This window comes from Grampus griseus, assembly GCF_964374135.1.
Source record: "Grampus griseus genome assembly, chromosome: 4".
Lineage (NCBI taxonomy): Eukaryota > Metazoa > Chordata > Mammalia > Artiodactyla > Delphinidae > Grampus > Grampus griseus.
In genome coordinates, this window is record NC_138997.1 from 22,936,302 (window position 1) to 23,008,390 (window position 72,089).

Genomic DNA, 72,089 nt, shown 5'->3' on the forward strand with positions numbered 1-72,089 from the left:
CCGCGCCAGCGCAGCAGCTGAGCTGCGGGTCAGCGAGGGGGTACCAGCGCGGCCCATGAGGTAGGAGGCGATTGTGGGCGGAGGACGGTGAGAGGGGAGGGAGGAAAGGAGTGGGGCGGGGCGGAGGGGCGGAGGGGCGGGCCTTTCCGGAGGTTCCAACGTCCTCCACTTCCTGTTTGCCGGACCTTCTGAATCCGGGTCAAGGGTGTCCACCCCCTCTTCTCCCCGGCTGATCCGGCACCGTCCGTGACAGCGGCTCCTGACTCAACCCGGGGCGGTTTTCATCCCACGACCTGCCGGAGCCCGGACGCCCACAACTGCCGCAGAACGCGGAGGCGTGCTTCCTCATCCACTGGCTCGCAGCCCCGGCCCCTGAGCACCCGTAGCCTCCAGGGGACCCCGCTGGCCCCTCAGAGCTGATGCTGAGGCCCCGCGGGCCCGGGGCGGCGGCGGAGTGCGGGCCTCTGGCTTCTTAGGCCCATCGCGAGCGGTGCCGGTTCTTACGCGCCCCAGGCTTGCCAACTCCCGCCCGGGCTTGGATGGGCCCCCCTGCCCGATAAATGTGGCTACTGAGGCAGCGGTGGCGGTGGTCGGTCCCGCTGCTGCTGCTGCGCTCCAAGTTCACCTCCGCCCCGGGGCTCTCCTGGCCCACCCTGGGGCCGTGGCCGCCCGCTCCTTCCTCACTGGGCCGGGCCTTGAAGCGTGGCGACAATGGACAAGATCCTGGAGGGCCTGGTGAGTTCTTCGCACCCTCTGCCCCTCAAGCGGGTGATCGTGCGGAGGGTGGTGGAGTCGGCGGAGCATTGGCTGGACGAGGCGCAGTGCGAGGCCATGTTTGACCTGACGACGCGGCTCATCCTGGAGGGCCAGGACCCCTTTCAGCGGCAGGTGGGCCATCAAGTGCTGGAGGCCTACGCGCGCTACCACCGGCCAGAGTTCGAGTCCTTCTTCAATAAGACGTTCGTGCTGGGCCTCCTCCAACAGGGCTACCACTCTCTGGACAGGAAGGACGTAGCCATCCTGGACTACATTCACAACGGCTTGAAGCTGATCATGAGCTGCCCGTCGGTGCTGGACCTCTTCAGCCTGCTGCAGGTGGAGGTGCTGCGGATGGTGTGTGAGAGGCCGGAGCCGCAGCTTTGCGCCCGACTGAGCGACCTCCTGACCGACTTCGTGCAGTGCATCCCCAAGGGGAAATTGTCCATCACCTTCTGCCAACAGCTGGTTCGAACGATAGGCCACTTCCAGTGCGTGTCCACCCAGGAGAAAGAGCTGCGGGAATATGTCTCACAGGTGACAAAAGTGAGTAACTTGCTCCAGAACATCTGGAAGGCCGAGCCCTCCACCTTGCTGCCTTCCCTGCAAGAAGTTTTTGCAAGCATTTCTTCCACAGGTAAGGGTCATTACATTCCGAGAAAATCTCTCTTGGAAATTTAGTGTGTGTCTCTTACGTACACACCGTGTTTGTTTCCCTGCTCTGAAAACATGTTAATGGGAGAGGACATCTTAACACCTTCATCCAAATTCTTATCCACTGCCCTATTCAGGCTGTCACTTTGGACATTAAAAAACGGGCAGTGTTTCCAGTTTAGAGGCTGAGAACGTCGAGGTCTAAGACCTTTGGCAGCAAACAAGTTGCTTAACTACCCAGCTTCTGCTCAAGTTATGGAATGCTTTGAAGACGACAGCTACTATGTAAAAGCTTCTATTCATTAGTGACTAATGGCCGCATAATAATGTTTACTGTATCATTATTGTACTGTGATTCTGTCATCTTGCCGTCATGAGTTTTTCCTTAGTTTCTGAATTTTTCCATTTTTTAATTCATGGACTGTGTGCCATTTATTATTAGATTATCCTAGTTAACTGTGTCGTTGTTGAATATTGACATTTTATGTTTGCAGTAGTTTGTGAGAGTAGATACAGGTGGACGAGTGAAGGGAAAGAGTATGAAGACTTAAATAGGTGTTTTTGCGCTCCAGGTGTCAATAGCCCACGGATCGTGTCCTTAGAAATCCGGGAGGGATCAGGTGATACTTAGCAGGAAAATGCTTTCTCACTCGGGAATTTTACCTGTATGTTTGCATTCCTTGTTCGGACATGGAGCTTCCAGCTCTGTAAGTTGTGAAACAATAGATCCAAAACTGTGTTCACTCCCTCTCTGCTTGGTACAATCGTTCTCTGGCTGTTCGAAATTGAACTTGTGAAGGAGGTATCCTCCTTTTATGTTGAGAATAAGAAATAAGAGTAGAGTTTTAACAGGCTCCATGCTTTCCTGATGAATTAAGTACATTTATGAAAGAATTACCAACTATATATTTGCATTATCTGAGTTTTGGTTTATTTTTTAATTGTAATTTTTCATGTATCGCCTGTGTTGCTATAACAGTTCGATTTCCCCAGAACTTTTTCAACTGTAGTAGTAAAGCTGCTCATCTTGGATTTGCTTAATTTTCATGTAGTTTAAGCAAAGTCCCCCCCAAATTTATCTTAGTTTCTACTTCTTTAAGTGATTTTAAAAATTTTCCTTAGAACAATGTGATGACTACTATAATTAATAGGGGTAAGTTACTTTGGAGGATCTAAAATGGGAATTATGATACCTTGCATGTCTTTTCTGACTACTGCTTTACAAATGAATATTTTAACACGACAATAACAATATTAAAGAATGCAAGAAAATAAAGTAATTACAGACTAAATATGGCCATAGTGAAGAATAGTTTTTATGTTGCAGTACTGTCGAACTACTACTCTTAATCTCTCGTTTCTGCAGTTTAACATTCCTTGTATGTTAGAGTCTACCCATGAGATGGAGTGTAACAACTGCTTGGTGGAGGGGTGGTAAATTGTTGTTCTCTCTGAATACTTCCCTTGAACCTTCTTGCCATGTTCCTTTTTCTTTTCAATTAAAAAATAGATGCATCGTTTGAACCTTCTGTGGCATTGGCAAGCCTTGTGCAGCACATTCCTCTTCAGATGATAACAGTTCTCATCAGGAGCCTTACTACAGATCCAAATGTAAAAGATGCAAGTATGACCCAAGCTCTTTGCAGGTACTTCTTCATAACACCATAGATAGTAATTGTAGATTTGGGAGGAGGAGATATTTTGCTGTATTTTGTGGGTAATGAAAAACTTAGGAAAATGTTTAAAACTGATATTGTGGAATCAAATATATAAAGACTCCAAATTAATTGAAATGAATTGTTTACCTTACTATAGGCTTGACAGGCATCCAGTAACTCACATATCTGTTTTCTATTCAGCTTTTTTAAATTCCAAAAATATAGCACACATATACACTTACTGTTCAGCCAGGAGTTGGTTGGATTATCAATACATTTTACTAATTTCTTTGCTCAGTATTGTTGCCTGCAACCTATTTCCTCCCTCTGGGATCTTTTTTTTTCTGGCTAAGTATATACTTTTACTTAGTACATACTTTTACTTTCTCTTTCAACCAGGATCTCTGGGTAATACTTTCTTAGCCTTTGTTTGAAATGGGGTTTTTTTCTTGCTTATTCCCAAGTAGATGATTTGGCAAGATACAGAATTCTAATTTGATAGTTATTTTCTCTTAGCATTTTGAAAATAATACTGCATTGTCTTCTGGCATCTATTGTTGCTGATGTGGAGTCTGCAGTCAATTTGATTATCGTTCCTTTGTGAGTAGTTAGGGTCTTCTGGTAATGTTTATGCTTTTCTCTTTATCCTTGATGTTTTGCAGTTTTATTCTTATATTTCTAGGTGTAAACTTAATGTTATTTTTGCTTCTCAAAACTCTTGTGCTTTTATTAATTCAATCAGTCATTCTTTCAACTATTAAAATCACATTTATTGGGCACTTACTATGAGTGCCAAGCAGTGTTTAAAAACCTCATTGAACAAATGGGTAGAAATATCCTAATGGGCTTCTAGCTGGAGAGGCAGGCAGGCAATATCAGTAACATATTTGAAGAGATACATCCTGATCTCAGAGATGCTAAAATGTGGAAAGGTACAGTCATTGGTGTTCTAGTTTAGATTACAGGACTTTTCTTGCCGTAGTGGTACATAAACTAAGTTTTACATCCTAAAACTGATTTTGTTTTAGATTTCATTAAGTATGGTAAGTAAAATAATTTTGTATGTTGGATAGTGATGAGCGTTTTTGGAAAAAAGTAGATAGGAAAGCAAGAAAGCATGGGGAATGGTTTGCAATTTTAAATATGATAGATGAGGAAGGCCTCACTGAGAAGGTGACCATGAAATAAAGATATGAAGGAAATGAGGGTGCAGACCTTGTGGTGATCTAAGGGGAAGACCATCAATACTGTCTTATAATTTACTAGTTTTTCCTTCAAAGGTACCCATTTATAGAGATTATTCCAGTTATTGAGTGTCTTTATTTCAATGACTATATTTTTCTAATTGAGCTTTTCCTGTCTTCCTGTTCTTGTTTCATATCTGTCTGGTTTTGTTTTATAATTTTTTTCTATTTATTTCCTGTGTGCACATGTATGTGTGTATGCATAGCACATTTAAATAAAATGTAAGGATTTATTTATTTATTTTTGGCTGTGTCAGGTCTTAGTTGTGGTGCGTGGGCTTCTCTCTAGTTGTGGTACGTGGGCTTCTCTCTAGTTGTGGTGTGTGGGGTTCCTCTTCTCTAGTTGTGGCACGTGGGCTCTGTAGTTGTGGCACATGGGCTCTCTAGTTGTGGCACATGGGCTCTCTAGTTGAGGCGCATGAGCTCAGTAGTTGTGATGTGTGGGCTTAGTTTCCCTGCAGCATGTGGGATCTTAGTTCAAGAAGAAGACAGGAACCTGCGCCCCTGCATTGTAAGGCAGGTTCTTTACCACTGGACCACCAGGGAAGTTCCCTAAAATGTAAGGATTTAGAACAGTGGTTTCTGTGCACCTCTTGTAAATTACAGTCATAAAGTAACCTGTAAACTTAAGTATTTATTTTGGGTTCTCAGAAAGCTACATGTGTACAATTCTCGCCTTCTAGCATTTAGTCTTTTTTTTCTCTCTCTTTTTTTCTTATAGTTGATTTATAATGTTCTGTATGGCACTCTTAGTCTTAATTTTTTAACCTCTTCAAAACAACCATAGTGTCCAATTTACAAATTTATTTTTAAGATATATTTGTAAATTAATTTTTACCTATGTTTCTATGGAAAGTTGTGATCCAGTTTCCATTGCATTTCCAATTTATCTGACATGATCCTATTTAACTTATAATATACCTGGAGTAATTATTCTTGTATTGCAAATGTAATTGAAAAGAATAGTAATGTTTACTTTTATCACACTCCCACCTTCTACTCCCCCATACTCTATGCTTCCCCACACATAGCACTTGTCATGCTTTACTGTCATTTTCTGTAATCCAAAGAAATGCAAATGCAGGTATTGTACAAGAACCAGATAGTAACATTAAAGTATGAAATAGGCCGGGGTAACTGAAGTAATAGGGAATGGGGTATGCAAGCATTTTCTGAAAGAGAAAGCTGATCCTCAACTCCAGTTGTCTTGTTATCACAGGGAAATTTGAGTTCAGTGTTGCTAATCTGATTTTTCAAAAGGAGACTGAAATCCAGTTTTTATGTGGAGTTTTCTAATATTTAAAACATTGGAACAAATAAAACTGAAGGCTGGATCTAGCCCTTAAGCTGCTACCTACAATAAAGTGAAAATTGGCTTTATTCTCTACAAATTAAGATTAAATCTATTTTGTGGCCTTTCATAATATTGCCAATTTTAAGATTTTCAAGTTGCATGTACTTTTTTTGGCTATAGAGAGAAATGGTTTCATTTGTTCAACAAATTTGAGCTCCATTTTAATGCAGATCAAAGATTAAAGATTAAAAAACAAAACAACAAGATCGCTGTTCTTAAGCCCACAATCTAACAGAGGAAACAAGATTTATTACAACTACAGCTAACTGTTCTTTAAATAGTAAGAAATTAAATCAGCCTATCGGAGTTAAGTGTCCTTAAAATTCAAAGTGTAACCAATACATGGTGGATAAGATTACTGTAGTTAACCATAAAAATAACTGATTCTATAGTGCCTTTGTCTGAGAGGATTTGAGCATACGTAAGTCCAATCAAATTGAAGCAAGACTAGAATATAATTAAAGTGTAGCCAAAGGTGTTGCATTATACGCCAGCAGAGCTTAGTTCAGATACCAGTACTAGTACTTATTGTGTGACTGTTGAGAATTTCCTAACTTTCCTTATCAGTTTGAGGGCAGAAACCATATTTTACTATTATATTCTTAGCACTTAACACAGTGCCTATTATATAATAGATACTCAAATATTTTTTGAATGAGTGGCTTCTAATTTGTGTTACTTCTGACTTGAAGTATCTTTAGGGTGGTTAGGAGATTGGGTACACACGGGATAAGATAAAGACTAGAGGCTTATGAGATGGGAAGCTAGAAATGGAGAGGATGGAGGAAAAGGCTGATTGGGTGATTAGAGATAATGAAAAGCCATGGCCAAGTGGAATTTTCTACTCTGCCCCCTCACTCTTTACTAGTACCCCCCTTAGACCTGAGCTAAAGGGAGTTCTGGCCTTGGGCCCTGTGTGCTAGGGAGCCCAACCTGGTTCTACTCTGGGACTTTGCTCCCCATGGGGAAGAGTCCATACAGCCAAAGAGATGTGCGCACATATATTCCTTATCTAAACCACATGTTTTTTTGTGCACGTATTTACGCTAAAAAAATATATATACAATATGTACTCATATGTTTTCTTTTAAACAAACAAAAAACAGTTTTAAAAAGATTTACCGGGCTTCCCTGGTGGCGCAGTGGTTGAGAGTCCGCCTGCCGATGCAGGGGACACGCGTTCGTGCCCCGGTCCAGGAGGATCCCACATGCCGCGGAGCGGCTGGGCCCATGAGCCATGGCCACTGGGCCTGTGCGTCCGGAGCCTGTGCTCCGCAACGAGAGAGGCCACAGCAGTGAGAGGCCCGCGTACCGCAAAAAAAAAAAAAAGATTTACTGGCATTTTTTTCTTTTTTAATTCAACAATATCTCAGATCTTTCTGTGTTAGATCCCTGTTGGTAGATTCATATTGATCTATCTCATCTTTTAAAACTCAACATAATGTTTCATAGTATCAATACCATAGTATATTTAGCCATTTCCTTATGATGGACATTTAGATAATTTGCATTTTTTCTGTATCATAAGCAGTGCTGCAGTGAATATACTCTTTGTACACAAATGCAAGTATCTCTACTTTCTACTTCATGTACTTAGAGTGGCCACAGACTTGTGAAAACCAGGCTAACAATAGTTGAGAGACGTGGAACAGCTGTTAGGGACTACTTTAATGACTTACAACCATCATTGTTGGCCAGAAAAACAAGAAGGGAGATAAAATGTGTGCAGGGAGCAGAGGGAACATACAAATAACTCGTAGTAAAATGAGTTTGAACTTTGGAGCCACTCTTAATGTCTGATGAAACATTTTAATCTTAAGAGCAAAAACCTTAATAAAGATAACACTCCAATGTTAATGTATTGATAGATAGTTTATAACATATCATATGAAAGTCAGTCCTTTTGACATGTTAGTTGCTCTTTTGGTCACGTGTTTATGTACTTAGTATTTATATTTTACATTTTGTACAATCAAAGTATTTATTTATTGCCACCTGTGTAAATATTTGGAAGAAAGACATTCACAGTATTTCCAGTGTATTAACTCATTTAACCTTCACATCGGTCCTGTAAAATTTATCCGTAATCTACAGATAAGGAACTGAGACACAAAGAAGTTAAATAACTTACATAAGTATTTAGGGTTCCCCAGCTAATAAATGGTGAATTGAGATTTTTAAACTATATCATTCTGACTTTAAAATCCTGGTTTGTTTTACTATTTTTTTTATTATATAGTCCTCCCAATTGGATTACTGGATCAAATAATATGAACATTTGGCCCAGTTGCTTTCCAAAAGAGTCATAGCAGTCTTTTTCATTGTGGTTGATGTGTAACATTAAGGATAGTCTCCATCATACCCCATATTACTTTATCTTTATTTCCATTAAACGGGATTGGTACTCAAAAAGAAAAACACTCATTATTACAAAATGAGGCCACTTCAGTATTTACACATTTGGTGCCCTTTTTATCTATTTGAAATTTATCTATTTGTTGTCTTTGTATGGTAAGATTTTGAAAGGGATGAAGAGACCTGTTTCACAATTCAAAATATAGTCTTTTTTAACACTGCATTTCATATTTAGACTGTAATCACCAGAAAGTAGAAATTTTGGTTCGTATCCATATGTCTCAGTTCAGATAGCCATATTTTTGTTTTTTTAATATTTATTTATTTATTTATTGGCTGCATCTGGTCTTAGTTGCGGCACGTGGGCTCTTCATTGCAGTGCACGGGCTTCTCTCTAGTTGTGGTGCAGGCTCAATAGCTGTGGCGTGTGGGCTCAGTAGTTGCAGCACTCGGGCTTAGTTGCCCCGTGGCATGTGGGATCTTAGTGCCCTAACCAGGGATTGAACCAGTGTCCCCTGCATTGAAAGATGGATTCTTAACCACTGTACCACCAGGAAAGTCCCAGATAGCCATATTTTAACTGTTCTTCTTAGAGTAAATTTGCCTAATAAATTATTGATACCACTCACTATATAGCATGTTTAAAACTTTGCATTTATGCAAAATGCTTGTTTATCAGAAATTATTTTTATGCAAATGTTATATAAGAAACTGTCAGCTTACAAGATTGGAAACTCCTTGAGTTCTAGCACCCATTATAGTCATTTCTACATCTTGAATAGTACTTTTCACAAGCAAGCTCAGTTTGAGTCACAAAGTGAGTGATTATCTAGTATAACTCCTGTTATTCCTCAATGAGTAATGTTAAAGATATTTTCAATGCTGATAGTTTTGTTTTCCTTCAATTTTCAGAATGATTGACTGGCTCTCCTGGCCGTTGGCTCAGCATGTAGACACATGGGTGATTGCACTCCTGAAAGGACTGGCAGCTGTCCAGAAGTTTACTATTTTGATAGATGTTACTTTACTGAAGATAGAACTGGTAAGTGGGAGTGTATAAATCTATTGGAATATATGGACCCATATAATAAGTCTTTTTATCTTTGGGTTGTCCCCTTTAAAGTGTCTAATTTTGAATGTGGTCTTGTGTTTGGTTTTCTTTTGAATGGGCTTTAGAAATTTAAAATGCTACTTAAGATTAGGTAATTAAAATAATTTTGCTGTTTTCAAATATTTATTATGAAAACACATTCCTCCCATTATCTCTTGAATCCCAGCTAATCAAACTTTTACCACCATTATTCTGCCAAAGCTATCTTTGACACCAGTGCTTTCCAGTGTTGCTTAACTCAGGTGTTATTTCTCAAGCCTTCTCTCGTTGACCTGTTAGTCATTTGACATAGTTGATCACTCCCTCTTGAAACACTTTCCTGCTAGTTTCCAGGACATTTTACTCTCCTGACTTTTGTCCTAGTTCACTGGCTTCTCAGTCTCCTGTAGTGGATCTTTCTAACTTTGGAGTGCCTTAGAATCACATCTCTGGTTCACTTTCTTCTCAGTCCATACTTATAGTGACCCATGGCTTTAAATAATGTCTCTAAGTTAATGACTGCCAGGTTTATATTTCAAGTCCATTATTCTCCCATGAACTCCATATTCACTTACCCAACTTAGACAGTTGGATCTCAAGTTCAACTTATCCACAATCTAACCCCTGATTTTTCCCTCCCACCCCTTGATATATATAGATAGATAGATAGATAGATTTTTTTTTTTTTTTTTTTTTGCGGTACGCGGGCCTCTCACTGTTGTGGTCTCTCCCGTTGCGGAGCACAGGCTCCGGACACGCAGGCTCAGCGGCCATGACTCACGGGCCCAGCCGCTCCGCGGCACGTGGGATCTTCCCGGACCGGGGCACGAACCCACGTCCCCTGCATCGGCAAGTGGACTCTCAACCACTGCGCCACCAGGGAAGCCCACCCCTTGTTATATTGATTGCAGTAGCCTTGCAGCTTCTGCCCTTGGTCCTCTTCAGGTGTCACACAAGGTCCTACCTGATCTGGCCCACTGCTACTTCTCTCATCCGGTCTCCCACTATTATTGCCTCAGTCTCTGTGCTTTACTTACACTGCCCTAGTTGTTATATCTCTAGTCCACCAGGGTGGAGGCCTCAGGGCCTTTGCTCTGCTTCCTACGCTCTTCTCCAAGTTATCTGTCAGACTTACTCTCATTCCTTTCAGTTTTTTTAAGTCAGGTATCACCTTTATCACGATGCATTTTTTAAATTCCGTATATAAAATCGCAGATCTTTTTGCCACTCAGCACTCCCTCTTCAACATACCCTGCTTTCATAGCATTTCTCTCCCATGTTACTTTGTATTGTCTCTACTCACCCTCTAGACAGTAAGCCCTGTAAGATCAGAGATTTCTTTTTTTTTTAATCTACCATTGTATCTCCAGTACTTAGAATCGTGCCAAGCAGCAGTAGGTGGTCAATAAGTATTTGCTGAATGTATTGAATGAATAAAGGACCAGGGATATATCACCTTGTAAACATGGTTTGACAGATTTTTATTTGATCAGGGAGTTTTCAGAGTTGGTTAGGTCCTTTTATTCTCTTGATCTCTGTCATATTATTTCCCAACTTTCTCCCTTTCCCAGAATTTAATAACATATGTTATGACAGAACTTCTCAGGAAAGGGGATATTTACACAAATAATTTTTGGCCCTAGGAAGATAATCACTGATTGGATTAGTTATTTCCGTACCAACTCTTAAAGTGGATGTCTTGTCTTTTCTGCAGGTTTTTAATCGGCTTTGGTTTCCTCTTGTGAGACCCGGTGCTCTCACAGTTCTTTCTCACATGCTGCTTAGTTTTCAGCATTCTCCAGAGGCGTTCCATTTGGTAAGTTATGACACAAGCTTTCTACACTGAAAAGACTTGTTTTAAAATTTCAATTTAATATTGAGTCACATTTGTATTTGTGAAAACCTTGTAGGTTGGTCCTAAATCTAACTATTTTCATGTAGCTTTATGATTCCTTTTAAAATTGAGATTGTGAGATTTCCTTCCAAAGAATATGTTTTTAGAATGTTTTGGGTCTCACCAAAATTGCTCCACTTGCAATCACAACCAGCAATTGAAAGTTAAAAGTTACTCTTGTACATGAGAGATGTCACATGTCAGTGTCACTGTTGGTTGTGTGTTGCACAGGTGAACAGTGTAGGAGACAAATGGTTTAAAACCACTGACTAGGGCTTCCCTGGTGGCGCAGTGGTTGAGAGTCCGCCTGCCGATGCAGGGGACACGTTCGTGCCCCGGTCCGGGAAGATCCCACATGCCACGGAGCAGCTGGGTCCGTGAGCCATGGCCGCTGAGCCTGTGCGTCTGGAGCCTTGCTCTGCAACGGGAGAGGCCACAATAGTGAGACGCCTGCGTACCACAAAAAAAAAAAAAAAAAAAAAAAACCACTGACTGCTTTAGAATTTCAGAAGCATGAAACCATAAGTCTTTGTTTTGTTGCCCCAGAATTAGGGCTTTTCATTCTCTTTCAGGCCATATCCTACAAATTCTGTTGATTCCACCTTTAAAATATATCCAGAATCCTTCCACTTTTAACCAGCTACATCACTGCTTTTGATTTGATTTGATTTTGATTATTTGATTATCAGTTATTGCAGGTGAAAAATGACAAAATGTTATTTTAGGAACCTGTCCATTTTTCTATCTAGGGGATCACAGGAAAGCAGTGGTGTATGTGGTTACATGCTTCCTCCAAGGTCTGATCCTCAGTTTTACAGGACTAGAAACTCATTATCAACACACCCACAATGTTAAAATCTTAGGAATACTGACCCACCACAAACAAATTCAAAGGAGACTGATAAAGTGCAGAATTTCAGTTGTTGATTGTCAGCTAGAAATGGAACTAGCCTCAGAGAATTATATACTCACGTAGGCTACTTGGTGCCTCATTTCCAAAATCTTCAGGCTTAATAGAAGTAAACCTTACTAACAAGTAATTACATTATACATTATCTCTTAGGGTGAGTGATTTCTGCAGTTCATTGCCCTAATTGGTGAGCTTGATCATCAGTTAATAACCTTATATCCATTACACAAACAAAACTCACACTTGAGCTAATACAGCAGCTATACTAGCAAAATCTTCCAAGGGAAAAAAAACTATTTTTCCCTGTCTTCAGGCATGATCATGTATAGGCCATTTGAGAAAAGGTTTATTTTCAGAATTTCTGGGAAGGAAATCATCCATTCTAATATTTATTGCTCTCCATACATTCCTTAATCTCTCTGAAAAGTCACTTTTGCTGTACTCTAAACCTATTTCTTTGCTCAATTTTTTTAAAGATAGAAGATATCTCCTTACCTTGTATTGCTTTTTTTCCCCCTGAAAATAGTAATTGAAATGGCAAATGGTTGACTTTGAAATATTTGGCTACTGAAATAAGTAAATATTAAATCATTTATTTAAAGAACAGTTAGATCTAAAGTAGAAAATTGTGATCTGGCCTAGTAAAGTCTAAAAACAAAGACCTACTAACTCTCTACATTCTGTGTGTATCCTGACCTGCTACTCAACTAAAATTAACTTGGGCATCTAGTAGTGGATCATGTGGTAGTTAAATCACCTATAACTCTAAATAACTCAGCGAAGGACTCAGGTTTAGGAGTTGCTAAGAATGAACAATAATCTGGAATCACCAGCATCATTATTCATTGTATTATACATTTAGAATATTTTAGAGCAAACTGAGATTGAAATTATAGTGTGTGTTATTATGGACCAAGTTGCTTTTCGTATGCTTTTTATAAGTGGAAAAAAAATTTTTAACAAAAGAGAAAATATCAAAGCTTCTAATTAAGTAAGTTATACACATTTTCTCAAATAGTAACTTAAGTTTAATGAGTATCACAATAATGTCTGCAAATATTTAGATTTGCTCATTCAGAAAAAAAAAAAACTTTCAGATATTTAGAAGGTAATAACCTGCTTGGATGTCTATCTATATGCTTGTGAAGAACTTAGTGTTATTTCCACGTCAGTGATCATTTTGACATAGGATGTAGTAGTAGACAATTATGTGTATTATCTGACTGCAGAGGTCCAATCTACACTAGGAAGATTGTACGCTAGCTTTTAGAAGATTTGGTATTTGTAAATTAAACAATCATTTTAAAAATTCTTTCCTCTTCCCTTCCATCTCTGTCTCTCCTGTCACCTCTGAAGAAACAATAATTTGGATTTCTGACTATTTTAGCAAGAGAGTATCTGATAGATATGGCTTTATGGAGCAAACTTATAATTCAGATTTGCTTTGAAATGTAGAGATGATAGCAGTAGAGTGAACCATTAGGAACTGGTAGTTTTATGGTCAGATTAATACCTTTTTTGGAGGTAAGATTAAAGAAAGTGGTGCAAAAGCTAAAGTGTGATTTCAGACCTCAAAGCACAAGAGTAAAACCAGAGACAGCAGAATGAGAATAGCAGTGTTAATTTAAGAATATGATTTTCTTTCTACAGGAAGGAAGGGAGTTGATTGGGATATAACTATAATTGTTGTCACTGCTGTTTGATGATAAGTCCATAGAGCTATAACTTCACTTTTATCACGAGTTAGACGAGTAAGATGCTTTTTACATGTGAACTGTAAATATGTAGTATCAGATTATAAGTAATAATTAGTTGAGACAAGTATAGCACCGTACTAATGGAATGAGCCATTACTGCAAAATAGAATTTATTTTATTTTGTTAATAACCTCTTAAATATGTGATTGGCTCTGTATTGACTTTTTATTGTAATTTTATAATGAAAGGACATTGTTGTGCTTATTATCAGTATTAATAGTTTTCTACATATTTATGAACAATGAGCATTTTAGATTTCGCCTTCATTTTTAACCCCAATTCCTTAAAAATAAGAGAAATTTCTAATTCACTTTAGTTTTAGAACTGTCTCTTCTTTTCGGAGGTGGGGCATAGGGATTGTTAGTAAGGATAACCATGCTTACATAAGACACCGACGGTAAAATAGAGGTAGTCCCTTATCTTAAAGAGAGGTACTGCTGTAGCCTGAGCTGTAATTTTATTTTTATTTATTTATTTATAATTTTATTTATTTGTTTATTTATGGCTGTGTTGGGTCTTTGCGCCTGGGCTTTCTCTAGTTGCGGCGAGTGGGGGCTACTCTTCGTTGCGGTGCACGGGCTTCTCATTGCGGTGGCTTCTCGTTGCAGAGCACGGGCTCTAGGCACGCGGGCTTCAGTAGTTGTGGCTCATGGGCTCTAGAGAGCAGGCTCAGTAGTTGTGGCACACGGGCCTAGTTGCTCCGCAGCATGTGGGATCTTCCTGGACCAGGGCTTGAACCTGTGTCCCCTGCATTGTCAGGAGGATTCTTATCCACTGCGCCACTGGGGAAGTCTGGTCTGTAATTTTAGTTACATGCATAAATTATCTTGAAGGTTTTTTGAAGTAGACTTTAATGTTCACACTCCTGTATAATTCTTTCAAGTGAAAAATCTAAAATTCACACTAGATGGAGCTCTTAAGCTAATTCTGGGTTTATCTTTTAAAACTTTCTCCCTACTGAACAATCTGGTAAATATAATAGCCCTAACATTTTTCAACTTAAGCCATTTTTTAGAATGGTGGCAGTGACTAAGTCTCCTATTTTGTACCTTAATTTGTTTGTACCTTAGTTTTAGATGGAGTCTAAGAATGAGGAGAGGGGTCTTATATGGAATTACAATTATATGTGATTTAAACCTAGATTTACCTTGATATTCTAGAAATGTTTAGCTTCATAACTTTTTTAGAAAAAGGCAGTGACTAAACATACAGAAAAGCATTTGCTGATCGTGTAACATTTGCATTCCATTTGTAGGCTAGAGGATTTGTTGACAATTTGTATAAATAGAGGAATGTTTGTCTTCTTTTCTGTTCAGATTGTTCCTCATGTAGTTAATTTGGTTCACTCCTTCAAAAGTGATGGTCTGCCTTCCAGTACAACCTTCCTAGTGCAATTAACAGAACTGATACACTGTATGATGTATCATTATTCTGGATTTCCAGATCTCTACGAACCTATCCTGGAAGCAATAAAGGTATGATAATAGTTGCACCAGTATTTGCGGAGCTGCAGCCCATGATGTGATAGATGAATGCGGTGAAACATTCCTATAAGCAGCTATTCATTTCACTATTTTATGGAACTATGCCTTTTATATGTAATAAAATATGTAATTGGAATCAAGTTTCATTAATTTTTAGGGAGTAATCTCTTATTTACTATAACTAATCTAAATTAATAACCATATTTCTTCAGTTCTACAATGCCAACAATGATAAGGTGTCCCTGTAAATTTGTAATACCTTTGGGGGAGATTTGGTTTAAAAAATGCTACATTAAGTTAATACATACATCAGAGTTGCATCCCAATATCAGAAACGTTAAAATATGTAAGATATGTCTTAGAATCAAGGAAAGACACTTTAATAAAATATTTGACTTACGTTTCTTCTGTTTTTTATTTCATTTTTGCTATGCATTGTTCATGAATGTCCATATTTCATAGAATCTTTACTTGAATTATTTGTGAACTTACTGGTTTTCAACTTTGTATAGATAACTGGATCTAAAAAGCGTTGATTCTGTTTGTCTTGAAAAATGGGTCACAATAAGCACACTTTCCTCTTAGTAGATTTATTGCGTGATCAGGGTAGAGCAAAAGAATTGAAGAACTTGCCTCAGCTAGGTGTATTCAGAAGTTATTACAAATCATTTCTATTAACAGTGTTCGTTTTTGAGATCTGAAATAAAATATAAGGTCTCATTATCTTTACTTCTTATGTATCGGAAGTGAATTCAGAGCATGCTCTTTTTACTTTAGAGTTAGCTAAATCAAACTGAGCCCAGAACACAAGACTGTTCAGCAATTATTGTGTACTAGTGGTATGACAGTTTGATACTTCAGAAGTAAATGTCTTTATGTATAAAAGGGTTTTTTTGGGGTTTTTTTGTTTTCTTTTTTTACTTTTTTTTTTGAACTTTAGAATTTTATTTTTTTACACAGCAGGTTCTTATTAGTTATCCATTTCATACATATTAGTGTATACATGTCAATCCCAGTCTCCCAGTTCATCCCACCACCACCACCCCCCGCCACTTTCCCCTCTTGGTGTCCATACGTTTGTTCTCTACATCTGTGTCTCTATTTCTGCCCTGCAAACTCGTTTTTGTCATGGATTTGATAGTAATGTTAATCTCTTTCTGCAGTGTCGCTGTGTCCATAGATGAAAGCTATTGCTGTTGTTAAATGTCATTCTTCACTGCTGAATGTTGAAAATTCTGATAACTGAAATAGGCTCGGAAGAATCAAGGATCTCCCTCTTAAACCAAGGGAAGCACTTTCCATTAGCTGTCAACAACAACAACAGCAAAATCAAATCCAAAGATTAAAATTCCTTCAGAAAATGTTTTCTGAGCTCTAAGTACCTTCGATGGTAATAGTCCAAAAAAGCCTGAATGATTTTACCAACTTTCCTTATTCTCCAGTGCTCTACTCATGCTTGAAACCACTTACACTTATATCTCATATGTCACAAAGCAGGGAAGAAACTGTATCCTGTAATAATATTTCTATATGGTTAAACATGAGATTGAGTTTTATTTCTTAAAGTCAGAGGTCATTGTGCTTAGATGCTTTCATTTTTCATTCCCTGATTACTTTGAGCTTTTATTTCTAAGGGTTAGTACTGGGTAAATATTAGTATTGAATGAAAAGGAGATATTATTTTCACTACAAAATTTGAAAGCAAATTGTTTGTTAAGCTTATTCAATTCTGTACTAATTTAAGTCCTTATTCTACTGCCTTTGAATAGCACTGCAATATACTCTCTGATGTCAGAGGTTTATTTTGAAAACATTTTGCTGGCAAATAGGAAATATAAATAATTCAAATGTGACTTCAATTCCTGGTTCTTGAGTATTCCTCAGCTTGATAAACTCTACCTTAGGAGATACTTATTCATTTTAGGAGACAATTATTTTTGCCATGTAGTGTAATTTGATTTTTTGATGACTGCTCAAGTATTATCAGTGATTTCCAAACTAAGTGGGAGAAAACAAAGGTTAAGTGTCAGTGGAAGAATCTTGTTTATGGTGTTAACTTAATAAAAAAAAGTTTATATTTTTACACTACTTTTCCTCTTTATGATCTACAGGATTTTCCTAAGCCCAGTGAAGAGAAGATTAAACTGATTCTCAGTCAAAGTGCCTGGACTTCTCAATCCAATTCTTTGGCATCTTGCTTGTCTAGACTTTCTGGAAAATCTGAAACTGGGAAAACTGGTCTTATTAATCTAGGGAATACATGTTATATGAACAGTGTTATACAAGCATTGTTTATGGCCACAGAGTAAGTTTAAATTTGAGCTTTTTTGTTTGTTTGTTTTCATTTTAACTGTAGAAATTGTTGCATGTTGATGAAATGTAAATGGTGGGACTATCTTCACATTATTTCCTATATATGGCAGAAATATTCATATTTTCATATAATTACCTTATTCAGAAATGAATTGCTTTTACTGCTCAGGAACTTCTAAAATGTTAACTTATATAAATTCTACTTCATGTTTATATTATATATTGCATTTAGAGTCTTTTGAATTACTCCAAGTTGATATTTATTAATGTAACAGAGGTATTGATTGAGCTTATTTCAGAATTTAAGGGTCCTCAAGTACTAATCTGTTATTATCCTGTTTCTTTTAACCTGTGTATCTTTTAAGGTGGTCATTTTTTTCTGCTTATAGATATTTTGCTGTTTTATCAGATCAATAACTCCTTTGTTGCTGTTAAGGAAATTCAAGCTCTGCTTCCCACCCCAAGTTGATAGATACTGAACAACTGTATAAACAGACATGTTTCTTTGCCGTCTTACAGATTTACTTTCAAATTCATTTTCTTTTGCAGCCAAGCAAATAGGAAATCAGAGGTTGTTAGCTATGTGAATACAATCTGTAAAGGTACAAAATAATGATAAATTTTCCTGAAGGCAAAAGCATGGTTGAATTTTTCTCTTCTGTACCAATAGAGTATTCATGGGACTTGAGCAAAGATGTTTACAAATTGAGTTCTAAGCCCGTGTAAGTTTTTATGCCTACGTAGAGGAATCATAAACTGAAAGATAAAGAGTTTAGCTTTATTTTCTTTCCTGGCCTCAGAATATACTGTCAACACTAAGGCGTTTTTCATTTGGTCTAGTGTTTTCTTTTGTCTTTCGGTTTGTTTGTATTTGGGATTTTTTTTTTTTTTAAGAAAATGTATACTCTTAGACACAAGTGATACTAGGCATAAAGCTAAAGTAATCCATGTCTCACCACCAGAGGTCATCTAATCCAGCCGTCTCATTTTACAGATGATAGAGAAAGCAGAGACCCAAAGCAGTTATAACTGGCAACCACAATTCAAAGAGCACATCTTATTGTACAGTGGCCAATACTATCTCAGAATAAGCAGACAGGATATTTTATTTCTTTGGTAATATGTAAATTCTTTGTGGTTTTAAAAAAATAAATCTAGAAGTACATAAAATAAAAATCAGACATTCCCATCCCCAAGGGTAATTTGTTAACAGTTTTGCTTGTATTGTTCCAAACCTATTTTTTGTACAGAGATAAGATTTATCTAGTACAAGAACAAATGAATTGTTTTTTTAAAAATGTGTTTATAAAGGATCCTATTTATATATTCTTTTCCAGCCACTTGTTTTTTTTCTTTTAATGATTTGTGTTGGAAAGAGTCCCACGTTAGTACAAATGACAGAACTGTGTCATTCTGAGTAAATAGGTGTACCATGATTTATTTAATCATATTCCTCTGATGAATATTAGATTGTTTTGCTTATAATTAATATCTTTCTGCCCATATGCAGTTATAGAGGATATTCTTTGAATAGGGTATGCCAAATTGCTTCCAGAAAGGCTATAGCATTTGAACTTGCATACGAATACATGATTGTACCTATGACCCCATGCCTTTAGCAGTACTTGATATAATCAGTCTTTAAAAATTTTTCCAATCTGGAGGAAAATGTGTATTGCTGACCATTACAGAGTTTTTCCCTCTCTAGTTTTCTTTGTTCATTTGTGTTTATTTTTTGAATAACATATTTTTTCCATTGTGCACCTTTCTGTTGGGTCCTTTTCTTTTTCATACTGATTTATATATACTATGGGTGATAATCCTTTGTTTCATGCTTTCTTCCAGTCAGTATGATTCAAATTTGTGGAGTGTTTTGTTTGCAATTTTTTTATTTTATGTAGTCAAATCTGCTATTTATCATTTATAGTGTCTGAATTTTAGGAAGCCTTCCCCTCTATACCCCTTCCCCACCTTTTTTTTTCTTTTAAATACTTCAGTACTTTTTTTTTTTTTTTCTTCAGTACTTTAGTATTTTACATTTAGCTCATTACTCCTCTGTGGCATCTGTAATGATGTGAAATCTTAATCTAATTCCATTTTTTTTCCAAATGGATACCCATTTGTTCCTATACTGTTTTTTGTATAGCTTCTTTTCCCATCTGGCACTAGTACCACACTCTTTAAATCACTCTAACTTCATAGTAGTTTTGATGATGGCATATTTTTTTATTTCATGCAGATGTGAAAGAATTCAAAAGTTGTTTACTTAAGTTATTAGTTAATAGCTTAATCTATTTCTATTTGCTAATCCAGAAGATAGGAATAATATGTGACTGCACGTGGCCATTGCCAGGCCATGTAGTAAGAGTTCAATTACCGTCATTCTCTTCCTTCTTCACTACATGGTAGGCAGTGAATTTGCCAGGTAAAGGGCCTTCAGGTAAGTGAAATTTTACTTTGAGGATAATAAGTTCTTGAACTAACTTCCTTTTAGCTTTTAAAAAAATGCATCGTGTGTATACATGTATACAAAAATCATTATATTTTATTATCTTTCAGTTTCAGAAGACAAGTATTATCTTTAAATCTAAATGGTTGCAATTCATTAATGAAAAAATTACAGCATCTTTTTGCCTTTTTGGCTCATACACAGGTGAGTGTGTGTGTATATGTTAATTGCATTGAAAATGTTCTTTAAACTTCACATTATACCAAACTTGGTGACCCTTTTTAACTGATGAAATAATATATATCCTCCCAGCACAACAAATCCACATAGAAATCTAAAAATATACTGCCTAAAATCAGGATATGCTCTAAGTTTTTATTTCTCCCTTCTGCTTAACATTCTTGTAGATGAATATTTTACTGACTCGTTATACTGATTATTATATATCTGATTTTCTATCCAAAAGTTAAGCTCCTTCATGAAGAAATCGTTAAAAATGAATCTTTAATATTAAGTTTATAGATACTAATCGGTAGATCTTCACAGTAATGAACAATTAAAATAGTTTTGTGGCATCTTGGCTTCTTTTTTATCTCATTTCTAACATATGTACCCTTTAATTATGACTACTTCTAAGCTCTAGAACTAATGGATAAACTGTTTACCTATTCTAGAGCTTAAAATTTTGTGATAATCATTTATGTCCACAGATTAATCCAAGGAAATGAGTTTATGCTAATGGCAAGAACATCACATAGTAAACAGACATTTATTGAGAGACACAATATGCAGTCTGATAAGCATTCAAAAAGGAATCCTTATGCTTGAGGAACTTATACTTTAAGTTTTGAGTAATACATATGAATAATATATATCATTTATAAATAATACATATTATTTTCTGGTTATACTCTGATTGTCTTAGTTTCACAGAGGTCTAAAGGAGTAGGTAGTTACAGCCAGAAGAGAAGATAGATTCGGAATCGGTGGAATTGAGTTGATAGGAATGGTTTGTTTCCTGTCTACAAGCTGAGAAATATCTCAGGTATAACTTCTTAAATGGAAAGAATCAAGACAAGATTGACATATGAGATGATTAGTGATGGCCTATGAGATACTCAAAGGATCATTTATACTATTCTCTATCTGGGGGAAATATGTTCATATATTAAATTTAACATCTCAGGACCAAGGGAGATGAAATCTCCTCCCTGCAACTCCCACCAAACATTGTTTTCTAGTAAATGGATTTATGCACTTGCTTTATCACTAGTCTGTATTTACTGTATACTGTATAGAGTCGGCCCTTGAACATCACAGGTCTGAACTGCAGGAGTCCACTTACACATGGATTTTTTTCAATAAATATGTACTATAGTACTACATAATCCATGGTGGTTTGAATCAGCAGATGCGGAACCACAGATACATGAACAGATACACAGTATAACTTTTCAGTATACTGTAAAGTTTTTGACTAAGCAGAGGATAGGCACCCCAACCCCTATGTTGTTCAGTGGTCAGCTGTATAATATATATGTGTGTATCTCTGCGTATACATGTAGATATTAATACATTATATATACTATATTAACTTATTAAGTCAGAGCTATTGGGAAAAAATTTTTAGGAGGCTTCCAAACTCCCAATAAAAGACAAAAGGAATTAACAGGAGAACCTAATTAAAGTTCTGTCATAGTTGAGACCCTATCTGATAGCAGCCTGACAAGGATTGTTTTAGGTAGATTTTCCCTATATAATTTAAAAGGCTTTTCTTCTTATAATTAATAAAACTAACATTTATTGAGCATTTAAATTTGTCTAGCTCCTGTGCTAAGTGGTTTACATATATTATCTCTTAATCCTCAAAATCAATCTATGAGGTAATAAGGTAGCATACCCATTTTACAGGTGAAGAAATGGGGCTTACATTACTTGCTTTCATGGTCATGCAAACAAACAGCAAGATTGGAATGTAAACCAAATGATTCTGGAACCCATGTTCAACCAGTCCACCAAATTCCTTTCCTTCAAAAAACCATAAACACTCCTATTTTGATAAAAAAATTTCCTTAACTGAGAACTCTGTCATATACCACAAATAAATTATAAATTTTCAAGTTATAATCACAACTCTTCAGATGCCTTTTTCAGTTCTTTTTTTTTTGTCATGGCAAAATCTAGGATTTCAACCTAACTTGCTGTAAAGTCCACTAGCAGCCACTTCACTAAACTGCCTCTGTACTAAAAAAAAGAAAGTCAGCAACCAGTGAAAAGTCCCTAGCCAGTGTGTTCATATTCTGTACATTTATGATTTATGACATGTGTACCCAGTCAAGGAAATTTTCACCTCAAATAAGTACGCATGGCTCTGTAGAGTATGCCCCTTATTACTTTAGCAAGGATATATATTCACTAACATTTTTTTCAGATTTGATTTTTTTTTTTAATTGTGGACTCAAGCACATAGAGGGTAATGCCAGGAGCATTATATTAATTTAAAGAGACTTGGGTTCTGATATAATCCCCTCTGCCATTAATTTAGCTATATGACCTTGGGCAAGTCCCATAGTTTCTCTAGATCTTAATTCTCATCTGCAGAATAAGAAGTTATGACTGAAAGTTACCTAAATTTATTTCTAACTAATTTTATGTGCCCTCATGTTTGGCACTTTGTGGTAAAGGTTAAGCCAGTGTAATTTTAGTAATCTTTATTAAGCATTATATATTAAGATTTCAGTTATTTGGTTCATGGTGTGAGAATCACTCCCTTGTGTTTTCTCTGTCAAAAGAGAGAAGCGTATGCACCTCGGATATTCTTTGAGGCTTCCAGACCTCCATGGTTTACCCCCAGATCACAACAAGACTGTTCTGAATACCTCAGGTTTCTACTAGACAGGTAAGAAGTATTTCTAAAGCTATGATTTGAATTATGTTCTTTCATAACAGATTATTTCTACAAAACATCGTTTCCTTTAAAGACATATTTCAACTGTTAATGCCTAAAATACCTTGCATTTATTGTATTTTTTAAAGTGTTCTTTTGTTTTCAATTTGGTTTCTTTTTTAACTTTTCTTACTTTAGACCAGCTGTTCTCAAAGTGTGGTACAAGGACCCCTAGGGGTTCCCAGAACACCTTCAGGGCTCTTCCCTTTTCGAACTGCATATCTGTTTATATGTAGTTGAGGCCAGATTTTCTTCATATACTTCATCCAGAACAACATATCACGATAGACTGAATGCAGGGCAGATATGAGGATCCAGCCTGTCTTCTATTAAGCCAGATACTTGAAGTATTGGCAAAATGTAAAACAGCACCATTCTTCTAAGTTTTGGGGGGTTTAGAAAATATAACTATTTTTTTATTTAAAAAATGTTATTTATATTAACATGTAATGAGTTTATTATTGTTTTTAAATGTAATATTACTTTTATTCTCAATTTTTGAATACAGTAAATATTAATAGGTATAACCACATAAATGAAAGCTCTTAGGTTCCTCAATTTTGTTTAAGAGTATAAAGGCATCCTGAGACAAAAAAAATTAATAACTGCTCTTTAAACCAGTTCATAATTCAGTGGGTTTGGTAAATTTTATTGTCTTCTTACCACTTAGTTAATAAAACCTATTATCTTCCTGTATTTCCCTGTCTTTGCCTCCCTTCTGTTATGTGAATGACTAGTAAAGTTAGTTGAACTCAACCTTCCTTCCATTCAGCAAGGATATGTTGAGTAGTTTCTTTCTGCCAGGCTTTCTGTGAAGTGTTAGGCAAACAAAGATATATAAGACAGTTAGTGGACATGTATAATTAACTATAATAAGTGCTGTAAAATAGCAGTATGACGAAAGTGTAATGAGAATATAGCGTAGGAACAGTTCCTAACTTCTCTTCTGATCTACCTTCTCAAACTGTTCAATATGCCTCTTGATTAAAGGAGGAGAAACTTGATTTTTTATTAGTTAAGCATTATATTTGATAAGAATAATTTGGCTATTTATATAGGCAACCAATATTTTAAAGTAGAAATGACATTTAAATTTAAGCAAAGTAGCTATATAATGATATACTCTTCTACAGGCTCCATGAAGAAGAAAAGATCTTGAAAGTTCAGTCCTCACACAAGCTTTCTGAAAGTCTGGGGTGCAGTGAAACTTCTTTACAAGAAGTAGCCAATAAGGCAGCTGTACTAACAGAGACCCCTTGCACAAGTGATAGTGAGAAGACATTAATCGAAAAAATGTTTGGAGGAAAACTACAAACTCACATATGTTGTTTGAACTGCAGGAGTACCTCACAAAAAGTGGAAGCCTTTACAGATCTTTCACTTGCCTTTTGTCCTTCCTCTTCTGTGGAAAACTTGTCTTTTCAAGAACCGGCATCATCATCCAGTACACAAGATGGTGGTCTAATGCAGGCCAGTGTACCTGGTCCTTCAAAAGAACCAGGAGTCTGTAATCCATCAACAGCTGCCTTTGCCTGTTACTCAGCTGTGAATGAAAGAATGGTGGACAGTCCTGATGAGTTTCGCTGTAGTGAAGACACTTCTGTCCCTAATGACTCTAACAAGATGCTCGTTAATAAAGATGTACCTCAGAAAGCAGGAGGTGAAACCACATCTTCAGTAACTGACTTACTAAATTATTTTTTGGCTCCAGAGATTCTTACTGGTGACAACCAATATTATTGTGAAAACTGTGCTTCTCTGCAGAATGCCGAGAAAACTATGCAAATCACGGAGGAACCTGAATACCTTATTCTTACTCTCCTAAGATTTTCATATGATCAGAAGTATCATGTGAGAAGAAAAATCCTAGACAATGTGTCACTGCCACTGGTTTTGGAGTTGCCAGTTAAAAGAACTACTTCTTTCTCTTCGTTGTCAGAAAGTTGGTCTTTAGATGTTGACTTCACTGATATTAGTGAGAATCTAGCTAAAAAATTAAAGCCTTCTGGGACTGAAGAAGCTTGCTCCCCAAAATTGGTGCCCTATCTATTGAGTTCTGTTGTCGTTCACTCTGGTGTATCCTCTGAAAGCGGACATTACTATTCTTATGCCAGAAACATCACAGGTACAGAGTCCTCATACCAGATGTGCCACCAGCCCGAAACTCTGACATTAGCCTCCTCCCAGAGTCATTTATTAGGGAGAGATAGTCCCAGTGCAGTTATTGAACAGGATTTGGAAAATAAGGAAATGTCAAAAGAATGGTTTTTATTTAATGACAGCAGAGTGACGTTTACTTCATTTCAGTCAGTCCAGAAAATTACGAGTAGGTTTCCCAAGGACACAGCTTATGTGCTGTTGTATAAAAAACAGAACAGCACTAATGGTTTAAGTGGGAATAATTCAACCACTGGACTCTGGGTAAATGGAGACCCACCTCTACAGAAAGAACTAATGGATGCTATAACAAAAGACAATAAACTATATTTACAGGTAAGTTGGAAATATAAGCTTCATCATTTGTGGAAAATATTTAAACAATTGACAGGTGGTTAAATGAGTGCCTTAATTTTGAAATCCAACTTCTGCATTTTTAAGGAATTACAATGAGGTGATTTGAAATTTGAATCTGGGTTTATATGAAATGGGTTCAACCTATATAGCTAAATTTTCTTTCTAATGTTACAAATTAGTAATGAAAAGTCACAAGTACATGCAGTATAGAAGCACTTGTTTGTTTTTTTTCTGTTTTTTTTAACATCTTTATTGCAGTATAATTGCTTTACAGTGGTGTGTTAGTTTCTGCTTTATAACAAAGTGAATCAGTTATACATATACATATGTTCCCATATCTCTTCCCTCTTGCGTCTCCCTCCCTCCCAACCTCCCTATCCCACCCCTCTAGGTGGTCACAAAGCACTGAGCTGATCTCCCTGTGCTATGCGGCTGCTTCCCACTAGCTATCTATTTTACGTTTGGTAGTGTATATATATGCATGACACTCTCTCACTTTGTCACAGCTTACCCTTCCCCCTCCCCATATCCTCAAGTCCATTCTCCAGTAGGTCTGTGTCTTTATTCCCATCTTGCCCCTAGGTTCTTCATGACCTTTTTTTATTTTCTTAGATTCCAAATATATGTGTTAGCATACAGTATTTGTTTTTCTCTTTCTGACTTACTTCACTCTGTATGACAGACTCTAGGTCCATCCACCTCACTACTAATAACTCAGTTTCGTTTCTTTTTATGGCTGAGTAATATTCCATTGTATATATGTGCCACATCTTCTTTATCCATTCATTTGTTGATGGACACTTAGGTTGCTTCCATGTCCTGGCTATTGTAAATAGAGCTGCAATGAACATTTTGGTACATGACTCTTTTTGAATTATGGTTTTCTCAGGGTATATGCCCAATAGTGGGATTGCTGGATCGTATGGTAGTTCTATTTGTAGTTTTTTAAGGAACCTCCATACTGTTCTCCATAGTGGCTGTATCAATTTACATTCCCACCAACAGTGCAAGAGTGTTCCCCTTTCTCCACACCCTCTCCAGCATTTATTGTTTGTAGGTTTTTTGATGATGGCCATTCTGACCCATGTGAGATGATATTTCATTCTAGTTTTGATTTGCATTTCTCTAATGATTAATCATGTTGAGCATTCTTTCATGTGTTTGTTGGCAATCTGTATATCTTCTTCGGAGAAATGTCTATTTAGGTCTTCTACCCATTTTTGGATTGGGTTGTTGTTTTTTTGATATTGAGCTGCATGAGCTGCTTGTATATTTTGGAGATTAATCCTTTGTCAGTTGCTTCATTTGCAAATATTTTCTCCCATTCTGAGAGTTGTCTTTTGGTCTTGTTTATGGTTTCCTTTGCTGTGCAAAAGCTTTGAAGTTTCATTAGGTCCCATTTGTTTATTTTTGTTTTTATTTCCATTTCTGTATGAGGTGGGTCAAAAAGGATCTTGCTGTGATTTATGTCATAGTGTTCTGCCTATGTTTTCCTCTAAGAGTTTGATAGTGTCTGGCCTTACATTTAGGTCTTTAATCCATTTTGAGTTTATTTTTGTGTATGGTGTTAGGGAGTGTTCTAATTTCATACTTTTACATGTACCTGTCCAGTTTTCCCAGCACCACTTATTGAAGAGGCTGTCTCTTCTCCACTGTATATTCTCACCTCCTTTATCAAAGATAAGGTGACCATATGTGTGTGGGTTTATCTCTGGGCTTTCTTATCCTGTTCCATTGATCTAGATTTCTGTTTTTGTGCCAGTACCATACTGTCTTGATTACGGTAGCTTTGTAGTATAGTCTGAAGTCAGGCAGCCTGATTCCTCCAGCTCCATTTTTCATTCTCAAGATTGCTTTGGCTATTCGGGGTCTTTTGTGTTTCCATACAAATTGTGAAATTTTTTGTTCTAGTTCTGTGAAAAATGCCAGTGGTCATTTGATAGGGATTGCACTGAATCTGTAGATTGCTTTGGGTAGTAGAGTCATTTTCACAGTGTTGATTCTTCCAATCCAAAAACATGGTATATCTCTCTATGTATTGTATCATCTTTAATTTCTTTCATCAGTATCTTATAATTTTCTGCATACAGGTCTTTTGTCTCCTTAGGTAGGTTTATTCCTAGATATTTTATTCTTTTTGTTGCAATGGTAAATGGGAGTGTTTTCGTAATTTCACTTTCAGATTTTTCATCATTAGTGTATAGGAATGCCAGAGATTTCTGTGCATTAATTTTGTATCCTGCTACTTTACCAAATTCATTGATTAGCTCTAGTAGTTTTCTGGTAGCATCTTTAGGATTCTCTATGTATAGTATCATGTCATCTGCAAACAGTGACAGCTTTACTTCTTTACCAATTTGGATTCCTTTTATTTCTTTTTCTTCTCTGATTGCTGTGGCTAAAACTTCCAAAACTATGTTGAGTAACCTTGTTTGTTTTTAATTAGAAAAGATGTGATCATTATAAAATCATGCCATACAGAAATTTAGGAAGCTTAATAAAATGGAAGTATTTTCCTCTTCCCTTCAGTCCCACCTGCCAGGGGAAACAACTGCTAAATTTGTATTTATTCCTTCTAGACCTTTGTATAAATATTTTAAGGACTATTTATTGACAGTCAGGTGGATGAAATAAAGGACACTAAAAGGTAGAATATGTAAAGAAAGGATATTTGTATTCTTTAAGGACTTGATCAGTAGAATCATGGCAGTAATAGAACAATTAGTAAATAAAAACTGTGGAGTAAAGGTTTCATATGAGCTGAATTTACTTATACTTTTCGCACAGAGTTAGCGCTTTTTCTTACTTTAAAGTTAATAAAGACCTTGCTGAAAGCATTTTTCTTTGAAACCTGCCACTTGCTATCAACATAAAGGACCAACAGTAAATTGTAGTTAAAATTGTAGGTGTATTAATTGGGTAGTCCAAATGATTGTATGAGTTTAAATAAGTAAGTTTCTAAAAGTTTTTTATTACAGACTCCTAAAGGATACAGAATAAGAGAAAAAATAGTACTGATTTTTAGAGGGAAGTTTACTCAAAAAGTTTTCAAATTTACTGTATTAAACAATACTCAGATAACGATACATGATACATTTTTAAAGGAGTGTGGCAATGTTCCAGAGTCACACAAAAACAGTACATTTTACAGAAAAAAAAATTAGAAACTCAGAATATTCATTATTCACTACCAAAGACTCTAACATCCAGTCAGAAGGCTTATGTTCAAGGTAATAGAGTATACTCAAACATGTCCTCCTCACTACATATTGAATAAGCACTTAGATAGGACTCATGATTCTTGAAGATCAGAGAGGTGGAGTGTGAGAAGGTTAGGTTAAAATAGAAATTTTCTACAGTATAAAATAAGGAAATAAGGCCCAGTGCAATCTTGACTTTTGGAAATATGCAGAAACTACTCTAATTTGTGTAATTGTAATGCCAAAAGCTCTTTTAACCATAACAACTATTTGTATTGCAACCTGGCTCTACATGATTTTCTCTATCTTGCCATTTACCCCATTACATCCTGATTTTACAATGTTGTATGTAATGAGCCATTCTTTTCATTATTATTTTAATACCCTATGTCATTATAAAGGAAAACCATTATGTACTTTGTTAATTCAGTTTTTCAGTGTTGTGCAGTTGTTCTGAATTCCATTTTAAGTCTCAGGCCAGTTGTTTAATGCAAAAAAGATATCACTAAATTTTACATTAAGGTATTTATTTATTTACCTGTATTAAGACTCTTAGGCTATTAAAGCTTCATTATCAAAGTGCTTTTTTAAAGCAAATTACAAAAACATACTCAACTCTTAATTAGAAACTTAAATATATTTAGACTTTACTTTAATTGATAAGGTTTGAATTGTGATGTTTCTCATACTGTGTAACTGAATCATCTGGCATCTTAAGTTTGTATTAGGAGACTATAGTGTTTCTTCTGTTCTACTGATGAACATGTTCTCATAATTGCCAGGCAGTGAGAATGTGTGATGTTGAGATTTTTGTATACAGCCGTTTTCAGCTATCATTTCTTAGTTTTGAACAAGTGGAACCTGTATGTGTATGTTTTTGCTCTTATTCTCAGTTTTGTTTTTACATTCATTCCTGGGGTATAGTTAAAAGTTTGTGCCCATTTCATAGTAATAATGCTGTGTAATAGATTGCTATGTCTAGGATACAACTTTGGCTTTAAGAAACAGCATTATACCTATTTATAAAACAGTTGTAAAAAACTTAATCAGATCTTAGTAAAAATAAGGGTGTGGAGTTGAGTGAAGTCACAACTAGATTTACAAGTGTTAGAAAGACTCTTGCTGTTTCTATAGTATTAGCAGGATTAGTGGTTGTGAAAAGCTAGGCAAAAAAATCCTGTCTGACAAACTATTTTCTACTCTGTATCATAGCCTGACACATAAGAGAGCAATGCGAATTGTGGATCTTAAAGTAAATTTTGGAAAAGGCTTATCTCTTCATATATATTTCTCTCCCCAACTTCCATTAGGAGTATCTCCATTATTTTAGTGTCTGGACTACCAAAATCATGCTTTCAGTTAGGATCCAGTGAGAGAAAAGCTGTGTGAGTCGCACCACCTATCCCCATGTGTCCCACACCAGCTGCAGACAGTTCTCTCCTTTCGTGTTCGGTTTCTTTCCTTTGTTTCTTTGGAGAAGGTGGGACTTTGTCTTAATTTTTTTCTTCATCACACATACAGAAGAGTATACATTATATCTGTGTAAAGAAAAAAAAAGATGGATTAATTTAATGTTTACAGATTTATTTAAATGAGAGATCTAAGTATACTGAAAGGTTTTTGTCCCAAAGCAACAGGAACTCCTTTTTGTCACTAGATGTACAGTCCACTGCTGAAATAAGAATTAATTTTAATACTTGATATAAATTTGGGATATAAATTACATATGCACTGAGATTCATAGTTTGTGACATTTACCTAATATTGTCATCTGTATTAAAAGAAATAAAATGAAAAGCAGTTTCCCCTACTTCTATCCATAGTTTAAGCTTATCTTTTGAAAACAGAATATCATACATTTTTCTCCCTCAGCCATGTATGTATGTATGTATGTATGTATTTATTTATTTATTTAACATCTTTATTGGAGTATAATTGCTTTACAATGGTGTGTTAGTTTCTGCTTTATAACGAAGTGAATTGGCTATACATTTACATATATCCCCATATCTCCCCCCTCTTGCATCTCCCTCCCTCCCACCCTCCCTATCCCACCCCTCTAGGTGGTCACAAAGCACCGAGCTGATTTCCCTGGGCCATGCAGCTACATCCCACTAGCTATCTGTTTTACATTTGATAGTGTATATTTGTCCATGCCACTTTCTCACTTCGTCCCATCTTACCCTTCCCCCTCCCCCTCCCCGTGTCCTCAAGTCCATTCTCTAGGTCTGTATCTTTATTCCTATCCTGCCCCTAGGTTCTTCAGAACCTTTTTTTTCTTTTTTCTTTCTTCTTTTTTTTAGATTCAAGCCATGTATTTATATAAATAGCTAAGAAAGTAAAAATGGAATATTTCTTTCTTGGGAAGCTCTCTATCTTAAAATATAATATAGGTTTCAGGTGTCTCAGAAGCAGTGGAGTTACTAAGTTTTGTATTTTGTAGGTCCTTCAACACAGTTTCTGGTGAGAAGTCACTTTTTAACAAAGTCCAGGCAAAATTTGCCGTATCTTTTGGGAGCAGAACTTCTTGAACTCTGCCTTGCATATTTACTCAGTTTTATTTATTTCATTGGGGAAGATGATCTGTATCCTAAACCAGATATTGTTTCTTAGATCCAGAGTCATATTTTCATTGCTTGTTTAGATAGCTTAATAGATTATAGAGCCATAATAGAGGATTTTGTTTCTTATTTTTGTGTCTATTTCTGATAGATCCATTGCAGCTTTTATTTTCTCTCTGTAAAATGTATGTAATTCTTACTTTAATTTTACAAATTGAAGAATAAATTACTATAGCTCCTGAAAAATATTGTGTGGTTGGACATGATACAGAGGAGCCAGCAGATATAAATGTTGTAAATGATAGTTAATTAAAAAAATGTTTTTGAGAAATATCCTGCAAATTAAGTTTTAAAAGCCTTTCTAAGGCCTGTCAGAGACTGGTTAATTAGGCCATTCTGCTATAAGGATTTCTTAGGTCACATTCAGCCCTAAAAATATGTGGTTCTTGATAATTTTGTGTATTGGGAATCACACAGCAGTCGCTGTATGCTTACTGAGAAACAGGGTGTCCGTAATATGAGGGACAGATGTCAGGTTAAGCCTGGGATTTTTTTCTCCATAATAAAAATTGGGCATCTCATGAAGGGGGTAGAATAGTCAATCAAGAAAATTTAGCTAGAAATTGTAAAATAAAATTACCTTGCCAGGAGGAGCAAAGTAATTGGGCTTTTAGTTGAAAAATTGAAAGTAGTACAGTTTTTGTTATTAACGTTGACTGTACTATGAAAGTTCTTCAGGATGATTATACCTAACCATTTAAGGGTTGTGCTGTTGCTAGTGGCTTTTACACCTTGTTGACACCGATGACCTCACTTGAAAGTTATAGACTCTTTCCCAGGAACATGGACATATATCAGAATATTTTCTTCCTAGGAGTTTGTGCCAGTTTTAGAATCCAGTTCTACACCTTGCCAAATGAATTTGCAGTTTCTTTATAAATAAATAAATAAATAAGTGCTTATTCACATTTGTTCCTTTCGTGGCCAAGTACCTAATAGTGTTCTAGTCTGAAATCATTAATATTTACTGAGCACTTAATATGTGTCAGGCACATAGATGAATATGGTTCCTTATAAAAGTTCTAATAATCTGGTAGGGGGAAGTTTTAAGTAATACTGTAAGGAGACAGGCTCCTTTTCCTTAGCAGTGTTTTTGAGCTGTTATTTACTGAGAAATATTCTGAGGAAAGGGTAGGAAAAAAATTCAGCCTTCTTTCATTATTTATACCTTTTACTGTAATCACCCACTTCCAAAATAGCTCCACTTGACAGAAAGTGTAACCTTTGAATCCTGTGTTCTGTGTATTAGAAAAGAAATCCATTCTTGTATACGGTGATGAGTGTTGCAACAACTGTGATATTTCTGTAGAGAAATTTTAAGACTGTGGAGCTTCAGTTTCATCTTCTGTAAAGGAGGGTACTGAAAGAGAATGGCCTTTAGGATCTGTCATTCTGTAGAGTTATAGTAGGATTTTGCTCTCTACCTTGTTCGCTTCATCTGTGATTAGGTACTCGACTTTAGTAAGATTTGGTAAAGACTAGTGTAATCAATATTTTTAAAGTTACTGAGATTTGAAGGATGCTTATTAAGGATTAAGGCAATTTAAAAATATTTGTGTAGGTGATACCCATCCACTGTATTTAGAATTTTAATTTCATAAAAACAATTTTTAATTTTAGGAACAAGAGCTGAATGCTCGAGCCCGGGCCCTACAAGCTGCATCTGCATCCTGTTCATTTCGGCCCAATGGATTTGACGACAATGATCCACCAGGAAGCTGTGGACCAACTGGTGGTGGGGGTGGAGGAGGGTTTAATACAGTTGGCAGACTCGTATTTTGATGCTGAGAGAGTCCAAAATGCACTGGTCACAAAACATCCAATACTATGACTGTTTAAATGTCAGACTGTAACAAATATCATATCTATCTTTTATTTTTCTTTTCATTAGACCGTTATACAAGAAAACATAGTGCTTGTTTTCATTTTGTTGACAAAACGTTTATTAACAAAATGCATCATTGGGAAAAAAATCTACCTCTTAAAATTCCATTTTCTTTTATGGTTAGACATGCTTGACCAAAAATTTTCAGAGGCAAATATGTACCTGGTCCCTAATTAAGCTGCATTAAATTTAGTAGAGGCAATTAAATGGTCCTGTCCTCAGTTTTACTGAACAAAAGATAGATTTCATTTAGCATCCTTTATAAAAGAATTGGTGTTAGAGGTGAAGGAAATATTGTTAGTAAGGAAAGAAAGAAAATCTTTTATTTCCTGTGTAGTTACCCCATTATTAAATTCAAGTCTTTGAGAATACTAGAGATGATATAGTCTCTCATGAAGGCAATAACATAAACTTTATCGAGCTGTAGTACTTTTCAGGTTTGTTCAGTGCTGTCTTCAGCATCACTGTATCTACATTTCAAGTACAAATGTTTTAAAAAAGGATTATTTATACATATGTGCTGAATTGATTTTAAGAAAGGTGCATGATTCTGTAGGAGCCACATTTTTACCTAAAAATTGCTAACTTTGTAGTGTTTCTAATTGTTTGAGGATTTTAAAAATTCTATTTCAGGGAGTATATCTTCTGTGTGTTTTGAAGGAGGTGAGTTCTGTATGTGCCTTGCAGTACTGTAATTCAAAAATAGGAATCTTTGGCTGCGGAAAAGTTTTTTACAAATGAAATGTTAGGAAGTAATTTTTTGTGCTAATGTTAAAATTATAACCTTTTGAAAGGTATTAGATTTTCCTGAAGTAAAATCTGATGGTTCTAAATTAATAAGTGTAATAGTTTGTTTTTAACTCTTAGAAGAATTCAGAGGAAATCAACCTAGTCAAGTAAAAAAATTTTTTCGATTTTGTTACTTAATCCTCAGAATATTAAACATTGATCACATATTTTTAGAGTTATACATTTGTGGGGTTTTTTGTTTTTTCTCATTTGAGTCATGCGTTTTGCACAGTTGTTTCTGTTTCACAGTTTCAGATAAAATGTCGAAATGTCAGCCCCTGTGGTCCCACATTTTCTTTTGCCAGGAAACTGGAAACAAGTCACTTCTCCTGGGTCTTGATTATACAGTATTTAGAAGTTATCCCAATTGTCCCCATTCCTAAAAGTTTTAACTTATCCATGGTGTACATTGTTCTGAAGATTGGTCACATATTTATTTTGAAAACATTTTAAGGAAAGAATGTTCTTTGGTGATTTGGGTTTATCTTTTTCCCAAGCTTTTAATGGCAGTGGTTAAAAACAGAACTCCTCATCTTCATTCTACTACTCCACTCCTAACCTGTTTCTAGTCACCAGGAAGATTAGGAAAACTGACTGGATTAGTTAAAAACTGGAAATTCTTTTGCAGAATTGAGACTTCTCTTGCCTATAAATCACTGAACCAGAAAGTTTTTTTAATCAACTGTCTTTCCTCTGGACTTCCTATTGTTCTAATAATGAATGTCTAAGCTATGCGTTCAGTTATCCACTGGCTAGATAATGATTTATAGTCAGACTATATCAGTCTTAGCATCTATTGAAATTGGTAAAGTCATGTAATACTTGGTGGGTTGATAGTGGGCTCAGCTGCTTCTACTAGAAACTTCCATAAAGACAATTAGACCTACACAAAGTTTTATCTATGAAAATAGCAAGTCATTCAAAGATTTTTATGTGTCAAGGTAATACATATTGACTTTTCAAAATGATAAGAGAAAGATGAAACTCTAGTTATATAATAATACTGAGCATATTTAGATAACTTCGTACCACTACCAAAGACTGGAAATTAAAGATTTCCTTTTAAGATTAAAAATATAGTAACATTAATTATTTGCTGAACTTTTATTTATTTTAGGGAAAATTGTTAATTTTTTCCTTTTTTTAAAAACATTTTTATTGGAGTATAACTGCTTTACAATGGTGTGTTAGTTTCTGCTGTATAGCAGAGTGAATCAACTATACATATACATATATCCCCATATCTCCTCCTTCTTGGTCTCCCTCCCACCCCTCTAGGTGGACACAAAGCATGAAGCTGATCTCCCTGTGCTATGTGGCTGCTTCCCACTAGCTAACTATTTTACATTTGGTAGCGGATATACGTCCATGCCACTCTCTCACTTTGTCCCAGCTTATCCTTCCCCTTCCCCATGTCCTCAAGTCCATTCTCTACGTCTGTGTCTTTATTCCTGTCCTGCCCCTAGGTTCAACAGAACCATTTTTTTTTTAGATTCCATATATATGTGTTAGCATATGGTATTAGTTTTTCTCTTACTTCACTCTGTATGTGAATTTTTTTAATTGAAGTATAGTTGATTTACAATGCTGTGCTAATTTCTGTTGTACAGCAAAGTGATTCAATTATACATATATATACATTCTTTATTATATTCTTTTCCATTTTGGCTTAGCTCAGAATATTGAATACAGTTCCCTGTGCTATACAGTAGGACCTTGTCGTTTATCCCTTCTATGTGTTATAGTTTGTACCTGCTAACCCCAAACTCCCAGTCCATCCCTCCCATGCCCCTCCTCCGCCTTTGCAACCACAAGTCTGTTCTCTATGTCTGTGTGTCTGTTTCTGTTTTGTAGATATGTTCCTTTGTGTCATATTTTAGATTCCATGTATAAGTGATATATTGTTTTTCTCTTTCTGACTTATTTCACTTAGTATGGTAATCTATAGTTCCATCCATGTTGCTGCAAATGGCATTATTTCATTCTTTTTTATGGCTGAGTAGTATTCCATTGTGTATATGTACCACATCTTCTTTATCCATTCATTTGTTGATGGACATTTACATTGTTTCCATGTCTTGGCTATTGTGAATAGTGCTGCTATGAACATAGGGGTGCATGTATCTTTTTGAATTATAGTTTTGTCTGGATATATGCCCAGGAGTGGGATTGCTAGATCATATGGTAATTCTGTTTTTAGCTTTTTGAGGAACCTTCATACTGTTTTCCATAGTGGCTGCACCAACTTACATTCCCACCAACAGTGTAGGAGAGTTCCCTTTTCTCCACAGTCTCTCCAGCATTTGTTATTTGTAGAGTTTTTAGTGATGGCCATTCTGACTGGTGTGAGTTGGTACCTCATTGTAGTTTTGATTTGCATTTGTCTAATAATTAGTGATGTTGAGCATCTTTTCATGTGCCTATTGGTTATCTGTGTGTCTTTGAAGAATGTCTATTTAGGTCTTCTGGCCATTTTTCTATTGAGTTGTTTCTTTGTTATTGAGTTGTATGAGCTGTTTGTATATTTTGGAAATTAAGCCCTTGTCGGTCACATAGTTTGCAAATATTTTCTTCCATTCCGTAGGTTGTCTTTTCATTTTGTTTATGGTTTCCTTTGTAAATTTCATTAGATCTCATTTGTTTATTTTCGTTTTTATTTCTATTGCCTTGGGAGACTGACCTAAGAAAACATTGGTACAATTTCTGTCAGAGAATGTTTTGCTTATTATCTCTTCTAGTTTTATGGTGTCATGTCTTATGTTTAAGTCTTTAAGCCATTTGAGTCTATTTTTATGCATAGTGTCGGGGTGTGTTCTAACTTCACTGATTTACATGCGGCTGTCCAGCTTTCCCAGCACCCATTGCTGAAGAGACTTTTTTCCTATTGTATATTCTTGCCTCCTTTGTCTAAGATTAATTGTCCATAGGTGTGTGGGTTTATTTTGGGGCTCGCTATTCTGTCCCATGTATCTGTATGTCTGTTTTTGTGCCAGTACCATGCTGCTGTGATTACTGTAGCTTTGTAGTATTATCTGAGGTCTGGGAGGGTTATGCCTCCATCTTCGTTCTCTTTCCTCAGGATTGCTTTGGCAATTCTGAGTCTTTTATGGTTCCATACAAATTTTAGGATTATTCTAGTTCTGTGAAAAATGTCATGGGTAATTTGTTAGGGATCTCATTAAATCTGTAGATTGTTTTGGGCAGTATGGCCATTTAACAATGTTAATTCTTCCAATCCAAGAGCGTGGGATACCTTTCCATTTCTTTGAATCACCTTTAGTTTCCTTTATTAATGTTTCACAGTTCTCAGCATTTAAGTCTTTTGCCTTCTTAGCCAGGTTTATTCCTAAGTACTTTTTTTTTTTTTTGGGTGCAATTATAAAAGGTAGTCTCTTTTTTACATTCCCTTTCTGATATTTCATTGTTAGTGTAAAGAAATGCAACTGATTTCTGTATGTTAATCTCGTATCCTACTACCTTGCTGAATTTGTTTATCAGTTCTAGTAGTTTTTGTGTGGAATCTTGAGGGTTTTCTATATATAGTATCATGTCATCTGCATGTAATGACAGTTTTACCTCTTCCCTTCCAATTTGGATACCTTTTATTTATTTTTCTTGCCTGAGTGCTGTGGCTAGGACTTCAGTAGTATGTTGAATAAAAGTGGTGAGAGTGGGCATCTTTATCATGTTGTATTGATTTTAGTGGGAAGGCTTTCACCTTTTCACCGTTGAGTGTTATATTGGCTCTGGGTTTGTCATAAATAGCTTTTATTATGTTGAGGTATGTTCCTTCTATATCTACTTTAACAGGAGTTTTTATCATGAATGGATGTAGAATTTTGTCAAATGTTTTTTCTGCATCTGTTGAGATGATTGTGTGGTTTTTGTCTTTTGTTGATGTGGTGTATCACATTGATTTGCATATGTTGAACCATACTTGTGAACATGGGATGAATACCACTGGTTGTGTAAAATCCTCTTCCTGTATTGATACTTTTATCATGTTATAGTGTCCTTATCTTTCTTTATGGCCTTTGTTTTAAAGTCTATTTTGTCTAATATGAGCATTGCGACCCCTACTTTCTTGTCATTTATGTTTGCGTGAAATATCTTTCTCCATCCCCTTACTTTCAATCTATGTGTGTCCTTTGCCCTAAAGTGACTCTCTTGTAGGCAGCATATTATAGGCTCTTGTTTTTTTTATCCAATCTGCCACTCTTATGTCTTTTGATTGGATCATTTAGTCCATTGACATTTAAGGTAATTATTAATATGTATTTATTACTATTTTAAACCTTGTTTTCCTGTTGTTTTTATATTTCTTCCTTGTCCCTTTTTCTTTTTTGCTTTTCCTTTTGTGATTTGATTTTTTTTTTTTTTTTTTGGATTATACTTATGTTCTCTTCCCTTTGGTGTTTGTGACTTTATTGTATGTTTTTGATTTGTTTTGGTTACCCTGTTTTTCAAGTATGTTAACCCCTTCCTACATCTACTTTGCCTTAGACTGGTAGTCATATAGGCTCAAATGCATTCTTTAAAATAAAATTAAAACCAAAAAAAGAATCTAAATTTTCTTTCTCTCCTCCCCCACATTTTGTGATTTTGATGTCCTCTTTTACAGCTTCATGTTCATCCTTTTGCTGTTCCTTGTGGTTATCATCACTTTCACAAATAGATTTTTTTTTCTTTTTAATCTGTATACTGGCTCATTTAAGTGATTTACTTTCCTATTGTGATTTCCTCTTTCCTATAGCTTCTTGCCTCTTTTCTATTTAGAGAAATCCTTTCAATATTTCTTTTAGGATAGGTTTAGTATTGCTGTATTCTTTCAGTTTTTGCTTTTCTAAGAAATTCCTTATCTCTTTCTATTTTAAACAGTAATCTTGCTGGGTGGAGTATTCTCGGTTGCAGACTTTTCCCTTTCAAGACTTTGAATATATTTTGCCATTCTCTTCTGGCCTGTAACATTTCTGTAGAAAAATCAGCTGATAGCCCTATGGGGGTTCCCTTGTAATTAACCTTGTTTTTCTCTTGCTGCCTTTAGAATCCATTCTTTAACATTTGCCATTTTAATTATAATATGTCTTGGTGTACGTCTGTTTGGGTTCATCTTCTTTGGAACCCTGTGCTTCCTGTACCTGGATATCTGTTTCCTTCTTTAAGTTTGAGAAGTTTTCAGCCATAATTTCTTCAAATACATTTTCAATCCCCTTTTCTCCTTCTTCTCCTTCTGGAATCCCTATTATGCATAGATTGGCAGGCTTTTAATTATCCTATAGGTCTCTCATACTGCTTTCATTTCTTTTCATTTGGCTTTCTGTCCGCTGTTCTGACTGGGTGATTTCCATTATTCTATCTTCCAGATCATTTACTCATTCTTCATTCTTACTTCATTCTTACTGCTGTTCATTGCCTTTAGTTCAGCTTTTGCCTCTGCAAATGAATTTTCTAATTTTCCTTGGCTCCTCCTCCTATTTTCTAGTTCCTTTTTAAAGTAATCTGCATTTCTGTCGACAGCCTTTCTAATTCCTTTAGTATTTTCATTATCTCCTCTTTAAACTTGGTGTCTATTAGACTGAAGAGGTCTCTTTTGTTGTTCTTTCAGGGGAATTCTCTTGGTCTTTTAAGTGGGAGTGGTTCCTCTGCTTCTTCATTTTACTTACATTTCTCTTACTCTGAGTTTAGGAGAAACAGTTATCTACTGTGGTCTTGCAAAGCTATTTATACGTTGGAGTGCCCCTGTGCACCTTGGGTAGGTTTATTATTTTGGGCGCAAGGGCTCTTTTTAGTATGGATGCCTGCCACCTTTTTCCTCAGCGTGTGCTGGCTGTTATCCCCTTGATAGGGGATACACAGATGTGGTGGTTCGTGCACCCTCCCAGAGCCCTCAACAGGGCAGTGGTGGCCAGTACGCACTCCCAGATCTCAACAGCAGAGGCTTGTGCATGCTCCTAGATCCCACAACAGTGGTGGCAACGGCTGGCACACACTCCCAGATCTCTCAGTGGTGGCAGCTCACACGTGCTCCAGAGCCTGCAACGGCAGAGGCAGCAGTTGGCACCTGCTCCCTGATATTTCAGCAGTGGTGTGCATTGGTGGCAGCAGCTCACACCCACCCCCAGGGCTCGTGACAGCAGTGTCCTGTCACCTGAGAGTGCGCACATGGGGAAAGAGTCTCCTATGGCAGGGCCGGGCCCTCCCCTCGCCCGCCCCCCAGCAATGGCGCCTCACCTCTACAGCAGGCCAAGGATTCGTCTGCTTGCACGCTCGGTTACAGCCACATCACACTCCAGCCCTTTCAGGCTGTCTCCTCACAGCCGAGCCCAGTCCTCTCCCTGGGCCTGACCTCTGAAGCCTGAGCTTCAGCACCCAGCCCCCATCTGCACCAGCAGACATGCATCTCAGGCTGGGGATTGCAGGGCAGCAGCACTGACAATCTGTTCGTCTCTCTCCATTTTGCCTCCCAAAAACAGGTTGCTGCACTCTCCTCCGAGGCTCCAAAGTGCCTCCTCCATCCAGGCTGATCTCCCCACCAGAGAGAGGACTTCCCAGGGTGCAGGAACCTTTCCTCTTTCACAGCTCACTCCCAGGGCCACAGGTCCCATCCTGATTCCTTTTTTTTTTTTTTTTCTTTGTCTTTTGTCCTACCTGGTCACATGGAAATTTTCTTGCCCTTTTGGAAGTCTGAGGTCTGCTAGCATGCAGTAGATGTTCTGTGAGAATAGTCCCACATGTTGATATATTTTTGATTTTTTTTGGGGAAGAGGTGACCTCCATGTCCTACTACTATGCCATCTTGATCGCTCTTCTTATTTGCTGAATTTAAAGTATTTATACCTATGGAAGATTTGGAACCAGAATAATGAGACACTTCATTCAAAAACTCATCTAACTGACCCTTTTCAATAAGCTAATACTAAGGATTGCTAAGGATCATTTTATTCCTCAGTAATTAGCATCTCCATTGCTTTCATGCAGCTTTATTTGATTGTCGTATTAGGTCTTTTCTTTCTCCCATATTCCTAACCCTTGTACTTTCCTCTGACTCTTGCATATAAGGTCTGACTGAAGGCTGACTAGAGAACTACTGTTTCTCTTTAGTTCAGCCTAAGGTAATCAGTTTAAATGAAGCTGCTCATTGCTGCTGAGAAGAGTACATTAGGCCTCACTAACAAAAATAAAAAACTAGAAATCTAAGTCTATTCTTTCAAGGATGTTTATTGACACATTGAGAAAAGTAGAATTTTTTTCCAGAGAGATATACAGAGAAGAAAATACATGTGATGTTGTTGGATATGTAAGCCCTTGTAACCCATCCACTAAGAAAATGCCTGTGCACCTCTGACTCATGACATTTACATAGCTCATGTTGGAGAAAGGAATGTAGCTCATTCCCCAAGTATCTTCCCATCACTTCTCTTCCAGCTGAATAATCAGAGAAACAGGGCAGCATTGTGTTAGAGATCCCTGACTTTCGTTTCCTTACTTTAAGTTTCCAGAAGAATCCTTTGGATGTAGAAGTAAAGAGCTCTCATAATGTCTAGAGGTATTGTGGGACTTTGTGGCAGGTTCAGAAGGCCTATTATATTTTTAACTCACATTTGGAAAGAACAAAAATATTTCGAAAGTAAGTCTTAACCTCAAATCCATAATGTTCTTTGTCATTTAGTTCCATTCTTTTTATGATAATGTTATTTACAAAAGCAGTTATATTTTCATAGACTACCTCTTCAAAAACTTTTTGCTACCTCTTTTAAAAGGGGATTGAATGCTTATTGCGTGCCCAGCACAGTTTAAGGAAGACATAATTGGCATAATCTGTCCAGTACACATATCTTAATATAAATCACCATTTTGATGTTGTATTCTTAGTTCCAGTTCTTAATTCCCAGTATATATTTTCCTATGATTATGCACTTCACATAATATGCACTATACAAAGAGAGCTTTTTAAATGAATATTTCAGAGAAAATAATATATATATGGCATCTTATCTCATAAGTGTTGTACTTTGTATATATTTTTACCCTCTGTTTTTTCTAATAAGTTTAGATTTCTGAAACTAAATAGTCCTGAAGTAATGGATAAGTTCTTCACATCTTAGGAAAACTTATTAGGAAATGTTAACTATGATTAATAACTTAGTAACATAATCTACAGGAATAAGGTTAAACCTTGGATAATGTGATCTTGTAACTAACAGGTTAAAGTGAAAGCAAGGAAATTTGAATTGAAGTTAACCCAATGACTCTCTTCCACTGGAAGGGAACCAGAAAGCATGTTGCCATTGTTGCTGCTCATGGTCTTCTTTCAGTAGTGAAGGATGTCACCTTGAAGACAAAGCCTACACACAAAGGAGGGCAAAGCAAAGCAAAGCAAAGCAAGAGAATTGTAGAGAAATAGTGCTGGAGTCCTGACTGTACTTCACTCAGTCCTCATGACCCGAGTTTCTTGCTATACCAGGGATGGAATAAGAACTAACTGAGAGGAGCTTGGGACAAGATGGCAGAGTAGAAGGATGTTGGGCTCACTTCCTCTCACGAGCACACCAAAATCACAACTGCTGAACAGCAATCAATAAAAAAGACTGGAACCTGCCAAAAAAGGTAGTCTTCATCCAAGGATATAAAGAAGAAGCCACAAGGTGGCAGGAGAGGCGCACTTGTGATATAATCAAATCCCGTACTCCCTAGGTGGGCAATCCACAAACTGGAGAAAATTATATTGCAGAAATTCTCCCACAGGAGTGAGAGCTCTGAGCCCCACGTCAGGCTCCCCAGCCTGGGAGTCTGGCATTAGGAGGAGCCCACAGAGTATTTGGCTTTGAAGGCCAGTGGGGCTTGATTGCAGGAGCTCCACAGGACTGGGGGGAACAGAGACCCCACTTTTGGAGAGTGCACACAAGGTCTCACACATACCGGGACACAGGGCAAAAGCAGAGTTTTCATGGGAGCCTGGGCTGGACCTACCTGCTGGTCTTGGAGTGTCTCCTGGGGAGGCGGGGTGTGACTATGACTCTCCCTGGGGATGTGGACACTGGTGGTAGAGATTTCAGGGAAAGTTCAGCTATGTGGACTTGAGGAGGCAGACGTCTTGCTTGTGTCATCAGCGTGAAGACCTGGCCCCACCCAACAGCCTGTAGACTCCAGTGCTGGAAGCCTCAGGCCAAACAACCAACAGGGTGGGAACACAGCCCCACCTATCAGCACACAAGCCACCTAAAAACTTCCTGAGCCCACAGCTGCCTCTAGACACACCCCTTGACATGGACCTGCTCACCAGACTGCCAAGACCCAGCTCCACCTACCAGTGGACAGGCACCAACTTCTCCCACCAGGAAGCCTGCACAAGCCTGTAGACCAACCTCACCCACCAGGAGACAGACACCAGAAGCAAGAATACTACAATCCTGCATCCTGCAGAACTGAGTCTGCAAACACAGAAATTTAGATAAAATGAGATGGCAAAGGAATCTGTTCTAGATGAAGGAACAAGATAAAACCCCAGAAGAACAACTAAGTAAAGATAGGCAGTCTACCCAAGAAAGAGTTCAGAGTACTGAATGTAATGATGATCCAAGATCTCAGGAAAAGAATGAATGCACAGAGTGAGAAGTTACAAGAAATTATTAACAAAGAATTAGAAAATATAAAGAACAACCAAGCAGAGTTGAAGAATACAATAATTGAAATGAAAAATACACTAGAAGGAATCAACAGCAAAATAAATGAGGCAGAAGAGTGAATAACTGAGCTGGAAGACAGAATGGGGGAAATCACTGCCATGGAACAGAATAAAGAAAAAAGAATGAAAAGAAATGAGGACAGTTTAAGAGACTTCTGAGACAACAATAAATGCACCAATATTTGTATTATAGGGGTCCCAGAAGGACAAGAGAGAAAGAAAGGGCCTGAGGAAATATGTGAAGAGATAACAGATGAAAACTTGCCTAACATGGGAAAAGAAACAGTCATCCAAGTCCAGGAAGTGCAGAGAGTGCCAGGCAGGTTAACCCAAGGAGAAACCAAGACACATAATAATCAAACTGACAACAATTAAAGACAAAGAGAAAATATTAAAAGCAACAAGGGAGAAGCAACAAATAACATACAAGTTCATCCCCATAAGGATATCAGCTGATTTTTCAGCAGAAACTCTGCAGGCCAGAAGAGAGTGACATGATTTTTTAAAGTGATAAAAGCAAAAAACCTATAACCAAGAATACTCTACCCAGCAAGGCTCTCTTTCGGATTCGATGGAGAAATCAAAAGCTTTACATACAAGCAAAAGTTAAAAGAATTCAGCACCACCAAACCAGCTTTACAACAAATGCTAAAGGAACTTCTCTAGGTGGAAAAGAAAATGCCACAACTAGAAACAAGAAAAGTATGAAATGGGAAAGCTCACCAGTAAAGGTAAATATACAGTAAAGGTAGGAAATCATCCACACACAAATACATCAAAACCAGTAATCATGAGATCAGGAGAGTACAAATGCAGGATATTTTAAATGCATTTGAAATTAAGAGATCAGCCACTTAGAATAATCATGTATATATAGACACTGCTATATCAAAACCTCATGGTAACCACAAACCAAAAATCTATAATAGATATACACACAAAAAAGAAAATGGAATCCAAACACAGCACTAAAAATAGTCATCAAATCACAAGGCAAGATAACAAAAGAGGAAAGGAAGGAAAAAGATCTACAAAAACAAATCCAAAACAATTAACAAAATGGCATTAAGAATGTGTATATCAATAATTACCTCAAATGTAAATGGATTAAGTGCTCCAACCAAAAGACAGACTGGCTGAATGGATAAAAACACAAGACCCATATATATGCTGTCTACAAGACACCCACTTCAGATCTAGAGACACATACAGACTGAAAGTAAGGTGATGGAAAAAATATTCCATGCAAATGGAAATCAAAGAAAGCTAGAGTAGTAATACTCATATCATACAAAATAAACTTTAAAATAAAGACTGTTACAGGAGAAAAAGAAGGACATTAAATAATGATCAAGGGATCAATTCAAGAAGAAGATATAAAAATTGTAAATATATATGCACCCAACATAGGAGCACCTCAGTATATAAGGTAAATGCTATAGCCATAAAAGGTGAAATTGACAGTAACACAGTAATAGTGGGGGATTTTAACAACCCACTTACATCAATTGAAAGATCATCCAGACAGAAAACAAATAAAGGAAACACAGGCCTTAAATGACACATTAGACCAGGTGGACTTAAGTGATATTTATAGAGCATTCCACATGAAAGCAGCAGAATACACATTCTTTTCTAGTGTACATAGAATATTCTCCAGGTAGATCACATGCTGGGCCACAAAGCAAGCCTTGGTAAATTTAAGAAAACTGAAATCATATCAAGCATCTTTTCAGACCACAACACTATGAGTGAAAATCAACTACAAGAAAAAAACTGTAAAAAACACAAACACGTGGAGGCTAAACAATATGCTACTAAACAACCAATGGATCACTGAAGAAATCAAAGAGGAAATCAAAAAATACCTAGAGATAGGGCTTCCCTGGTGGCGCAGTGGTTGAGAGTTCGCCTGCCGATGCAGGGACACGGGTTCGTGTCCCGGTCCGGGAAGATCCCACATGCCACGGAGCGGCTAGGCCCGTGAGCCATGGCCGCTGAGCCTGCGTGTCCAGAGCCTGTGCTCCGCAATGGGAGAGGCCACAACACTGAGAGGCCCGCATACTGCAAAATATATATATATATATATATATATATAGAGAGAGAGAGAGAGAGAGAGAGAGAGAGAGAGAGAGAGAGGGAGATAAAAATGAAAACACAATGATCCAAAACCAATGGGACACAGCAAAAGCAGTTCTAAGAGGGAAGCGTATAGTGATACAAGCTTACCTCAAGAAACAAGAAAACTGGGCTTCCCTGGTGGCGCAGTGGTTGAGAGTCCACCTGCTGATGCAGGGGACACGGGTTCGTGCCCCGGTCCGGGAAGATCCCACATGCCGCAGAGTGGCTGGGCCTGTGAGCCATGGCCGCTGAGCCTGCGTGTCCGGAGCCTGTGCTCCACAACGGGAGAGGCCACAACAGTGAGAGGCCTGCGTACCACAAAAAAAAAGAGAAAAAAAGAAAGAAAAAAGAAAAAAGAAAACTGGTGAATAAATAACCTTACAGCTAAAGCAACTAGAGAAAGGAGAGCAAAAAAACCCCAAAGTTAGTAGAAGGAAAAATATCATAAAGATCAGAGCAGAAATAAATGAAATGGAAACAAAGAAAAAAATAGCAAAGATCAATGAAACTAAAAGCTGGTTCTTTGAAAAGATAAACAAAACTGATAACCCTTTAGCCAGACTCATCAAGAAAAAACAGGGACAGGGACTGAATGAACAAAATTAGAAATGAAAAAGGAGAAGTTAACAACAGACACCACAGAAGTACAAAGGACAATAAGAGACTACTACAAGCAACTGTATGCCAATAAAATGGACATAGAAGAAATGGACAAATTCTTAGAAAGGTACAATCTCCCAAGACTGAACCAGGAAGAAATAGAAAATATGAACAGACCAATTACAAGTATTGAAATTTAATCTGTGATTTTAAAACTCCCAACAAACAAAAACCCAGGACCATATGGCTTCACAGGCAAGTTCTATCAAACATTTAGAGAAGAGTTAACATCTATCCTTCTGAACTATTACAAAAAAATTGCACAGGAAGGAACACTCCCAGGCTCATTCTATGAGGCCAGCATTACCCTAACACCAAAACCAGACAAAGATACCACAAAGAAAGAAAATTACACACCAATATCACTGATGAACTTAGATGCAAAAATCCTCAACAAAATACTATCAAACTGAATCCAACAAACATTAAAAGGATCATACACCATGATCAAGTGGAATTTATCACAGAGATACAAGGATTTTTCAACTTCCGCAAATCAAGCAGTTTGATACACCACATTAACAAACTGAAGAATAAAAACCATATGATCATCTCAATAGATGTAGGAGAAGCTTTTGATAAAATTCAACATCCATTTATGACAGTAAAAGTGTCACTGTTTGCAGATGACAGATACATAGAAAATCCTAAATATGCTACCAGAAAACTACTAGAGCTTATCAGTGAATTCTGTAAAGTTGCAGGATACAAAATTAACACAGAGAAATCAGTTGCATTTCTATAAACTCACAATGAAAGATCAGAAAAAGAAATTAAGGAAACAAACCCATTTACCATTGCATCAAAAAGAATAAAATACTTAGGAATAAACCTCCCGAAGGAGGCAAAAGACCTGTACTGTGAAAACTATAAGATGCTGATGAAAGAAATCAAAGATGACACAGATTGAAAGATATACTGTGTTCTTGAATTGGAAGAATCAATATTGTTAAAATGACCATACTGCCCAAGGCAGTCTACAGATTCAATGCAATCCTTATCAAATTACCAATGGCATTTTTCATAGCTCTAGAGCAAAAAATAATCTTAAAATTTGTATGGAAACACAAAAGACCCCGAATCACCAAACAATCTTGAGAAATGGAGCTGGAGGAATCAGGCTCCCTGGCATCAGACTACACTACAAAGCTACAGTAATCAAAACAGTATGGTACCGGCACAAAAACAGACTTATAGATCAATGGAACAGGATAGAAAGCCCAGAAACAAACCCACACACCTACAACAAAGGAGGCAACACCATACAATGGAGAAAAGACAGTCTCTTCAATAAGTGGTGCTGGGAAAACTGGACAGCTACATGTAAAGAATGAAATTAGAAAATCCTCTAACACCATAAACAAAAATAAACTGAAAATGGATTAAAGACCTAAATGTAAGGCCAGATACTATAAAACTCTTAGAGGATAACATAGGCAGAACACTCTTTGACACAAATCACAGCAATATCTTTTTGGATCCATCTCCTAGAGTAATGGAAATAAAAACAAAAATAAACAGATGTGACCTAATTAATCTTAAAAGTGTTTGCACAGCAAAGGAAACCATAAACAAAATGAAAAAGACAACCTACAGAATGCGAGAAAATATCTGCAAACAGTGTGACTGACAAGGGATTAATCTCCAAAATATATAGATAGCTCATACAACTCAATATCAAAAAAAAAAACCAATCAAAAAATGGGCAGAATATCTAAATAGACATTTCTCCAAAGAAGACACACAGATGGTCAATCACATGAAAAGATGCTCAATACTGCTAATTATTAGAGAAATGCAAGTCAAAACCACAATGGGGTATCATCTCACACCAGTCAGAATGGCTATCATCAAAAAGTCTACAAATAATAAATGCTGGAGAGGGTGTGGAGAAAAGGGAACACTACACTGTTGATGGGAATGTAAATTAGTAGAGCCACTATGGAAAATGGTGTGGAGGTTCCTTTAAAAACTAAACATGGAGCTACCATATGACCCTGCAATCCCACTCCTGAGCATATATCTGGAGAAAACCATAATTCGAAAATATGGATGCACCCCAATGTTCATAGAAGCACTATTTGCAATAGCCAAGACATGGAAACAACCTAAGTGTGCGTCGACAGATGAATGGATAAAGAAGACGTGGAATATATATATCAATACAATGGAATATCACTCCATCGTATAAAAAAAGCCATAAAAAAGAATGAAATATTGCTATTTGCAACAACATGGATGGACCTAGAGTTTATCATACTAAGTGAAATAAGTCAGAGAAAGACAAATATCATGAATATCGCTTGTATGCAGAATCTAAAAAAATGATACAAATGAACTTGTTTACAAAACAGAAAGAGACTTGCAGACAAAGGAAACAAACTTATGGTAACCAAAGTGGAAAGGTGGAGGGAGGGATAAATTAGGAGTTTGGGAGTAACATATACACACTACTGTATATATATAAAATAGATAACCAACAAGGACCTATTGTATAGCATAAGGAACTATACTCAGTATTTTATAATAACATATATTGGAAAAGAATCTGAAAAACTGAATCACTTTGCTGTACAGCTGAAACTAACACAACATTGTAAGTCAACTATACTTCAGTTTAAAAAATAAAGAAAATTTAAAAATAAAGAAAAAGATAAGCCAAAAAAATTTAACCCAATGAAGCTTAAAAAAGAACTCTAAAATATAAGTTCTTCCATATATATTCTTAAGCATTTACCAAACTGTCATATCATTATAATGTTAGCCTTATTTTTTGTTTTACTAAGTTAATTTTCTTACAGAGTCCTTTTTGGAAGTGAATGAACCTCAAAATGAATGAGGGATTTAAAAAAGCAAGGATTCAAAGTAAACAGTTCTTTAAAAAAATATAGGGTTTCTCTGGTGGCACAGTGGTTGGGGGTCCGCCTGCTGGTGCAGGGGACGTGGGTTCGTGCCCTGGTCCAGGAGGGTCCCGCATGCCGCGGAGCGGCTGGGCCCGTGGGCCGTGGCCGCTGGGCCTGCGCGTCCGGAGCCTGTGCTCCGCGACGGGAGAGGCCGCGGCAGTCAGAGGCCCGTGTACCGCAAAAAGGAAGGAAAAAGAAAAAAATAATAAAAAGGAAAAAGTTAGCTTATAAAGAAACTGCAGGTTTCCTATATGAAAAGAAGTTTTGCTATAGAAATAATTTTAAAGAAATAAAGAGTTTTATTCAACAAATTAACTATCTGGGTTTTACAAAATCAAAGAGATTTGTTATGTAAAACCTTTAGCCACAGTGTTACATAACCAATGTGGATTTAAAATTAAAAATAGAATCTAAGAAGTCAGCCAAGTGTGTAGCCAGCTCTCTGTGTCAGTTATGGCCTGCAGTCGTTTTTCTCTTAATAAATCTCATGTTTTCAAGTTTTGCTTTGTATGCTAGACACACACACACACATCTTGATTTCAGAGGGATAAAAAGGTTAGCCTTTCCTGGCTAGATCAGCAGTTTTCAACCTTGTATTATGTTAGTAACACTTGGAAAGCTTTTAAAAAATAATACCATGCCTGGCCCTGCCCCTGCCCCAGGCCTATTAAATTACATGGGGAGTGGGCACCAATATTTTTTGAAGTTCCTCACATGATTTAAATGTGCAACCTTGGTTGAGAACTTCTGGGTTAGAAAAGGAGTTGTTTTCTCTAGGGCTTTTATCCAAGGACACTAACATGTTGAGTGTCTATCATGTGCTGGATACTGATAGATATTTATATGTCTTGTTAACTTATATCAGCCCTGTAAGTGAGTTCATACCTTTACCCTCCCTTACTCTTTTATGGATAAAGTGAAGACTCAGATTAAGGAACTTGCTCAAAATTTTGAAGCTAAAAAATCAGAAATTGAGATTTTTAAAAATCATAATTGAGATTTTAATCCAGGTCTTCAGAACTCCAAAGTCAATGCTCTGACAGAGGGACAGTAACAAGTAGGAGAAAAATGTGATCAAAAGACTTAAGCAAATTACATATTAATAAGGGTTTGCAATAAACTTAATGAAATAAAATTTCTATAATCTGTATCAATTATACTTTTGCACTCCAAACATTATTCATAAAAGGAAAAATGTGAGACCTGCTTTGTTAAAACTTATATGGTTGAGAAACACGGTTCTGAGCAAACTCATTTGCTACATCTGTTTAATCTCTGTTTACTAGCCTTATTTCTTCCATTCTTCCTTTTCTGTCCTCCCAAGTCATACTGGACCTTGTATAGTTCTTATTCAGACAACATTATATACTTGCCATCTCTAGGCTTTTGCACATGCAAGTCTCAGTATAGCACACCATTCCCCTCACCCCACTTTTCCCTCCCTGTTTTCATTTGACTAATTCCTGCTCACCTGTCAAAATGCTCAAGTCTTCTCATAAAAACGTCCCAAACTGACTAGTCTCCCCTTTTGTCCTGGGTTGTGTCTTGTGCTTCTCCTTGAAAAGACCATGGCTTAGTAATGGAGCTAAATTAGCCTTAAAGGCTGATCCTCTATAGCAACAAAGATTAAAAGCAGGTCTTAACACAAACAGGCTATTTTAGTTAGCATAAAATTCAAGTTAACTCATGTATAAGCCAGAATGACTTCCTTATATCTCAATATGTGAAATTTTCTTTTATCATTTCCCTGTTACAATGACAAGATGTTCTTTCCAATCTCCTTCTTCTACTCTTCCTGCGAAAGACCCTGCACCCCACTAAATCATGTTACACAAACATATAACTATAATCCAGGTACAAACATTTCCCCAAAGACCCTATTTTTCTATAAAACAATAGGTCAATGCTTATATTTAACTCTTAATAAACACTTAAATTTTGGGGGAGGAAAAAAAAGCTGACTTTCAAAGGCTCAAACTCATCTGTAAGTAATATAACTGCATGCAGAACAAAATCCAACACTCTTTAAAGTAATATGACAAACCCAGTACTTAAGAAAATAAAATTCACAATATTCAGGATCTGATAAAAAAATTATTAGGCATTCAAAGGAGGAAAATATGACTCATACCAAGAAGAAAAACCAATCAATAGAAACAGACTCAGAAATTATGGAAAGGAAGGAATTGACAAACTAGGAGCTTAAAAGAATGTAAAGAAAAATATGAACAAAATGAACAAAAAGTATGAATAAAGAAATGGGAAATCCAAGAAGCTCAACAAACCGTCAACAGAATAAACATAAAAGAAACTACACTGGGCTTCCCTGGTGGCCCAGTGGTTAGGAATCTGCCTGCCAATGCAGGGTACATTGGTTTGAGCCCTGGTCCGGGAAGATCCCACATGCCGTGGAGCAACTAAGCCCATGCGCCACAACTACTGAGCCTGCATGCCACAACTACTGAAGCCTGTGTGCCTAGAGCCCATGCTCCACAACAAGAGAAGCCACCACAATGAGAAGCCTGTGCACCACAACAAAGAGTAGCTCCCGATCGCTGCAACTAGAGAAGGCCCGTGCACAGCAACAAAGACCCAACTCAGCCAAGAAAAATAATCATTAAAAAAAGAAAAAAAGAAGCTACACTAAGGCACACCATAATCAAATTTGTTAAAAACAGTGATAAAGAGAAATTCTTAAAAGCAACTGGAGAAAAAGAACACATTACATATGGAACAGAGGTTAGCACACTATATACAGCCCTCAAGCCAAATCTATCATGCCTCCTGTTTTTCATAAATAAAATTTTATTGGAACACTGACACAACTATTTATTTACCTATTGGCTACGGCAGTTTTTACACTACAATGGCAGAGTTGAGTAGTTGTGACAGAGACCATTTATCCTGGAAAGCCAAAAATAGTTATTAAAGTACTTTACAGAAGAAGTCTGTGATACCTGATATAGAAAAACAGCAGAAAGACAGCAGTCTTCTTACTAGAAAATATGCAAGCTGGAAAGCAATGGAATCATCTAAAAAGTGCAGAAAGAAAAACTGCCTAGTGAATATTTGCTATATTATACAAGTGAAAATGTCATTCAAAATGAAGGTAAAATAGACGTTTTTAGACAAAAGCTGAGATTTTTTTTTTTTTTTTTTAGTATTTGCACTACATGTACGTTAAAGAAAATTCTTGGCTTCCCTGGTGGCGCAGTAGTTGAGAATCTGCCTGCCAATGCAGGGGACACAGGTTCGATCCCTGGTCTGGGAAGATCCCACATGCTGCGGAGCAACTAAGCCCATGTGCCGCCAACTACTGAGCCTGTGCTCTAGAGCCCAAGAGCCACAACTACTGAACCCGCGTGCTGCAACTACTGAAGCCTGTGTGCCTAGAGCCCGTGCTGTGCAACGAGAAGCCACTGCAATGAGAAGCCCGTGCACCACAATGAAGAGTAACCCCTGCTCGCCGCGACTAGAGAAAGCCCACATAGCAACAAAGACCCACTGCAGCCAAAAAAATAAATAAATAAATTTATTAAAAAAAAAAAAGAAAGAAAGAAAATTCTTCAGGCTGAAGGAAAATGATACTAGATGGAAACTTGGATTTACACAAAGAAATAAAGAGTGCTGAAATAGATTTGGCACAATTGACTCAATATTCAGGAAAGGAGGGACAGCTTTGGAAAGCTCAAGACTCACCCTGTGCCCGTGAGCAGCAATTTGGACCTCCTGCTGCAACCACCATGCATCCAACATACCATACAGACAGACAAGACTCCCTTCCAGGAAAAGAAGTATAAACATGGACTAAAGCACAATTTGGCAAACGACAACCTATGAGCCAGCCATCTGTTTATGTAGAAAATCCAAAATAATTAAGAATGTCTAACTTACATATAAAATTTTAAAATTAATAAGCAAGTTTAGCAAGTTACCTGAATATAAAGCCAATATACCAAATTCAAATGTGTATTTATATATCAGGAATAATTATTAGAATATGAAATCAAATCATGATACAGCAATATAAAAAAATCAGTTTTTTAACACTTAACAGTAGATACACAAGACCTTCACACAGAATGCTAAAAAACATTACTTAGGAAATTAAAGAAGACCTAAACAATACATGGCTTTGGAAAACTCAATATTATAAATACCTAATTTTCCTCACACTGACCTACAGAATCAATGTACTCCCAATCTTGGAATTTTTACTTATATTAATTGAAAAGCTGATTCTAAAATAGAAATGAAAAAATTCTAAAAATAGCCAAGACTCTCTTGGAAATGAACAAGATAGGATGACTTTCTTTATAGGATAACAAGGTTTATTATAAAACTAATTAAGACAGAATGGGCTTATTATTCTGTTCAGAAAAGAGAATCCAGAAATAGACCCATACTTATGCACACATGATTTGTGACAATAGTAAGATAACCATCCATCCTAGCTTGCCTGAGCCTGAGGCTGTTCCCAGGATATAGAACTTTCAGAGCTAAAACAAGGAAAATTAGTATAAGCTGGTCTCCACAGACAAAGGTAGCACTTCAGAGCAGTGAGGAAAGGATGGCCTTTTCAATAAATTATAGTGGGGCAATTGGATAATCATATAAAATAAAAGACTTAACCCTTACCTCACACTATATACAAAAATATATTTCAGATGGATTATAAATCTAAACTGAAGGGCAAAATAACACTTCTTAAAGATTACTTGGTAGAATATCTTCAAAACCTTGGAATATGGAAAGATTTCTTTAAAAGGACCCAAAAAGCCCTGTCATGAAGAAAAACAATGATAAAATGCATAACATAAAATGAAAACCTTCTGATCCTCAAAGACACCATTCAGGATGAAAAAGCCGTGGAGTGGAAGATATTTGCAACTCATAAGTGAATATATAAAGAACTACAAATTAAAAAAAAAAAGACAATCCACAGAAAAATGAGGAAAAGAGAAGCAGGAACTTCAAAAGACAACAAATTTCTAAGAAACATACAAAAAGATACTGATCTTCATTAATCATCAGAAAATGTAAGTAAAACCACAATGGTACACCATTAAATGCTCATAAAATGAATCAACTTAAAAAGATTGACAATATCAAATATTGATGAGGATGTAGAATGTGAAGTCTCATGCTTACGGGAGTATGGATTGATAAAACCATTTTGGAAAACCAGCAGTATCTTCAAAAACTGAACCTATGAGTACTCTATTACCCAGTAACTCACTGCTAGGAATAGATTCTACAGAAATGTGTTCACAAAACACATTTTAAAAGGTTTAATGTAATATAAATCATAATGACCTAAAACTTGAACTAATCAAAGTGTTTATGAAGAGTAGAATAGATAAATAAATTGTGGTATATCGTATGTTAGATACCTATACAGCCCTGAAAATGAATGAACTCCAGATACACATTACAACATGGATGAACTCCACAAGCATAATTTAAGGAAAACAAACCACTAATATAAAGCAGGCAGTCTGTGGATGTAAGAAGTATAGACGTTCCCTTTGGAGAAGGGGAGGGGGAAGTGATCACAAAGCATCATGAATGGGGACTTCTGTGGTATAATTCACGTTCTATGTCTTACCTAGTTGTTCATTTATCTGTTGTGTTCACTTTATGATAACATATCAAACTGCATACTTATAATTTTGTACTTTTCTGTATGTCTTTTTTACTTCAAGAAAACATTGAAAAATTTCATTATAACTGGCATTTTTTTGAGACTGGCCTAGCAGAGTGTAAAACTAAAGGCCAGAAAGCAGTTAAGAAGCTACTCTGAGAGCCCCAAGGATGGATGATGGACTTAAGAGAGTTGAAGAAAACTGGAGAGGATGAGAATGAACTGTTTGCATACATCTAAATTGAGTATCTATTTTAAATTTTAAATTAAATTAAAATGTCAGTTCCTCAGGTACACTAACCACATTTTACTGGTGGTAAACTACATCTTATAATTTTATGCTTCCTTCCCATCCTAACTAACCATCATCTGGATACCCTTATAAAAAATTAAATACATGTCTATTCTCTATGAAATAAATGAAAATGTTTAAGAAAAAAACTTCTGGGTATCCATCTTCCTGGAAATTTCAGGCTCAGTTCTGACTTCTGAAAGGGGAACTTGTAACAATATTAAAGACTTCCCCATTATTAAGGCAACAGAGCAATAGACTTATTTTAATGCTCCTCCTGTTGACCACTTATTAACCAGTCTGTCCATGGCTATAAGAAAGGAAACAACTCATAATGTTTACTTGCCCTTTTAGAACATCTTGTCTTCTTTTTCAGTTTATTTTTACTCCTTGCGTTTTGGGTTATATTCTGTCCTCTACTTCCGAGCACTGACCCTAGTTTCTTTAAACAGACAATAATAGAAGGGAATATTTTTCAGGATGTCTGCCTTGTGGTATGTGACCTTGCTACCTCACAATATTCCAGTAGAGCGCACTGCTGCCATTCAGTTTCTCCAGGATCATCCATCCGTGGCTAATTCCCAGGCACATGTTTATAAATACTATTCATGCTGTAATTTTGACAGCTTATATTTCCTGAGAGCTTTCCAGGTGTGAAGGACAGGTTTGACCTTAATCTGGTTCTTTCTGGAGCAGTTTGTTCTTAAACATGGTCCAGAGTTAATGAGGAAAATATTAAAATCTAGGTTCAAAACATGGAAAAGTAATTTGCTGTTGTAATTGATGGTACACTCCTGTATGTCTCTGCTGCATAGTTTCTTCCTTTGTATAACTTCTACCCTCTCAGCTTTCAGTAATAATAGAAGCAACCGCATAATCAAACCAGCCAATGGTCAGAGAAAAGTTTATTACTTTCTTCACCCATGGCTAAGATGAACACACAAGAAAAGTAATAATAATGGTAATAACACAAAACTGGCCTCTCAATCTCTACTGCCCTCCCCTGAATCCCGACAAAATAGTATTAGGGGAAAATTCCAAGCTAAACTAAGAATCTTGCTTTGGGAATTGACTGCCCAGAATATTCTATTGTGTCTTCAGCCAGGACACTGGCTGCCGATATAAACAGGTCAGCAATTGTCTGGAACAGTTTTTGAATATTCCACTACCCCATGTTGGAACATCATGGGTAGACATTTATAAGTATGCAAAGGGCTGAGTTTGTGTTAAATACGAGACAAAATAATAGATTGGCTGCCATCTGGCAAATAAATTCTCTTCCCAGATCTACTATTGACTCAGAATAAGTGCCTTAAGCAATCCACATCTCTATTTTCTAGGCAACGCAATGTCAGTTAACAACACCTAGTACCCTGGAGGCGTGGTTTTGAAGAAGAACAGTCAGAGTAATAGTATTTTTAATAAAGAGGACCTTCATTTAAAAAACAATGTATGATTACAGTTGACAAGACTTCAGTGATAACCCCAAGCCTCACATTATTCAGTTATTTTACTCTCTCCGTAGAAATTTAAAAGAGCTGCTAACAAGAAGCCACATGACTATTCTCCTCTGATACACCATTTCTAAGTGGAGAGGTGGTTTTAATTTTCATACTTTAAATAAATTGACTGACGTAATTTTTTGCCATTTCAGTTTCCAACAAAAAGGTATGTTTAACACAGTCTTTGTTAAAGTGTCGAGTACGTGAAGACAGCCTACTGTTAATTTTGTATATTTGGGGATATGACTGTCTGCAAATCGATTGAATTCCCGCTAAAAGAATGCCTTCACCTTTGCATCCCAATGTCTACTGTATCATCTGACATTTAGTAGGCACTAAATAGATGCACACGAAACTGAACACAAGGTCGTGTTAGGCAGGATCATTTTCTGAGAGCTGAGAATTATGAATCTTGAAGAAGTTGATAGACCTAATTGGTCAAGAAGTGTCTGGATGGTATGTCAAGGAGAAAGCATGCATGAGGATAAGTGGATGGAAGTATTTCATGCTTTGGGGGATGTGCACCCAACCAAGACTCTGGGCATAACTGGGCCAAGAATTGACATCCCACCCAAGGTGAACGAATTAGATTTCCTTCCTAGAAATTTGGAATTGGGACTTATAGATAATAGTAATTCTATACTAATGTATATCTATTATATTGTATCCTATTAGAATTTATAAGGCTATATATAGCACTTCAAATGACAGAGTAAGATAATGTGTAAAAATTTCCATTTGGGTAGAGTAGGCACTAGATTTTTTATTAAATGGGGGAAAAGTATTTGGCTCAGTTGTGCCTTAATCTGTTTAATTACAAGGCAGAGTCAAAATCCATAGGGAAGGAGTAGTAATTTTTTAGCAATTTTAGTTATCTTTAAACTCGTGTGGCTTCTGTTTGGCATTTATTAGATTCTTGGACTCTCTGACTTTTAGAATCATGCATTGTTGTAGCCCCTATTTAATTTGCTTAGATGTTCTGCCCATGAATTTTCTGAGTAGGTACAACTACTTTCTTTAGTAAGTGTAACCTGGTCTTGCACATAGAAAGAGACAACATGGAGTAGGCTGGGCCTGAGGCCAGTTTTAGATCTTCCCTGTGCTTGAGGATGGAATGACAATTTCTTAGGGACTAGCTGAATTGCTGAGAAGAAAGAAAAAGGGAGTGGGGAGAGGAAAAGGAAATAAGGAAGGAACAAGAGATTGGGGTGGCAGGCTTGAGAATTGCTGCTGGATTTTTATGATTTTACTTCATACCTTAAGGTGCAGTTTTATGCAAAATATTATTTAATAGTTTTAATGATAATTGAGAATTGATCTAACGATATACATAATTATTGGTTGATATAAATATCTTGTATTACGCATGTGGTAGGAACCTAAATCGACCAACTCGAAAACTTGAACCATTAGTCTTTCTTTAAGCAGCTGCCACTGCTGAGGGCACTGCTGCAGCTACGACCTCAAAGGGCTGTTGTGAGGCAGGGCGGTGGGCAGTATAGTCCTGTCTCCAAGGACAGATGTTAAGAAGAGAAGCTAGAATCCAGGATCCGAGAAGGATAGGCTTGCAAAGGGAGTGACGCCCTCCTTTGCCATTCTCTCTTTCCTACCTATTCCCCAATCTCTGGCCTTCCCCATCTTGCAGTGGTGGATCTAACACACTGTCACTTAAGTCAAGATACCTTTTATTAAAAATCCCCATGGTTTTGGTCTTCCTAAGAGCTCACAATTCTGAAACTAGGGAGACAAGAGGCAAAAGCAGGATTGTCTAGTTTTATCACTGTTTTTAACTGTCAATTTTAGGACACTGCTAGAACCCAAAGCAAAATGTTCATGGAAATCCATCAGTGGATTCAGGCATAATTCTTATTTACACTGGCCTGTGATTATTTATCTGGAAAAGACGAAATGCTCCAGTTATCAAGATCAAGAAAGAATTTTTCAAAACCAAAGAAAACCAAAGATCTTTTCAGAATTCTCTGTGCTGACTGTGTAAATGATAGTCCAGAAGTAAAAAGGAGCCCTGAAAAATCACAGATTAGGGAAAGTTAAGGATTACTCAATAACTATATTTAATTTACTATCATTTGTGATATATAATTAGGTTTTCTGCAAATATATTTACAATATCGCTGGAGGAATACATAATAAACTGTTAGCATTAATGTTTCCAGGAAGAGAACTGGGCAGGGGGGTGGGTAGAGATAGAAGGAAGACTTGTTTTTTACAGTATTTTTTTGAATTTTGTATCATGTAATTGTATTTTTTCAATTTTTTCTAAAGAAATAACCATTTATCTAACCAGACAGTAAGTGTAAATACATTCTGATCACTGGTGTAAAGTGTTTTTAATCAATAGTGCCTCTCCATTCTATGACTTTTTGGTTAGACCTTTTAAAAACATCAATGTTTAGGGAGGTCTTAAGTGTGTTTACAATAGAGATAATTCTGTTCTATTAGCCTTATGCTAAGGGAAGAAGTAATAAGGTAGTTACTATAATAGCCTTGGCATGAATTGGCAAAACAATGGTATCAGGCTGAATTGGAACTGGCAACAGAAAAAAGGAAATAAATGAGGAAAATGAGTATTGAGGTCAGTTTTTAAATCAACTGGCCCTTAAAACTCTGAATTCTGACATCCTTAAAGGCATTGTCATTCTTTTGTGGCCTGAAAGGGTACGTTATCTTTAGAGGTTTGAATCTCACGGAGTCACAGATACTCTAAGAAAAAGCCCCAATTGTGTGACGAATACCCTACTAATATAACTTGCTAATGAGAATTTTCTCTCTCCTGCTGCCCTGTACAAAACTTACTTTTTAGACTGGAAAACTTCAAAGATACAAAAAGATTAGATGTATGATGAATCTCCATATACCTGTCACTCACTTTCCCTCCACCTTGGGATTATTTTGAATAAATCCCAGGTATCGTTTCATCCTTAAATATATCCATTTGTACCACTAAATCCTGAGAATTCTTTTTAAAATAAACTTAACCAGAATAAAATGGTCACACCTAAAAAATTAACGATAGTTTCTTAACATCATGAAATCTCAGTCAGCATCCAGATTTCCGGAATTGTCTTAGAATGTTTTGTTTTTTACATTACTTAGAACAACTTCTGTTAGAATGTTTTAATCAGAATCCAAATATGGTCCATACATTTCAATTGACTTAGATGTGCCTCCTCAGACTTTTTAAGTCTATGGGTTTCCGTCTCATCTCTTCCTCTTATTTTCCTTACAAATTTTGTTGTTTTCATTGTTGAATAAACCAACAACCTTGTTCTATAATTTCCCATAGAGAATATCCTTCTAGGGGCTACAATCAAATTACCATTTTAAAGGCACTTAGAATAGTTACTTACTGTAATGCCTCTAACTTCATACAGAGTTAAGTTCATGTGTCTTTTTTTTAATTTCTATTTTTAGGAATTGTTTTTAAATTTAATTTTTTATTTTATAATTATGTAAAGTATATACATGATTTCAAAATCAAAACTACAAAACAAGGTATACACAAAGATCAACTTCTATCCCTTTCCCCATCCTACTACTTCCCCCATTAGTAAGCATTTTGTTTAATTTCATAGTTTATCCTCCTGTTGTTGATTTTTAAAGCTGTATATATATGTGTATCCATTCCTTAGATAAATGATAGCACACTGTACCTGATTTTATTCACCTAATTTTTTAAAAAGTACCTATATCCTGGAGATCACTCTGTAGTGGTAGAGAGAACTGGTCCTTCCTCCATTTTAGACCTAGAATCATCCCATTTTGTGGATGGACAAAGGCTCATTAGTCCTCAGTGGTGGACACTGAGTCGCTTGCCTGCTGCCCTGTTGTGATGTGTTAACCTGCTCATGGTCATGCGCACTGCGGAGGGTGTCGGGTTCCACTGTCTTTCCATGAAGACCAGAGGTGCTGGCTGGGCTTCTGACTCCTGTCATCCCTTCTCAGCTGCCCTCTATTTCTCAGCTTTCTCCTTCCTCTGTGGAAGGCTTTCTCTTCCTCTCTGTTCTCCTACCCTCTCTTGTTCTGTATCTCCTCACTTCACTCTGGGGGGTGGGGTGGGAACCATTCTCTGTGATATCTTCAAAGACCTCATGTCTCCTCCTTTCTTTCTTGGTAGAAGGTTGCAGGAGCTCTTTATGTTCCTTCAGAAACATTATTATTTTGATAAAATGAGTGGGCATTCAGGCAGTGTCACCGTGGAGAAAACCTCCTCACAAAATAAAACCCTTGGTTCCAGCACTTCCTGGTTTCTGAGAACATAAATCACTAAGCATTCTCATTTCAAACTTTTCTAGCCACAGCCCTCCAACAAGTACCAAAGGCACCACCACGCCTCAAAGGTGCCACTATGGAAAGGACAGGAGGCATTTGCGTCTTGTGGGTCCTCGTCTGAAATTCACTTACAACCAGGAGGATTTCTACAACAATCCACTAACAATTAAATGTGATTGTGTTTACAGAGAGATTGGCCTTGCTGAGAGCTAGAGCAAGACTCTGGCATTGAAGGGCAGGGTTAAGAAAACAAATGAAGAACTAAGAACCAGGAAAGGGTTAGGGTGGGAGGGAGGCTACACAAGACAAGTCATGACTACTTCAGAGTCTCTCCCTATTGAGCTTGACCTCCCTGATCCCCCAAACACACATTCTAGGCAGATCTGGACCTGCCCCCTCATTCATTCATTCATTCATGCATCCCCTCCTTCTTTACACGAGTATTAGCACACCCTGCACATTGTTGTATCATTGGTTTTTTAACTCAGATTTTTTTAATATTAAAATGAAAAATGCTTTCTTATTTTTTATAGCTGCCTAGTATTCTATTGTAAGCATATATCATAATTTATTTAACTAGACCTCTATTCATTAACATTTAGGTTATTTTCAATAGTCTGCTAGCACAAACAATGATGATACCTTGAACAGGCACCATTTTGCCTGTCAAAAGTGTACCTGCCATCTAAATTCCTAAAATTGGAACTATGGGCTCAAAGGGCATATGCATTTGTCATTGTGATAGGTACTAGTCAACGGCCCTCTATGAAAGCTAGAAAATTTGCCCTCCCAACCACTGTATGGCAGGGCCTGTTTCCCCCAGGCTTGCCAGCATCATGTGGTATCTAACTTTTTTATCCTGTCCTATCTGATAGCTTGTAAAATAGTGTCTTGGTGTAATTTCCATTTTCATTTCTCTTATTGTGAGTGAGGTTAAGCATCCGTTCATGTGCTTGGTGTCTTATGTATTATGGAATGTTTTGTTCACATTTTTTGCCCATTTTTCTATTGGCTTCTTTATAAACTGGTTGGAACTCTTCTATTAGGGACACAGTCCTTTGTGATTTGAGTTGTAATCATTTTTCCCATATTAATCTTTTCATCCATATTTTTATCTTACTCATGGTGTTTTTGTCATGCACATGTTGATTTTTTTTAAATGCAGCAAAATGTAACAATATTTTTCTATGGCTTGTAGATTTTGTGTCTCGGTTAAGAAGAGCTGGTGAAGAAGAAAATTGACTGTGCCTTGAAAACGTTCAGTAAGTCTTGAGGAAAAGAAATATTTAAAAGACTAAGAAACACTGGCAGATTATGGGGAGTTCAGAAAGCCCCACCTTCAAAGTGTTGCCATAATAAAAGTCTAGGGGAAGGGCCACGCCTGTTCTTGTGCCAGTTTTGGGCAGGGATAGAAACTGTCAAGGAACTGAAGACTAGGGTTTTTTCCAGTTGATCTATAATACACGTAGAGTAAATTGGATAAAGTGCACCAGCCTTAAGTATACAGTTCAATAAATCCTCACACACATATATTTCCTGTGTAACTACCACCCAGATCAAGATACCATGAATGCCAAGTTCTTGATCACCTGGCTAATGGAGGAAGAAGAGATGCTTAGTTCTGAGGGTTAGAGAAATGTGTCCTTAGCGCAGCAGAGTGGGAGAAGGAAACAGAATGAAGGTTGATGGACAAGAGTCAAACAAGTGTACATGGGAATAGCCCACCTCAGTCTGATCTCAGGGCCTAAGGGTCCTCCCTGAATTCTCATCGTGTTAGAATTTATTCACGTGGAAGAAAAGAAAAGGCTATTGTGCATCCCAAAAGCAGGAGAGGGTGACTGAGATGTCATCTCAGGCCCACGTCTTAGTGAACAAAATAAAGGTAACTCAACAGAAGTAGATTGAAATGTGGCTTCCATGTTAGAGAGGATGAGGGTTGATGATAAACATTCAGGAGAACTGACTTACGGTACTGAGCCAGCATTTGCTCCTTTCTTCTTTAACTTTGTCATCCTCGACTCTGCTCAGGTAGTCCAACCAAAATCTCCAGGGGGATGAAGGAAGGGCAAGGTAGCAACGAAAATAGGCCAAAGTGAAGGCAAGGCACAGACCAAACCCTCATTCACCTCCCACCTTCGACTGCTATTCTTCCCATACAATGACAAGCAAAATTCTTCTCCAGTCCACCCTAGGCTCAATATACATTCAACTACCTAGAGGCAACTGTTAAGGGGGAAACTCCCTCATCCTGAAGTTTCCTTCCACATGTGCCAGTCCTGGCCTCTCTCCATTCTACCGTGGAATTCATTTAAAGAATGGCTTAATCTGAGTGGGAAATTTGAGAAAGATAAACTGTGCATGCCTGGCTCAGCTCCTTCCTTTCTTTCTCCTGGGGTTGGAGCTTCAGTGGGAAAGGCATTCCCCTGCTGCTTTTCCAGGTGTGGGCTCTTCCTGCAATGTGGGAAGGGCTTCCCTGGTCCAGAACTTTTATAATTGATGGAAAAAGTTCCTCCTCCTGGCGTGCATTAAACAAGCCTTTCAGCTCTCAGAGCAAGCCGTCTACTCCAAGTTGGCCTTTACTACTAATAAGTAACCTTTGAATCTCCCACCAGCCTTACTCCTTGCCTTATTCCCCGATTCATTCAGAAACTGGATGGGCAAGAGGGGTTCCTACACTTCTGTTTCCTGATGTGTCAGTTTTCCGAGTAGCTGTTGATCTTATTTCATAAATAATGAGGGATCTAGCTCATAACTTAGCTCCTTTTCCTCCAAGAACTTGTTAACCTTTTTTTATGTTAACTCTACTACCGGTGATTTTTGTAACTTTAAAGAACTGTCTTCTGTTCCTTAATCCATCTACTTCAGATTGTACTGCTCAACTCTCTAATTTATAAAATGAGGAATTAACTCCCTCCATTTTGTTCCAACTCTCCTCCTCTACCACCTTCCAGCTTACCAGCTCTACCTTTAATTTTTACACTTTAAAATGTTATAATATTTTTATTTTATGTAATTTACATACATGTGCATACATGCAATTATTATAATTAAATGTACTAAGATTTGTCTAAAGGCTGAATCTTGAAAACTGAAAAATGGAAAACTTGAATATATAAAATATTATCATAAAGGAAATGCTGTTCTCAGCAGAACAAAGGGGGTCTTTGGACCCACAACAAGTGAAAAATAATCCTATGTCGATAAGCTGTGCTGCTTGAAGGACCTTTTCCAATGTCAAGGTCAAATGGCTATTCTTTTCTTATGTTCCATCAGTTGCTCAATATCATGCCACATTTTTTGTTGGCTTTATTTTTAGACAGTGAGTTTTATACAGATGATTGCTTTATCCCATTGTATTAGTCCGTTTGGGCTTCCATGACAAAACACCACAGACTGGGTGGCTTAAACAATAGACACTGATTTTCTCACGGTTCTGGAGGCTGGAAATCCAAGATCAAGGTGTCATCAGGGTTGACTTCTGGTAAGATCTTTCTTCCTGGCTTGTAGACAGCCACCTTCTCACTGTGTCCTCACATGGCCTTTCCTCTGTGCATGGGTGGAGAGAGAAAGACCGCTGGTGAGACCTTGCTCTTCTTAGGAGGACACCAGTCCTATAGGACTAGGGCCCCACCTTTAGGACCTCATTTAACCTTAATTACCTTCTTAAAGACTCCATTTCCAAATACAATCACATTGGGGGTTAGGGTTTCAACATATGAATTTTGGAAGGACACAAATTCAGCTCCCGACACCCATGTTAATTCAAAATCTATTTAGTAGATACTATAATAAGTACTCCCCTACGTCTATAAACAGAGAAAAGTATCCTTTACCAAGTGTCTAGACACACCTGAGGATGCCCTAAAACTAAACCATGGGCTTATCTGCTCTAGAAAATATGCATAAAATTATAAAATTCCAAATTATGCTTGTCCTCAGAGAAAGGCCAAATTCTTATCTAAGGTCTAGAGCTGCCCAGTAGACGATCTAGGATGAGATAATTGTTCCTAAAGACACTGGGGACTATGCTCTTGCCCCAGCTTCCTCCCTCCATCACTCCCATGTCCTAGCAAAAGTGAGTAATAGGGCTTCCCTGGTGGCGCAGTGGTTGGGAGTCCGCCTGCCGATGCGGGGGACGCGGGTTCGTGCCCCGGTCCGGGAGGATCCCACATGCCACGGAGCGGCTGAACCCGTGAGCCATGGCCGCTGGGCCTGCGCGTCCGGAGCTTGTTGCTCCGCGGCGGGAGAGGCCACAGCGGTGCGAGGCCTGCGTACCGCAAAAAAAAAAAAAAAAGTGAGTGATAGATACTCTGACCTACATCAAGGAATGAAGAGGTGACGGCTCAGGTGAGCACCACGGAGTGAAAGGCATCTTCAATACCCGTTTGTCCAGAGTTCCTCATTTCACAGTTGAGAAAACTAAAACCCAGGAAATTTGGATGATGTTGTAAGTCCAAATTATACAGCAAGGTATACTTTAGAGCCCAAGACTTCCGGCATTTCATTCTGTGTCCTGTCCATGAAATCATGATGCTTTTCAATTCCCCTCAAGGGGCTGACGGACTCTGGAATTCAAGGGAGATGCCTGATTGTTCTGAGTAAGAACTCTAAATTGTGTCTCTATTCCCAAATTTGATATCTAATTACTGTCAGGAGCTGAACTGGAGAAAGCTGAGCTGCCAGGTGTTAAGGCGGTCAATTAAGACAACAAGCCAAACAGAGAGTAACAATTAAGCCTTTATTCACTTACCGCAACAGTATAATCAAAAGGCAAAACAGGAAAAAGCACTGGCTCCCAGTGTTCCATTTTCCCTCCCAAGAGCAGCTCCAGGCAAGGGTCAGATGTATTAGCACAGATCGGGGGATTGTCTCCCTGCCAGGGAAGCCCTGGGATGGGGATGGGGGTGGGGACAGGGCAAGGAGTGGAAAAGTACTGTGTCAGAGTGTAGAAAAGCGACTGGAAGGCCCCTCGATAAGGAGGCCTCTGAACGGAGGTATTTGGACTAGGAATGCAGTTGTATGTGAGCCTGGCCGCCCTGTGGGGAAGTGAGTCTGACTATAACTACCCCCAGGCTGTGCACCAAGTGTGGCGAGCGCAGCTTTCTCACAAAAGCCTGCCAGTTAAAGCCTTTACAATTGCCTATGGTCGGGCTTGAGAGATCACACATGGGATCTTGGCCGGCAGCCAGATTCCTCAATTACATATGGTAACAGCACCTGTGCATATCCCTAGATGTGTTTACAAATAGTCTATAACTCTCTAGACGTGACTTCTGCTTAAGGCATATTTTGATTATTACAGTTAACCGTAGTCAGAATAACGCTGATCATCACCAAATTTTCTCCAGGGTGAAGACGCCAAAGATGCTATCATTGGACATTATGATGCATTATTATGAGTGGTTTTCTGTGTTCAAATCCAGAGCTGGGCAAATTGCAAGAACTCACTCCATAAATATAGGCTTATTTTTCTTCTTTTGTTTTGGTTATGTAAAGATTCAAATATAAATTAAAGGTCCATTACGGGGTGGGGTTTTTTTTGCCTGCATATATGACTTTTAAATTGACTTCCTAATCTTGTTACCCTGTTCGTTGTATATGGTTTTAATTGTAATCTCCTCAAATCTTTCTTGGTAGAAGTAATTTGGGTAGAAATAATCTTGGTAGAAATAAGGAAGATAATTTTGTTAAAGATACTAAAGCTATGTCAACAGGTATATATTGAGTAAAAAGTTGTGGCTGCTCCCTGATGAGATTTCATACTAAAAAAAAAGATATTCCTGATAGTATATATGGACCCCCTTTCCTCTCCCTGCCACCAGACCCCACCTGCTTCCCTGACCCTACACATTCCCTAAACTAGGACAGGAGGACCTGGAGAGAAAGAAAGGGAAAAGAGAAGAAATTCACAGCCTGTTTCCAATCATTTGGTAGAACTTTTCAAAGCATGCTAAAACCAATTTAGCTCTGGAAATGTGTCTTTTAAAAGGTTGGATATTGAACGTGGAAGGGAAATTGAACTGCAGAGCAAGATTGAAGCCTTGTGTGAAATTTCAGTAATTGTGCCCATTAACTGAAAAAATATTTGCTTAGGCTGTCTTTGCAGGACAGCCCGTGGGTTAGCCAACAGAGCTGGAATGTGCTGGCCAGGGCGCTCCGCGGCCATTTCCCCTACCACATTTGCAAAGCTGGAACATCTCCAGCTTTGCCCTCCTATATTTAGTGTATTTACATACTGTCTTCCATTTAAATAAATAACATGCAAGATGTTAACAGGCTGGATGAAAGTAGAAGTACCCTGCAAGGGAGAGAACAACCATTAAGCATCCTCTTTCTGCTTCTCCCCAGCTGTGCCTCAGGCTTGGAACAATTTTTTTCCCTAGGTTTTAAAAAGAAATTATTATTTTTATTTGACATACAGTAAAATTAACTTTTTTCTTGGGGTACTGCCCTATGAGCTTTGTTTGTTGGTTTGGGTTTTTAGGAACACTTTAAATAGGCTTGGGTGGAAAAGATATTAAAATGAGTTCTTAATTTCCTAGTTTTTTTGTTGATTTAAGAAAACTCATAGGCATTATTTAAAAGTAGGGATCCAGTATTTCTTTTCCTCATATTTTTTTGATAACTAATCTGAAAGTCTTCCCCACTCATTTTTTCCCTCATTTTTTCTCCGTCCACTCCCTGCGCGATTTTTTCTTTCTTCAGTCCAGCTCAGTCTGCTTCTGTTTGCAGGCAGCCAACAAGATACACACTGTAGAATCCATTTGGCCTGACTTGCTGTTTTCTATCTTCATGTTTGGACATAGAGAATAAAAATCTGGAAGCACAGGTTTTCCATCTTCTGAAAAAAATAATCCATGCTGTACTGATTGTCCTAAATCTTAAAAATGTGAGTTCCACTGGCCTATGCTATGAGGTTAATCACAGGTTCTTTGTGTGTGTGTGTGTGTGTGTGTGTGTGTGTGTGTGTGTGTGTGTGTGTGTGTGTGTGTGTGTGAGTAGGTATATTCCCAAGTTTATTCATAATTAAAGAAATGGACATTAAAACAATAAAATCCCATTTTCACTTAGTGGTGAATACTGGGCGTGGGCCAAGCTGAATCACAGGTTCTTTTGATTAGAGCCAAATACCAGCTGCCCAAATGCCTTTTAGGCTGGAAATAGGCAGTGCTGTTGCCTGGATCCTTTTGGATCCTCCTGGATTACTTTCCTGGCCCCCAGTCAGGAGATCTGACCACGCCCACTCCCAACCCTGCCCTTCTCAGCACTGGTCAGAGTACCACCCTTTCAGTGTAAGGCAGGATATAGAGCTTGAATGAAGTTAAAAGTCATGTCTCAAGGGCCTGAGACTCTCCATCAACCAGAAGCACTAGTGGTCCCTGGTTTCCTTCTGGCCACCCTTTGGGACCACCACGAATACAGTGAAGGCTTCTGCCTCCTTTATTTGCGAATAGAAGTAAGATTACCCTCAGTGATATCTGGGTGAATTCTCTCTCCCCATTTACTAAGAAGGACAAAATATATACATGAAGTCATCCATTTCCATCATTTACCCACAAGTATATTACTTAATATTTCAGAATATTTATATAATGTATTAGAATAAACTGTAGAATTATCCTTTTTAAAGGAAATTGCTACCAAACTTGGTCATAAGCAATGAGTCAGTCTCATCCCAGAAATCATTCAGAGGTAGAATAAGAGCAAAAATAATGTGGACTTCTTCGTGGAAATATGCCAAAAACAACATAGAGAATAAGAAACCTCGCCAGACTATTTTATGTCTAAATCTAAACAATAAGAGAAATATGATAAACCATTGGCAAGAAGGGACTTGAATGAGAGTGCTACTAAATGTTATCAATCCCAGTAAAACAACAACTTGCCAAGGCTGGAAGAGAACTGTGCTGAACTTCTACTGCTGCTCATAACGAGGGGGAAGTTTGGTTTTTCACACAGGAAGAAAATGTATCCACATATGCATGTGACACCAATTAGCAAGGAAGACAGAGAGTGTCATCCCTATATTAAGGGTCCCAGGAAGATGAAGTTCCCAGACAGGGCCTTGGACTCTGCTCTTTCCTAATATGGAGAATCAGGTTTCTGTTTGGATCTGCCATCAGGACACTTATTATCCCACCAGGAATAATTGCCTTAGGCACAATGAGACACTTAACACAAAGAAACAAAGGAAAGAGCATCCAGTCTCAGATTTCAAGATCAAATCAAAGCAGTGGGATGAATAGGGCAGAGATTTCTGCTTGTTTTGTTTCCTGATGTGTCCCAGTGCTTATAATGATTCTTGACACGTAGTAGGTGATCAATAAATATTTACTGAGTAAATGACTCTATGCAAGAATGTATAGGCAATGATTCAACATTACTCACACTGAGGGATAAACTATTCCTTGGTGTATGTAATCATTAGACATTTTGCAGAATGTTTTATAAGTATAGTAGCCTCCTTTATTTGCCATTTAGCTACAAATTATTGTATCTAAGATGAACGTAAAGCAAGGCCATAAGTATAGTTCATTTTGTTTTTAATTCAACAAATAAATATTGTAGACCTACTGTGTGCAGGCTGTTGTAACATAAAGAGTAAGAGCTCTTTCATGGAAAGCAAATCACAATACGAGACAAAACAGGAATGAAACACACAAAAGAGGATGAGCAGTGTTTGGACAGCATGAGAAAAAAAAATGACTCCTGTTTTAATCATCTGAGCCTTGATGAACAGTAACTAAAATCTCATATCAAAGATCCACCCTTTAGCTCTTTTTTTTTTTTTTTTTTTTCTGTGCACGGGCCTCTCACTGCTGTGACCTCTCCCGTTGTGGAGCACAGGCTCCGGACGCACAGGCTCAGCGGCCATGGCTCACGGGCCCAGCCGTTCCGCGGCATGTGGGATCTTCCCGGACCGGGGCACGAACCCGTGTCCCCTGCATCAGCAGGCAGACTCTCAACCACTGCGCCACCAGGGAAGCCCCACCCTTTAGCTTTTGTAATTGATTATATAGATTGTATCAGGCAGAGTCTGGTCAAGAAAACAGAAACCACTATAGGTATTTCAAGCAGGAAGGGATTTAATACAGAGAATGAGAGCCCTTATACAAAACCACTGTAAGAGGGAGAAGAATAAAGGTCTGGGCAGCTCCTCATAGTATTCAGAAAATCAGGAAGTTCGAGGATCAGAACAAACCTGAGCCAGTGATCTCAGCTTCCTACAGCACCAAAGTGGGTGATTTTCAAAAGAATACTGTACCTAGAAACTTCTGGCAAAACCTCATGTCTGTGCTTTGCCAAAGCTTACATGCTTGTCCACAACTGCTGAGTCAATAATAGCTTCTCTTTTTATTCTGTTCTAAATCTCAAGGGGGGCTCCCATTCCTGGAACCTAAACTAGACACCTGATGACAAAGCAGTTTGGAAAATGTAGTTTCCAGGCTTCCAGACCCTATAATAGCTGGGGGGGAATAGATGGGAATTGGATGGGTGCTACAATCCCAACAGAAAAGCCAGCACAAAGATTTAGTCAAATGTAAATGGTTTTCATGTAGACTGAGTGCTTCTTTCGAAGAGCTGTTGCTGTTGTCATTGTCATCTTCCTAAAAATCTCAAGTTCAAGAATCCCTCTAGATACTGTCACAGAAAGATATGTGGATGAGATAGACCTTACTGCCTATTTGTTCTGTCACAGAAGGGACAAAGCCTGGTGAGCAGCTTGCCTGTGGACTGCTTAGAGAATGATGTTTTAATAAAGCTTCATTTCCACCAGGTTGTGTTACTTGATGCAGTGAGAGGACATAAAAGCTAGGGAGGAAAGGGCGGATGCTTTCAGGGAAGGCTTTGCCCAGGAGGGTTGAAAATTTAGTGGCATTTCTCTCAACAGCAGAGAAAGCAGTGGGCATTCAAGCCAACAGAAACAGCTTGTGATAAGCCTCTACTAGAATTTAACAGAAGGGGGAAAATGTGACTCTCCTGACTGCGTTGCATGTTTTCTTGTATCCACTTAAGAGACTTTCATTACAAACCCTATTTAAGTGAGTGACATCTGTTGAGAAAAATGGCGTACTCAAGAAGTAGGGCTAAAGTGAAGATAAGAGTGGAATAATATAATCATATTCCTCTTATTTAAAACAACACAAAACAGAAAATTGTTTCCATCAGCCCTCCCAACTGGAGCCCCCAACTGAGGCCTCCTGGGTGGCATAAGGAAGAATGAGCCCAAATTGCTCACCTGCCCTCATGCTCTGGCCACTCCCTTGCTCTCACTGCGTCTCTCCAGGAGGAAGCTTCCCTGGCCACCCAGGCTGTGAGCAATGTTCTGCTCTGGAAGGAACGCCTCTGGGACCAGGATTATGGCCTCCTAAGTGGAGAGAAACACCCTGCCCTCCCTCTTCTGACCGTTTTCCTTGGGTTAGGGAGTGCTGAAAAATAAGACCAAGTGTCAGGTTCCCATTTTGATCTGGAAACTAAGAAAAACACTCTTTTATCTTTTTCCCTCCAGTCCCTAGAGAGTTTTTCTTCTATAAGTGCAGGGGGAGTTCAGGCGCCAAAAAACCACCTAGGAAGATGACCCACGGCCAACCCAAGGTCCATGCCCCTTCTCTCCTGTAACTTAGCAGTAACTGTCCCGGGACCTCAGCTAAAATCAACGTGGCACACGTTGTGCAAGGAGAGAAGGGAAGGGGTGAGAAAGCGTATTAAGATTTTAAAGTTACTTCTTCTTCACTGGGTTCCATTACTCAAGATGGGTAAAGATAAAGCTCAGAGAACAAAAGTACATTGAGAACCAGCCAAAGCACTAGAATCCTTTTCACAAGGGAGGGAGAGGGAAGTGGGTGTGGGGGGGGATTTTCATTTTTCTTTAAGGGAAACTAAAATCTCTAATGTGAGAAAGATGAGATTTAGGGTTGCAAACACTTTCAAATACGTTAGTAGCATATAGAAAAGACTGAAAATAAATTGATAGTATTTCTCTTTTCAGCGTGTTCACTTGTCCTCAGCTTGACGGGTGGTGGGCTTCAATTTACGCTTTTCCCCATTATATAGAATGCAATTAAGGAAGGATCACTACTAGACTAATCCTTTCCTTATATTAATCCTTTATAATAA

At 37.6% G+C, this 72,089-nt stretch overlaps 1 protein-coding gene across 2 annotated transcripts; it reads left to right on the forward strand.

Moving 5' to 3' along the window:
* Positions 1-254: 254 nt before the first annotated feature.
* On the forward strand, positions 255-34,158 carry USP38 (ubiquitin specific peptidase 38). Of its 2 annotated transcripts, none has more exons than XM_082653357.1 (10): positions 255-1,393; positions 2,921-3,056; positions 8,934-9,063; positions 10,826-10,927; positions 14,989-15,147; positions 17,268-17,461; positions 20,029-20,122; positions 22,711-22,817; positions 24,206-25,358; positions 32,821-34,158. In XM_082653357.1, the coding sequence occupies exons 1-10, from the start codon at positions 712-714 to the stop codon at positions 32,980-32,982; spliced, it is 2,919 nt and encodes a 972-aa protein (XP_082509483.1). In that variant the 5' UTR covers positions 255-711; the 3' UTR covers positions 32,983-34,158. The 2 variants fall into 2 exon arrangements, with proteins under 2 accessions (XP_082509483.1, XP_082509482.1); XM_082653356.1 differs by having other exon boundaries at positions 23,999-25,358; positions 32,821-34,157.
* Positions 34,159-72,089: the final 37,931 nt, after the last annotated feature.

Excerpts from the sequence above, each read along its gene's own strand:
- USP38 (XM_082653356.1), top strand. The coding sequence starts at position 712 with ATGGACAAGATCCTGGAGGGCCTGGTGAGTTCTTCGCACCCTCTGCCC. Across the intron at positions 17,462-20,028 it reads GCATTGTTTATGGCCACAGA|TTTCAGAAGACAAGTATTAT; the intron begins GTAAGTTTAAAT and ends ATTATCTTTCAG. Across the intron at positions 20,123-22,710 it reads CCTTTTTGGCTCATACACAG|AGAGAAGCGTATGCACCTCG; the intron begins GTGAGTGTGTGT and ends CTCTGTCAAAAG.